This window comes from Puntigrus tetrazona, unplaced genomic scaffold (genome assembly GCF_018831695.1).
Source record: "Puntigrus tetrazona isolate hp1 unplaced genomic scaffold, ASM1883169v1 S000000746, whole genome shotgun sequence".
In the NCBI taxonomy this organism is placed as follows: domain Eukaryota; kingdom Metazoa; phylum Chordata; class Actinopteri; order Cypriniformes; family Cyprinidae; genus Puntigrus; species Puntigrus tetrazona.
The window spans coordinates 372,432-424,152 of NW_025048355.1; the positions used below are offsets into that span (position 1 = coordinate 372,432).

General features: G+C 36.7%; 2 protein-coding genes and 1 long non-coding RNA gene across 4 annotated transcripts; 2 read left to right on the plus strand and 1 right to left on the minus strand.

Moving 5' to 3' along the window:
* The first annotated feature begins 3,343 nt into the window (after positions 1-3,343).
* LOC122335282 lies at positions 3,344-4,499 on the plus strand. Its single transcript, XR_006248947.1, has 3 exons — positions 3,344-3,435; positions 3,660-3,797; positions 3,946-4,499. It is a non-coding gene; the product is annotated as an uncharacterized LOC122335282 (long non-coding RNA).
* A 420-nt stretch (positions 4,500-4,919) lies between these two features.
* Positions 4,920-22,386, plus strand: LOC122335144 (dolichyl-diphosphooligosaccharide--protein glycosyltransferase subunit STT3B-like). 2 transcript variants are annotated; one of them, XM_043232910.1, is made up of 17 exons: positions 5,147-5,293; positions 14,495-14,558; positions 15,287-15,395; positions 15,472-15,759; positions 15,831-15,896; positions 16,593-16,692; positions 17,341-17,439; positions 17,553-17,699; positions 17,773-17,821; positions 18,223-18,377; positions 18,451-18,662; positions 18,853-19,028; positions 19,254-19,425; positions 19,502-19,675; positions 20,458-20,571; positions 20,646-20,843; positions 20,911-22,386. In XM_043232910.1, exons 1-17 carry the CDS (start codon positions 5,278-5,280, stop codon positions 21,004-21,006), a joined length of 2,235 nt encoding a protein of 744 aa, XP_043088845.1. In that variant the 5' UTR covers positions 5,147-5,277; the 3' UTR covers positions 21,007-22,386. The 2 variants fall into 2 exon arrangements, with proteins under 2 accessions (XP_043088844.1, XP_043088845.1); XM_043232909.1 differs by lacking the exon at positions 14,495-14,558 and having other exon boundaries at positions 4,920-5,293.
* A 1,533-nt stretch (positions 22,387-23,919) lies between these two features.
* On the minus strand, positions 23,920-47,703 carry LOC122335230 (oxysterol-binding protein-related protein 10). Its single transcript, XM_043233044.1, has 13 exons — positions 47,307-47,703; positions 39,606-39,781; positions 37,054-37,133; positions 36,153-36,221; positions 34,428-34,619; positions 31,693-31,888; positions 28,201-28,331; positions 27,508-27,651; positions 26,959-27,430; positions 26,167-26,353; positions 25,894-26,076; positions 24,894-25,047; positions 23,920-24,756 (listed from the first exon to the last, which is right to left on the minus strand). Exons 1-13 carry the CDS (start codon positions 47,459-47,461, stop codon positions 24,712-24,714), a joined length of 2,184 nt encoding a protein of 727 aa, XP_043088979.1. The 5' UTR covers positions 47,462-47,703; the 3' UTR covers positions 23,920-24,711.
* Between the last annotated feature and the right edge of the window lie 4,018 nt (positions 47,704-51,721).

Genomic DNA, 51,721 nt, shown 5'->3' on the forward strand with positions numbered 1-51,721 from the left:
ACATTTGTTACTCATTCTTAATGGAAAAGTGCCCGAGCAAGCAACATTGCTCAAAAAAATAAACAAATAAAGGCGCTGGATGTAATACATTTCTCAATCAGTCTGTTAATCAGGTTTAACATCTTGGAAGGTAGAGCTGGTTATGTAGTTGCATTTCAGTCATTATTTCATATTCATCCCGTCACCTGACAACAAAAACAGTCAAATATGTCAATGAAAGCTGTTTTATTGAGAATTTAGCTGTATCAAAACAAAGTATGTGGACACAGGGATGCAAAAAAGGTTTGTCTTGACCAATAAAGTCTCAGTTTTGGTATCAGGAATTCTGTTTTTGTATTATTCTAATTAATAAGATAATGAAAATAATAAAATAAATCAAACAGCAATGGAATGCAGTGAAACATTTCATGCACATTAATCATGATCAGCAGTTAACAGAAGCGATTCTTAAACTCTTTTCTTTAAAAGAAAACTTGATTCTTAAACTCGATTCTTTGATTCTCTGGTTGCTTACATGTTGTTCCATCTTCTCAAATCTTCTCTTTTTTTTACAAATCTCTCAGGTCAGGGAGTTTAGACTTCACTGGATAAGACAAGAAAGCCAAGATGCCCGAGGAACATTTAGTGATCTCGAAAGAGCCCTGGACCACTGATCTCACACGGTCTCCTCATTTTCTTTTATAGCTCATCCCCAAAATTTCTCACTCGTCCTTTCAGACAATGCTCAAAAAATATTCACTGAATATATTGATAAATTAAAAAAAAAACCTGAATTTATATTCATATATATATATATATATATATATATATATATATATATATATATATATATATATATATATATATATATATATATATATAATCGGTTAACGATCACCTGATCCCTTCCAGCTCCTGCACCTAAGACGGTAAGCTTTGCTTGATTCCCTGATCAATTTGATGGCACTGCTGAGCAATGTAAGGGCTTTATTTGTCAACTCTATTTCGAACATCAAGAGCTTATATTTGAGTCAGAAGAGAAGAAGTGTGCTTTCTTCATGACGCTGTTACACCTATTGACTAGGCCGCAGTTTGGGATTCGGATTCAGATATTCATTGGACTATTTCATGCAACAAATTCGGTAGGTGTTTGAGTACACAAATCCCTAGGCGCTACCCGAGTAAATATTGAACATTTTCCGGTACCCACTAACAAATCATTCATGCTCCCCGTAATTCTGTGTTTTGAATCTACAGCGATGATTCTGGAGCCGCTTTGAATCTGATTAATAAGGACATGGTCACCAAGTATCTGTACCATGATCTGTCCCAAGTACTCTGCAAGACCAGGGCCACTCAACTTCCTCCACACCGTCCCATTTGTTTACTTACCAAAGCCATGCCACCCAAAAGCAAAGGTATCAGGTTATGTTGTATGGGTTTGTGCTTGCTAACTCACCAGCACTCTTCCAATCATTTATCAATGAGGTCTTCCAAGATTTTCTAAACAACTGTGGTAGCTTACATCAAAATGTAAAGTAGTACAATTATTTTGTATTTACTCTAATCCAAGGCCACTCTATATCATTGTGAAACATGTTTTATTCTTCTTTTATGCTTCTAATAAAGATAAATCTGTGCAGAGCTCAGACAGAATGATCAATAATTCTTGTCTGCATGTTTCTGTTGCTGTTCATCCTCCTAGAGATTCCCAAAGAGAGATCAACTGCTGGATACATTACACTGACTTCTATCATGAGCGGTTTTTTCTCCACCTGGGCTAGAGAACTGCACTGACAGACCTTAAGATTTTTTTAAAAGATGTTCACAAACAGGCAAATATCACACCATAAGCTGATGATCCATCCTTATTTTTAACATTGTGCTCCTCCTGTCACGATTAAGTGATTCATTCTCATTCAACGTCTCTTCAACAGGGGACTCGGATCACCTGCATTTATATTAATTATAGATGCTGGGTTATTCTGTTGACAGGAGAAAAAAACTATAACCTTCACTAAACTTTGAATATGATATAAGATAAGATGCATCAGTTGTGATTTTGTTGGACATGTTTGGTTGGAGGGTGAGTCTATCAGTCAGGAATGCCTTGTAGTGATTCAGTTTGTAGATTTGTCCTCTATTGATTGTGTCCAAATAAAATAAGTTCATTTTAAAGGATTAGTTCACCCAAAAATGATTTACTCACCCTCAATGCATCCTGTAGGTGTATACAACTTTCTTCTTTCAGACAAATCGAATCAGAGTTACATTAAAAATTCAGTCCAGAACAAGTCAAAAAAGTGCATCCATCCATAATTAAACGCACCTCACATGGCTCCAGGTGGTGAATAAAGTTTTACCATAGTGATCAATGCATTTTATTTCAAATGTTATAAACACTTTTCTCTCACTTCCTTTAACTACCGTTACTCTCACATCCGCTGAGCCATTCTGGATGGAGGACATAGGCCTAGCACATGCAAAAACTAAAATCAAATACACCTAATATGCCCGCTACTTAAATTTTAATATAATTTAGACATGATCTCTTTTAATGTAATTTATGTTATTACGATTTATATGTTGCACTATACAAGAACAGAACCAAACTAATAGCAAGATAGTATTTAATTCTGGTTTAATGGTGTGTTTTAGAGTGAAAAATTAATTGCAAAGTATATGTTCAGTGTTGAGCTTCGCTAGAGGGCGCTCCACTCCAGACTCTTACCATTTTAACCAGGAATCCATTTCCCATAATCCTTTGCACAGACTTAACGCATCAACTGTCTCTCATCAGATCTCATCATCACACAGCTGTCTCACATTAGAAGGACTTTAAAAGTAGCAGAGCCTTCTACCCACAGTGCATGATATCCATCCTGATGGTAGTAGTAATGTTTAATGCAGACAGAGTAGACTGATGTGGATGAAGGTAAATAGATGCACTTTGGGACACAGGGCTGGTCTTTGCTTGTGACCGAATGTTTCTTAGCGTTTGATCTTTGGATGGTTATCTTATTTTTAACTGTTTGCTGCCATTTTGGTCATGTTTCTTAATAAAGCCTTGCATTTGGGTACTCTGCTTTGTTGTCACGGCTTCCCCTTTGTTATAACTGCTTTAATTGCTTTAGTTAAGCAATCTATGAATTGCTGTTTTTTAATATAAAGGCCCCTTTATATTGTGTGCATAATACTGTAAAACTTATTCACGCAGAAATGTGTGTTTACCAATTTTGCTATTAGTTGTGATGTCAAAATAAGTATGCAATCCTTTTTCGCCTTGGAAAATAAGACCAGAGGCAGGGTGGAGCTGGGGGAATTTAAATAAGCGTTGCATTTGTAAAACCAGTTTGACCAGTGTTGAATAAATAGCTCAGAGTGGAAAGCCAGGAAAAGATTCATGAGGAATCACAGCATTAAAACTTTCAGTCTGTTTGGATACTTAAAGGAAAGGTAAGTTCATCTTGCATGTTTTATGATGGCTTGAAATAATTTAAACATAAAATAGAAATATATTCAGCATGCGTACCAAGGTTTTGTAAAGATATAAAGCCACACCTAATGTGTGGCAACGTTTTTGCAGTGATTTTTTTTTTGTTTTAAGTGAAAGTGATTTGACAAACCATGAGCAAGTTCAAATAAAAGACTGAAGTTGTTGTCTTCCGACTTTGTTTTAGTTTTCGAATCAGTCAAAATGAATGATCTGAATGCACAAAGAAATAAAAAGAATATCGGAGCAGCTGGAAAAGGTGGAGATGATAACTGGAGCTGGACTCTGTTTTCACTGTTTTCACTGTCTGGCTTCGCACTGTACCGTAAGCACTGCATTCTGAAAAAATGTTTTGTACTTTTGTGTCCATTTTTAAATTTTCTTTTCTAGGACACATTTTAGCTATTCTTTAGATTTAATGAAAGACTATAGATCACCTTTCTGCACTGACAGTACTCTTTGTTTCTTTACAGAATGGTTCCTGCAAAAGAGAATAACAGATGAAATCAATTGCTTAAGCAGAAGCATTGAGAAAAACAGAAGGGAGGACAAAGCCATGGTTGTGATTCACGAGATCCGCAAGTTGTTGTACGCTAGACAAGATATAATTTGCAATAATATTCCATATCCTTTGCAGCAGACCAGAGAGCAGGAGTTAACCAGCATGGCCTCAAATGACCCTATAGCATGTCAACTCAATATAAAAGCTGACCTCCTCAAGATCTTCCGGCATCCTGAACCCTGCTCAAGAGCTACAATAGAAACATGTGTTGAAGACTGGCAGAGAAAACTTAAGGACTTACTCAAAAATAAGCAAAAATAGATTGATACACAGTTTTATAAGGATTCAGGATTTGTTTGACCCAATGTGACACTAGAGTTATGTTTGCGTGTTGTTTTTTAATGTCGATTATATATGTGATATTCAAACAAATCAGAATTTAATATGTTATGAAACTGAGCTTAAGCAGTGATTCCCACAATGTATTTCATTATTTAATTTTGTTAACTGTAAAATAAAAGTGTTACACACAGAAAAGTCCACTGTTCTTAAAAAGACAATGCTAAACTTTAGTTCTGACAATATTTTGTAAAATAGCCTATGCCTATGCTAAACCCCATAAAACAATAAATGTATATCTTAAGACCCAAAGGATGAATACAGCGATACCGTTTTCATAGCTTTAGTTATGGATAGTTTCCATATATTTGTCAAAATCAACTTTAAACAAAGAAAACAGAGGTTTAGAGCCAGTAAAATGTTATGAATATGAAATTTAGCTAACAGAATACATAAATTAATTATGTAATATTTCCTGTATTTTCTTTCGGGTAGTCATACATTCCAAAGAAAGCATCTTTAAGATACGGTAGAGTTTGTAGGAAATGTGAGTCGGTTCAACTGAATCGTTACAAAGAACCGTTTCAAATGAACGATTCAGTCTGGAATTCGGCATCTGGACGCAGATTTTGTTCTCAGTCGGATCCGAACCGCGCTGACTGTCAGATGAGGATGATGATGATGATGATGATGATGATGTGAGGATCCGCCGACTGAACCGATTCTCGTGAATATCAGAGAATAAACAGACGCTCATCCTGACAGAACATGACGGAGCTTCACCGCAGATGCTCTCCGCCCGGGTTCAGCCGCTCCAGCGCCGCGGGTGGAGGTGGAGGAAAAGGCGGATTATCTCAGCCGGCTGGATGGCGCTGTCTGCTGTCTCTCACCATCCTTTTCCTGGCGTGTGTGTGCGGATTCATCTCCAGACTGTTCGCGGTGATCCGCTTCGAGAGCCTCATCCATGAGTTTGATCCGTGGTGAGCAACTTTCTGTCCTGACAGCGCTCTATTTTCTTCGAAACACACTTAAAACTCTTGATAACTGTAAAAGTCATCTTGTATTGTGTATTTAATCTGTTGTGCGTTAACTGTCAGAGCTGCAGTAGAGTGTGTTCAGAGAGACAGTCTGTATTGAGGGAAACTCATTGGTTTTTAACTCCAGAGATAAGGTGTGTTTAAACACCTGTATGTTTAGGGGGTTTTCTCAGCAATCCAAATGTAATTTATTCATTTAACAGAATTTGTTAGCAAGGGTTCTCTTTGGTTTGATTTATGCATCTTACTGTGCATTAGATTTAATATTTTAACAGGTCAGATAGTTGTGTAGACGTTGACATGGTGAGCATGGAAGGCCATTAGAGAAAAAAAATATTTACTCAAAAATGAAACAATCGATTTTTGCACAAACAAGAGACTTTTTACATTTAATTTTTTTAAGCAATCTGTTCTTTTCTGTTTACAAATGCATGTTCATTTTTTTATTATTTTGATTGAGTTCATATTCATTTCAAGATGTTCTTAATTGATACTACAATGAGATGAAGTGAAGTGGATCAGATTGTCTGCTGTTATTATCTGGCGTAACTGAAGGTCTTTGTTTACAGAGAGCCAAAAAGTTATTACTTTTGTATAAAGAAGGCATTGAAACATTCACAATAAGACCAGGAAGATGTATTAAGAAAGAAAATCTGTAATTATGTGGACTTTCAGGCTGGAGAATCTTCTGATCTCTATCAAAATGAAGCATCGCTGTCGTGTTTACCTCGCATCTAATGCTCTTAATTTGATCGAGAGAAAAAAAAATACATTCTGCTCGGACTCTGTGTTTGTGTTCACACATGAGTAGAGGAGAGAGAATGAGACGAAGATGGATGGAGAAGGCGCTCTGGCTCGATCCTGCGGTTTGTTTGCCAAACATCCAGTTCCTCCTGCTGCTCGGCGAGACAGATAGTTAACCAGTATTGATTAAGTAGCTGTTAGAAACAGCGCTGCGGTCTGTTCTCCCTGATAACACACGAATATGGATTTTCTCCACCGTTTAATCCGCCGATTGGTTGGATTGAATTCAAACTGTAGATTAGTAAAGTAAATCAGGTCAGAATGTAAAAGACCTGCTTATAAGATCAATTTTTGTAAATGATTGCTAAAGTATTAATTGCACGTTTCTCCTCAGTAATAGAATAAGCTTAAAAGAGCTACTGCTGTTTCACCTCATTTCATAAATGAATGCGTTTTACCCATAAACAAAAGATTAATTATATCTTGTCACAATTATAATAGAGTTGTTGAACTGTTATGACACATGCTATGCGCTGTAACAGGTTAATGAGCGGTTATAGACTATAGACTATAGACAGTTACATAGACATTAGACTGCAGTCTAAAACACATGCAACCTCAGTAAAATTCTGCAATATGCATCTTGGGACTAGGGTCATGATTGACAGCACACCTCGAGACTGTTTGTTTGTTGTTTTGGCTTGAAGTCGTTCTCCTTCAAAACGGCACACTCTGTCCTCGCATAATCCTGTGCGTATTATTTGATGAAAATATAAATATTTATTAGATTATGTCTTTTTTTGCGGAGTGCTTCATGAATTTGTTGTATCCTTCTGCAGAGCGTGCGCACAGCGTTTTTTACATTTAAAAAATTCTAATTTACATTTGAATTCGTTTAATCACAATTTGAATTTAAATTGAAGCGTGAGTTTGAATGTAAGAATGCAATTTTAGTTTGACTTTGGTGTTCTGGATTTAGAATTCAAGCTCTTAAGTTCCAAATCCAGAATTTCAAAGTTCCAGCAGAAATCAGTCTCTCAGAAATCATCTGGTGTTTTGTTGTAGTGTGAGCAGCCTTCTCTGAGCGCTTAAACTCACGCCGAGGGCAAAAACTGAGCGTTTGTTCATCTGTGAGCGGCTCTGGGTTCGTATGATAAACAGCTTCATTAGTCTCTGTTAGCAGAAAGCCTCCGGTGCTTCGGCGATTGATTCTCTCCTTCAGAGCTTCTCCGAAGAGCCGTTCGCTCGTTCTGAAAATGAATCGCTCTTTGACCGAATCCTCTTATGTTTGTCTTTGCGGTTTCTGACTGAAACAAACAACATCATAAAAGTCATCAGCTTTAAGTATTATCTTTGTCTCCTAAGACATCCACAAATACAGTAAGAGTCTAGAGCTAAATGAATATGTTGAGAAATGTTTGAGTTCATAGAGACTCTAGAAGAGCTTCATGTGAGATTTTTTTTCTACATTTGGTCTCTATTTAATGCCATTGCTGTCTAGGAAAAAGAATTAAGTCATAAATGGGATGTTCAGTGTCTTGTGTGTGTGTGTTTTTTTGTCTTTCTTTGGCAAAGAAGATTGTGATTCTGTTTTCTGGCATAAACACTTGTCTAAGCTGGTAGGCTGGCACTTTGTTGGGCATGTTGCTCTAGTATGAGTGTGTGCGTGTGTGTGTAACTATAATGACATCATCTCTGGTGGCTCACAGACTGTGTGTTTTGTCAGTGCCATGTGTTGCTGGTTGGCAGACTGTCAGTCAAACACAGACATCAGACTGAGCCGGATCAGACCCACAGGAACAAGAAAACTGACAGTGATGGAGGAAAATGGAGAAGAAAACGATTCCTGGAGTATAGACAGATCAATGCATGCATGCTGAGTTGGAATGGATGATTGCTTATGAAGAACAGAATGAAGGTTCCAACGAAATCCATTTTATGTCCTTCAGAATTCTGTTTAGTGGTTTAATTAAGTTGTAATGTTCAAAACTCATGTCTAATTAATTCAATTTAATTCATTTAATTTTTCCTAAACGTTCTGTGTTTAAAATTTTCATAGTTAAATTAAATTTTAATAATCCAAAAATGAATTAAAGTCATGAAATGTACAGCACATAACAAACAGTTAGAGGACAGCTGACCGTGACGGCGATTTGGGAATCTTTTTCAACGAATAGAAGCACAAAAGTGAATTGCTGACAGTGTTTTCTTCCTGCTATGGTAAACGCTTTGAAAAAGTATTACTTTAGAGCATCAACACTCATTTGTCATTCATCAGGTTTTCAGATGCATGCATTTCAAAGGATCTGTTTTGTCGGCATATTCAGACGTTTGAAGAGATTTCACTGTAAATCACTTGATGTCACAGAAGTTCTTTGAAGTTTCTCTTGAATCTTTCTAACTCAGGAGACTCAGCGAGAATATATAATGTGCACTGTTCTCAGCCAAATCAATCTCTATATATATCTCCCTAAATTCAAATGGACGCAACTTAAAATGATTCATAATAAAGACAAAAAAGAGGAACATTTAAATAAGTTAAAACAGCTTACGAGCTGATGTAATGTTATTTATTTTAATTAATTCCCTCAAAAAACTGCCAAGAAAAAGTCTTTGGAAACCTGAATAAATAAGATGAAGTCTGATTTCTAGACCTGGAAGAGTCATGGGCATGAATACAATTTTAAGATATCAAGAACTACATCAGCGTTTTACACCCAATTATTTTTTTCCGGCTCATGTCATGCACTAAAAAAATAAACCTTCACAAAATTGGTATTAACATTCAGTTTCTGGAATTAAAAAATGTAATATACCATTTGGGTCTATAATTGATTACATGTCTTGTTTTATTTAATATTTAATCTTCAGACTATAAATGCACAAAATAAGAAGAAATCTTCATGTTGAGCTCTAAAAAATGTTAGTGATCAGGTAATGACTGTTAGTGAGTTCAGAGGTTTTATGCTACACAAAGACCATTTTTACTCTAAATGTTCTGCTTATGGTAGAATAAACCAGTAAAAAACTCTTTGAAACAGCTGAAGATGCTCTCTACCTGAGCTTCTTCAGCCCCTGAAGATCATCTGAGTCAATGAGGTGAAATTCAGTCCGAGTGCCTCTCAGTTTCTTCTTCTCCTGCTGTTGTTTATTTCTTCATTTGTGATTGCCTCTGGCATTTTCACGTTGTTTTGCAGTTCTCTTTCTCTCTTTCTGTCTTGCGGTGGTTTGTTGCATGAAGTAACTCTCTCAAAACCTTAAAAAAATAAAGCTTCTAAAATGTTTTTTTTGTTCTCACTGATGCAATATAACACATTTTTTGTACCCCAAAAAGCCTTGAAGTGTACTTTTCCTAAAGCACCCTCTTTTGTGCGCGTGAAGAACACTTTATTGATCTAAACAACGTTTTTGTACTATAAAGAACATTTTGAACCGCTGATTCCGAGAAGGAAGCTTTGTTTTAGGGGTGTAGTGAGCACAGGCAGCTCCCTTATAATTCAGCGTTATTTCGACTGTCCAGCCTTTTACATTTGACGCCGCGTGTGACGCCTTAAAATGCTGTCTAGGTAGAGACATTATTATTCTTTCTGCCATCCTGCGGTTCCCTTTAGGGCTCGAGCAGTCGTCATCACGCACATATCGATTTGATTCGACTCACAAAAGTCTTCATTTCATGCTCCGCTTTGAGAATATGACAGACTATACGGCATATTTTATTGGATTGTTCTGGTTTAAATTGTATTAGACAAGGTTTTTATTTCAAAAAAATCAATAACGGGCATTTTTAGAAAGACTTGTCCTGGAGAATTGTAGTTTTTCTGTCAACTGTCAAATTGCTTGTATAGCTATGTTTTTATGTTGTTAAAACTAAAATATTATTTAATTTAGTCTATATACATCTTTATGCAGTGAATTAAATTTTATTGGAAGTTTTACTACCCTCAGTTTGCCAAATAGCATTTTTTTGCTGGTTTGGTGTTAATAAATTCCTTTTCTTTTCTTTTATAATTTTCATAATTTTATGTCTTTTCCCGTTGAAAGACATTTTTGACCAAAACTAAAAATGCCAAATAACTCACACGTGCCTCAAAATGATGTACTGTACATTGTTTTATGTATTCGTTTTCATGTTTTTTTAATACGGTATGTTTTATGCATTATATACTGCACAGTGCGCAGCTCTTTCTCTCTTGTTCTCTTTTCACTCTCTGTCTGTTTTTCTCTTTTTTTCTCTGCGGTTGGTAATAAATGAGAGCTCGTTTATTGTGCGCTCAGTTTCTCTTTAGTTTGTCCTTGAGGTTCTGTTCTGGAGGCCATTGCTCAAAAGACAATCGATATCCTACAGTCGTTTTCAGCAGTCCTGAACTTGCAGTCGTTCCTCTCTCCACTTCCTGTTTGTGTGCATGTAATTGAGAGCGTTAACCGAGTTCATTTAGATTTCACACTCACTTACACGGCCCTAAAAATAGGCTTTGTTTTTTCCCCATGCAAAAAATAATGAATGCTTTTCTGTTGATTTTGCTTTAAAGATTGAGCTCTATTGAAGAACAGACTCAATGGCTAACTTGTAACTTTTATTATATCACAATAATTCAGCTTGCTTTAATGTCTCTGTGTCCTTGTAAAACTGAAGCTCTTTTTCTATAGCTGTATACATCTCTCTGTGACCTTGTGAAATACAGTTATTTAACACCTGCTAGTCACATATCTCATCTAATATAAAGTTTGAACTTGACCTTGGCTGTTTTTATGATTTGTAAATGTATGAACAATAAGATCCAACATCAACTGTACGCAGAAAGCTTGCTTGGTTGACAGAGAATCATTTTTAATGGTGTTGTATTAGCTGCGAGGATTGATGCCACAGTAATCCTATAGCCCTTGTTATTAATTTAAGCCTCATCTTAATTAATATTTCTGCTCCGTGCTGTGAGTTTTTAATCTGATTTCTGCTTCATTTGGTGGCTGGCATGTACAGGACTGGAGAGAATTATTCTGTATAACTATTCGTTTTTAATATTTATAATGCACTAAACAGATCTCTTGTCCTTTGTTTATACTGCATCACACAATACAATCAATAAAATGTTGTCATGATGATTATTTTCTCCTATGGCTGAAAACAGTGTTTGTATTTGTGCTGGTGTTTGTTATGTGATGGGTCATTGCGTGCCCTTTATGAGCCTGAGATGTGCTTGAGGGATTGTTTTTGTTTGTGGTGATATTTGTCAAATAATAAGCCTGCATCCTTTAATTCATGGTCATTCTGACTCGTTATTATGAAGAATCTGGTTAGATGTGTGTGATTTCTTAACTCGTTATTTAATGAGACTGCTTTCATTGCACGCTGTATACTGTTTGTTTCCCATACTATGTTAAAAAAATATAAAAATTAGTTTGCACACTTAAATAAAAAAGAGTCTCAGATCGAGGCCTTTTCATGATCCCTTTGGGCTCTTCCCAAAAATAAAAAATAAAAATGCTAAAAAATAAATACATAAATAGGCAGTATTGCTGTGTCAGAATTTAATCAGTGCTCAGGGCAAAACTACCACAAAAAATACTCAAGATATTTAAAGCAAAGACATGGCTTTGGAGCAAAAACCAGCCTTTATTTTTTTTCTGCATTTTAACTTTTTAGAAAACATGTAACATTATTATGTGCACAATACAACATTTTATAATATTGTATTCAAAATATTGTATTCAAAAGGACTAAACACACACACACACACACACATATATATATATATACATTTTTATATATTTATAAATAAATAGAATATTTGCATAAATGGGCGATGCAAAAATTATTTGCATTATTTGCAAGTATTTACATAAATGGGAGAAAAATGCCCCCAATAAGCTGAAAAATTATCCTCAGTTTAATTCCATAATTTTCTGATCAAATATAAATGAATAATGTATTACAGTGTGTTTATAATGTAGGAAAAATATGGCACCGTTAAGCAACAAAGATTATCTTCCAAATTTTGTTCTACGGGTAAAATATGATCCCTCAATGAAGTAATTCCTGACACTGATGTAGTGTGTAGTATTCAGTACACATTCCTCATGATCTCTTCAGATCAGAACATGTCTGACTGTAAAATGAATCAAATGTTGATGAATTGAATCTTATCAAGAGCTGAATCACTTCTGACTGATCTCAGTCCAGCTCTGAATCTCTGATCAGGTTGAAACCGGTGCTGGTCTCTTCTGATCATACAGAGTTTCCAACTCCATCATTAATGAATCTCTCCACGTCAAGCGAATCAGATTATTCTCTAACAGATGGTGGTTATCCTCGGCATGAAGCACTAGTAATGCTCCACCTGCTTTATTTTCATGTAAATCCTCATTGTACGTCTGTTCTGAATACAGAAACCACGATCAGGATGTTTGTGGCTGCTGCTGCGCTTTAAAGCGTGACCGTTTTTAATTATTTTAATGAATATAAAGCTCATTTAGTCACGGCAGGTTTGTGTCTCGTGGCGTTTGTTAATCTAGAGTAGTTAAAGGAATAGTTCACTCAGAAAATGAGGAGACACACGTGTGATTACAGGCTCTTTGTACGTCTGAGACGCAGGAGATTGAGCCAGACGTCTGCGTTTGATCTCTGTTCTTCTGTGGAGCACAGCTGAGATCTTTCGCTGGTGTTTTATTCAGTCTTGAATGGATCAAACGTCCTCGTGTCGTTTGTGATAAACTCTTATTCTTAGAGTCACTTTAATCTCACTTCATTGTCTATTCTCTGTCTAATAGCTTAAATATTATAAGTATGTAATCATAATCGTAACTTGTAACATCTTTTGTGAGTCATTGAGGTTGATGTTCAACTGCCCAGAATGTAGAAATGGGTTTCTCTGTGTGTGTTTTTGCCCCAAAAATATGAACCTGTCGACCATCACATTTGTTTCACCTCCTCTCCTCTTCTCTCTCTGTCTGTCTCTTTCATTCTTCTCTTTGTTCATGGTGAATTCAGGCTGTTATTTCTCTCTAGACTCTCTTCCCATTCAGTTTTTTGCACTTTGTGAGTTTTTTGCCGTCCCTGTGTGAGTTTGAGCGTGAAATGAGAGGACTCATGCTGAGCTGGAAACATCTGTCTGAAAACCTTCATCCATCCTCATCCTCATGCTGTGAGCTCTGGAGACGGCGTGACTAAATTTCTTCTGTTTTACTGAGATTGAATGACTCTACCTCCTCTTTCTCTTTTAGTCTCACGTGATTTATTGTAACGTTCGGATCTTGAGCTCCTTTTGATTTCACATTTCAAGACCCTCAGAGTGTGGTAATCATGTTAAGATCATAATGTTGTTATGAGCCGCTGATGTTCCTTGTGGCCTGGATCTGTTTGATTATAGACGTCACAGAGATCAGTTCAGGTAGAGATAGAGTAATAGCCATAATTTTCTGGTTCTGTTATCTGAACATCATTTCATCTGATTCATGTGGACTATGGTTTGTTTAAAGCGGTGATACTGAATGTGTGCACTAAACCAGGAAAACTTCACTGTTGGCTAATGAACAACAGCATGTGTACCGTGTATGATGAATTTAGAAATAAAACCCCTGACATAATCATCTCTCAAACTTTATTCTCAAAATATGTTTTTTGCTGTTTACTCAGATGCAACAGAAATAGGATGAATATTTTAAAGATTTTAAAATGTTTAGAATATTTAAAAGTTCAAATTATTTAGTTTTAAATTCAGATTAATTTCATTATTATTAGGATTCACTTTAATTTAGATCAGTTGTATTTTTTATGAATTTTATGAATTTTAAATCAGTTGTAATCACAGTATCAGTGTCATGTTTATTTCAGATCAGTTAGTTATAATTAGTTTGTAATAAGATTGAGTTTGATTTTTATTTCAGATCAGTGTGTTTTTGATGTCAGTTTGATTTTGAATTCATATCAACTGAGTTTTAATCAGATCAGTTTTTTTTAACCCAGACAAACTTTGTTGGTATAACTTCAGTTATCTTTTTAAATCAGATCAGATTTTTTTGTAATTCATATCTGTTCGATTTCAAATTCAGATTGTGTTTTAGAGTCTCATTCTGACACCTTTGACTGTACAACAGGATCTGTCATAGACACAGAAAACTGCAGAAAACTGATTAGTGTCCCAAAATAGTGTGTGTGTCATCTGTGATGGATTACCAGCTTTGGTTTCACAACCTCTAGAGCAGAGGAATGGGTTCTCCGAGATCAGCTCACAAACACACTCAGCCTGTCATCCTGTGTGTGTGTGTGTGTGTGTGAGGATGCTCAGTGGGAGTTTCCCTCGTTGTGTCCAGAAGCTTTTGATGTTCTCGTGTTGTGCTCACAGATGCTGCTCTGATCCAGACAGACGGATGCAGATGATGTTCATGTTCTCTCTCTCTGAGCAGGTGCAGAGTCACTGTTTACAGCTCATGCCTTCAGAAGACGAGGAAGTCTGTCATTACTCATACCGTATGTTTGTTTATTTTTGTTATAAGCTCATTTATTTATGTACATTTCAATTAATCTTTACTTTCTGCATTCATTTATTTATTTGTCATGAGCTCTTTTTGTTCATTTGTGACCAGGGACCACAAAACAATTTTTCATAATTGAGATTTAAACCACCTGAAAGCTGAATAAATAAGCTTGCTGTTGATGTATGGTTTGTTAGAATATGACAATATTTGAAAATCTCGAACCAGAGTGCAAAAAATCTAAAAACTGAGAAAATTGCCTTTAAAACTGTCCAAATGAAGTTCTTATCAATGCTTATTATTAATTAAAAATTAAGTTTTAATATATTGATCATAGGAAATTTATTAAATATCTTAATGGAACATGATCTTTACTTATTATCCTAATGACTCAATAATTTTGACCCAAACAATGTATTTTTGGCTACTGCTATAAATGTACCCCAGCGACTTAAGACATTTATTCATTCATTTATATGCCATTAATGCATTGATGTTTATTTGTTTATGTCATGAGCTCTTTATAGCTTCATCATCAGAATGTAAAGTCTGTCATAATAGCACATGTGTGATGATGGACTGATTCCAGATCAGCTGTCAGACCTGGAAAAAGAGCAAACACAGCATATAAATGATGTTGCATTCTTGATTGACGTGCGCAAAACCTCTGCATCTCATTTGCATATGCAACACTTGTGAGTGTTTTTGTGTGTTTGTGAACAGGTTTAATTACAGATCCACCCATCATCTGAGCACCAGCGGCTTCTACGAGTTCCTCAACTGGTTTGATGAGAGAGCCTGGTATCCTCTGGGGCGGATCGTCGGAGGAACGGTGAGTGCTGACTGAGTTCTTTCACGTCTGAGGAGCTTCTTGAGGAGCTCAGAGCGGTTCCTGTGTGCTCCTGCAGGTCTATCCTGGTCTGATGGTGACCGCGGGTCTGATTCACTACATCCTGAACCTCGTCCACCTGAGCGTTCACATCCGGGACGTCTGCGTGTTCCTGGCGCCCGTCTTCAGCGCTCTGACCGCCATCGCCACCTTCCTGCTGACGCGGGAGCTGTGGAGTCAGGGGGCGGGGCTTCTGTCCGCCTGCTTCATGGCCGTCGTCCCCGGATACATCTCACGCTCGGTCGCCGGGTCCTTCGATAACGAGGCCGTGGCCATATTCGCCCTGCAGTTCACCTACTTCCTGTGGGTAAGAGGAAGCTCTGGAGGAAGATGGTTTTTTGAGCTGAACTGGAAGTGAGTGGTTCTGTGTTTGTTCAGGTGAAGTCCATCAAAACTGGATCGGTGTTCTGGACCGTCGGATGCTGCCTCTCGTATTTCTACATGGTGAGTGTGAATGAAGCTCTGAATCCAGTCTGTGTCTACAGGAAAAAAACTATTATTAAACAATAAAGTCTTCTATTTTATTTTATTGAACTGTATTTGCAGAAATTATAATATTAGTCAAATAAAAGGCCACTTAGGTATATATAAAGAGAGTATATTTTCTTAGACTTTCACGTGCACTTTTAAAAAATAATGTCAAATTAAAATTGTTACTTTATAGTTAAAATTATTGTTTTGTCATACAATACTTTGTTTTATTTAATTGCACAGAACATGTTTTATGAGTTTAGCGCCTAAAAAACATTACATTCAAATCAATTAACATTCAATATTTTTAGTGAGTTGTTTCCATAATAAGTACTTTAAAGTTATAAAAGTATGTTAAAGTGTATTTCTGTTTCTCAAGGGCATTGAAGACTCTGTCACGATAGAATCTCTCAAATGATGAACTCAGTCTCATTCATTAATGTTTTTTCATTCACAAATGTGTTCATCTTGTTCATTTTTTCATTTGACTCTTTAAAGCTGATTGATTCTGTGATTCTTCTCATGATCGAATCAGATCAGTAAAAATCTGTGTTTTTCAACGAGGGAAATTATGTTTGTTGGTTTGCTCCTCATGTCAGAGTTTTCATCACAAATGACTTTATTCAGACTAACCGTGTGTGTGTGTGTGTGTGTGTGTGTGTGTTTGAGGTGTCGGCTTGGGGCGGTTACGTCTTCATCATTAATCTGATTCCTCTTCACGTGTTTGTTCTGTTGTTGATGCGACGCTTCAGTAAGAGAGTTTACATCGGTGAGTCTCAGTTAAGATTCACAAACATTCACAGCTCAACCTGAACTCTGATTCATTCTGATTAGTCTTCTCTTATCTCTCTCTCTCTCTCTCTATGTCTCTCTGTCTCTCTCTCTGTCTCTCTCTCTCTCTCTCTCCTCTCTCTCTCTCTCTTTCTCTCTCTCTCTCTCTCTCTCTCTCTCTCTCTCTCTCTCTCTCTCTCTCTCTCTCTCTCTCTCTCTCTCTCTCTCTCTCTCTCTCTCTCTCTCTCTCTCTCTCTCTCTCTCTCTCTCTCTCTCTCTCTCTCTCTCTCTCTCTCTCTCTCTCTCTCTCTCTCTCTCTCTCTCTCTCTCTCTCTCTCTCTCTCTCTCTCTCTCTTTCTGTCTCTGTCTCTCTCTCTCTCTCTCTCTCTCTCTCTCTCTCTCTCTCTCTCTCTCTCTCTCTCTCTCTCTCTCTCTCTCTCTCTCTCTCTCTCTCTCTCTCTCTCTCTCTCTCTCTTTCCTCCTCTCTCTCTCTCTCTCTCTCTCTCTCTCTCTCTCGTATCTCTCTCTCTCTCTCTCTCTCTCTCTCTCTCTCTCTCTCTCTCTCTCTCTCTCTCTCTCTCTCTCTCTCTCTCTCTCTCTCTCTCTCTCTCTCTTCTCTCTCTCTCTCTCTCTCTCTCTCTCTCAGCGTACAGCACGTTCTACATCATTGGTCTGATTCTGTCGATGCAGATTCCTTTTGTTGGTTTTCAGCCAATCAGAACCAGTGAACACATGGCAGCGGCCGGTGAGTCTGTCTTCATTGGCTGCAGAGTCACAAACACCCAAACGCTGATTCAGTGTTGATTTAATGTGTGTGTGTGTGTGTGTGTGTGTGTGTGTGTGTGTGTGTGTGTTCAGGTGTGTTCATTCTCGTGCAGCTCTACTCGTTCCTGCAGTTCCTGCGAGACAGACTGACGCTGCAGGACAAACAGACTCTGTTTTCTGTCTTCGTTTGTGTCGCTGCGCTGCTGCTGTTTGTTTGTGTCGTTTACTTCAGTGGCATCGGTCAGTTTCCCGCGGTACATGATCATGTGACACGTATGATGACATGTTGATGATCATGTGTGTTTGTGTTCAGGTTGGATCGCTCCGTGGAGCGGACGCTTTTATTCCCTCTGGGACACGGGGTAAAAATACACTGATAATTAAAGCATTTACTTATCATTTAATTATTTATCAAAAACTCTTAAAAACAGCAACATTCTAAACTTCACTTTTTAAAACAGTTCTGATCCTTGATTCTGATTGGCAACCGTTTCTGAGGAACTGTATTGTTTGGCGGAAAAATACTTTTTTATTAATATTGCACTTTATTTTGTGACACCTTGCTATGTAACTCTGTTAATAATCATTCTACAAAAGTAATAAGCCTCATGAAGCCGTGGTTTACAGTAAATAGGTTACAGCTTCTTGGGGCTATTGCTTTATAGAACACCCTAGCAACTGCATAGCAACATACCAGAATCCCTCTGAAGCGCTAGTATCTGTACAGCAGCTCTGGTAATGTTTAATGTGTATTTTTCTGCAGCTACGCTAAGATTCATATTCCGATCATCGCGTCGGTATCGGAGCATCAGCCCACCACCTGGGTTTCCTTCTTCTTTGATCTTCACATCCTGGTCTGCACCTTCCCAGCAGGCCTGTGGTTCTGCATCAGGAACATCAGCGCAGAGCGCGTGTTCGGTATGTGCCCTGCCGCAGATGCTTTCCTTCAGGTCCAGTGCTGCGTGTCTCAGGTGTGTGTGTGTCTCTGCAGTGGTTCTGTACGGCATCAGCGCGGTGTATTTCGCCGGTGTGATGGTGCGGCTCATGCTGACTCTGACGCCGGTGGTGTGCGTTCTGTCGGCCGTGTGTTTCTCCAGCGTGTTTGAGCGCTATCTGGGCGACGAGCTCAAGCAGGACGATCCTCCGGCTGAAGACGCGCCGGCGACAAACGACAGGAAGAACTTTGGGAGTCTCTATGATAAGGTGCGACGAGGATCACAGAACAAAAATTCAGATCATTCAAAGATTCAGATTCAGATTTTTCACTGAAATTCAAGTTAATCAGGTTGACATTTAAGAGTTACATTTTATTGTTCAAGAGTCCAAGTGATCATGTGTGTTAAAGTCATGTGTATCCCCCCTGCTGGTGTGTGTGTGTGTGTGTGTGTTTCAGGCTGGTAAGCTGCGTAAGCATCACGTGTGTGAAGAGGGTTTGGGTTCAAACATCAGGAGTCTGGTGATGGTCCTCCTGCTGCTGCTGCTGCTGATGTTCACCGTTCACTGCACGTGGGTCACCAGCAACGCTTACTCCAGTCCCAGTGTCGTGCTGGCTTCACACAACCATGACGGGTACAACACTCACACACACGTGCACGCACATACTCTCTCTTAACCCCCCACCCACACTCACCCACACACACACACACACACACTCTCTTTGCCAGATTTATAAGCCCTTGTAACTAGCGAGGACCGGTCACATGTCCACTAGTGGGTTGTCATGATTTTTCACTGTGTAAGTATATTTAAACCAGTCAACTCACACACACTCATCCCTCCTGCTGTGTGTTTCAGCTCACGCAGCATCCTGGACGATTTCAGAGAGGCGTACTATTGGCTGCGACTCAACACCGATCAACACGCTCGTGTCATGAGCTGGTGGGATTATGGGTATCAGATCGCAGGCATGGCCAACAGAACCACGCTAGTGGACAACAACACCTGGAACAACAGCCACATCGCGCTGGTGAGCCGCGCCGGCCACAGGAAGAGACGCTTCGCCACAGGAAGTCTGACTGCCTCTCTCTGATTGGCTCTCTTAGGTGGGCAAAGCCATGGCGTCCAATGAGAGCACGGCGTATGACATCATGAGGCTGCTGGACGTGGACTATGTGCTGATCATCTTCGGAGGGGTGATCGGATACTCAGGCGACGACATCAACAAGTTCCTGTGGATGGTGAGGATCGCTGAGGGAGAACATCCTAGAGACGTGCGGGTGAGTTCCAGCATGACTAAACCAACTGAACCCACTAACTAAACCAACTAACCAAATCTTACTAAACCCACTAATTAAAACTAACTAACCCCACATTAAATTAACTTAATCTACTAACTAAACCCACTAACTAAATTAACTAAACCAGTAACTAAAATGAACTTAATCCACCTACTAAACTAACTGATTCCCACAAACTAAACTAACTAAACCCAGTAAATAAATAAATCCACTAACTAAACTAACAGAACGCACTAACAGAAACTACTGTAACTAAATCCACTAATTAAAATGAACTAAATCCAAATTAACAGTTAAATAGTTAAATAAACTTAAGTTATAAATGAACTACTACAAATTGTGTTCGGTAACTGAAAAATTAATTAAAATTAACATTAATAAAAATTACAAAAGCACATATCAAAATGACAAAAACTAAACTGAATTGTAAAAAAATCTAAAAACAAAATGTAAAAAATATATAATATAATTTTAAAAACAACAATGTAAACTGAAAATAAAACAAAATTCAAATAAATACTCTAATAGTATATAAATGATATCTATAAAGATCTAAAGAAGCAATTAAACAGGAAGTGTGTGTGTGTGTGTGTGTGTGTGTGTGTGTGTGTGTGTGTGTGTGTGTGTGTGTGTGTGTGTGTGTGTGTGTGTGTGTGTGTGTGTGTGTGTGTGTGTGTGTGTGTGTGTGTGCGCGTGTGTGTGTGTGTGTGTGTGTGTGTGTGTGTGTGTGTGTGTGTGTGTGTGTGCGTGTGTGTGTTCAGGAGAGTGATTTCTTCACACCTCAGGGAGAGTTCAGGGTGGATAAAGCTGCGTCTCCAGCGCTGCTCAACTCTCTGATGTATAAGATGTCTTACTATCGCTCCGGAGAAATGCAGGTGATTCTGGTCACATGATCTCATTCTGCGGCGTGTTTGAGGCTCGTGTGTCAGACGTCTTCCTCTCTGTTCAGCTGGACTTCAGAACTCCTCCAGGATTCGACCGGACTCGAAACGCCGAGATCGGAAACAAAGACGTGAAGCTGAAGCACCTGGAGGAAGCCTTCACCTCGGAGCACTGGCTCGTTCGGATCTATAAAGTCAAAGATCTGGAGAACAGACAGCCGCTGGAGCGCAGACCTCCAGTCACACACAGACTCTCCTCCAGAAAGGTATTTATGTCTCATTCGCAGTTCTTTAGGTCTCTTGATGTTGTCTTAACGCTGTAGATCTGCGCAGGGCTGCAGGAGGAAACGAGGATTCATTAAAAACAAACTTGTTCTGAAGAAAGGTAGAAGACTGAACCGGAGACAGAAGAGAACGAGACTAGTCTGAACCGAAGCGGATCAGTGAAGATGAAGACTGACTGTTTGATTTCAGCTGGTGCTCTGTTGCTCTTTCACCGTTTCATACTTGAATATGTGTTTGATATGACCGAGAATAAAAGGTTTTTTAATAGGTCATGAAGGAAATTGTAAACTTTTGGACATTAAAGCTGATGGAGAATGAAGATGTTGCTCACGTTCTCCTCATTTTAAACATTTACAATTAAAAATCACAATTATCCCAATCACAAAATATTTAAGACAAATATAAGATTTTTCTACAGGAATTGCATATACCATGATAACGTTCTAGGTTTTAAAGGTGCTGTATGTAGGATTGACACTGAGTGGTTCAACTAGGTATTGCAGTCCAAATTTTTTCACCCGTCCCAGAAGACACATTTTCAGAGGAGAAGAATTGTCTGTATCATAGTTTTTCAGATAAACAAGTATGTTAACTTAGCTTGATTCTTAAACATCTTCTAACATATTATAGTATTTTTATTCTTTAGCAGAATCAGATTCCTACCGGTTTTAGGGCAATATTGATGACTGTATATTAAAATAATAAACCTAATGTGGTCTGTAGGTATTAGTCATACACAACTATTTTAGTAGTGACTAGTTGCATCTATTTTATTTGATTTACGTAATCAGATTTTCAAAATGCATTAATGCAGGTTTAATCAGCATAAATCTGTTCATTGTAAAACAATTACATTTAAGTTAAAGAATATGAACAAGGTTAAAATGTGTCTGGCTATGGAACAAGAAATGTTCTGTTAAAATCAATGAGACTGAAACAAACTGGATTTATTAATAATAAATAAATAAAAGAAATCGATAAAATCAGTTTATCAGTACTATTACATAAATCTGAATTGTTTCATTTATGTATGACTGACAAACACACATCACAGTAAGTTTATTAGTCTGTTAATATTAAAACTATCACGCAAATCAATGGAAATCTTATATGCAGTTCAAATACGGAAATCTTACATTTATTCCTATATATTTTAGTGAATGTCCTTTTGAAATGTTCTTGTGCAAAAGTGATTTCTGAAAGGGTTTTGATATTTTTCGGTTTCTTTTTGAGCTTTGGTAGTTTTCCGGGGAGTTTGTAACGAATCAAATGATGCAATAATTATCAGGACTTTTGGAGTTTTTGCAGTGAATGTAAAAGTGTTTACTTTTTGTCATAAATGTACAGCATGAATGTTTTTAGTACACTTTAGTATGCAAAAATAAATCTGTCATGTGTGCGGCTGCTGATCCCACTGATCTGATGCTGCTTTACTCCGAAGTTTGTGTGGCTTTATATGCTGAGCCTCTGAACTCATTTTATTTCTCAATAAAAGCACTTCCCAGTTCCCAGTTAAGAAAAATATGTTTGTTAGTCGCTGATGTTCACGATAAGTTACAAAAGCATTATTTCTGAACCGGGAACATTAAATTTCATAATTTTCCAGACATTATGGGAACGTTACTTAATGAAAGTTCTGAAAACAAGTAGTTTTATATATATATATATATATATATATATATATATATATATATATATATATATATATATATATATATATATATATATATATAAAATATGATCGACGTCCAGCTAAAATAACAGAAATAACACATTCCATGAATAATGTAACGTTTGTCTTTAGTCGAGCTATTCATAAAAAAGCAAAGCATGCCACATTAATAAAATAACGTAGGCTACTATACATGCATTTTGTATTTGTTACAAGCATTTCTGGTTTTAAAAGGTGTCACAGCATGTGGCGTTTAGAGGATTTTTAAACCGTGATTCTAAAAGTTCTTGTTACTCTTGAAGACGTCTTTCACGTGTTTGGCGATGTGCCCACACAGAGAGATTTGCTTACATTTTTGCTCATCCAATCTCATTTTGTAAGCGACTTTTCTTTCTGTATTTCGTTCTCTTTTCCACGTTGAAGCCATCCAACAAACATATTCAGGTGGGTTAACGTTATACAACGTTAGAACACCAAATATGATGAGCTCCTCGAAATGCATATAGCATATAGTTTAGATATAAACATTACAACAGCATTACGATCGAGTTTGTAGCTTAATTAACTATATTTTAAATCTTTTGACTGCTTTAATTTAGTTGGTGAACAGTAATCAGCTGAAAAAGACGATGATGGGCATCGATTCAGTCCGCAGACTAGTATCTCTGATCAGTTCACATGGAAATCATGGCAGAAAGTTGGGTGAATGAGTCCTTTAATGTCATCAGACGATGGTTTTACTCAGAAAATCCTCTAATGGACGTGTTTAATAAAATGCAATTTATTATTATTATTATTTATACAGTATATTTATAAATTTAACTTAAAAAAATCCTTTGGTATACATTTCTGAATTTGATTTACTTGTCTTTATATTTTTATTTATAATTTTATTCATTTAAGTTATATTGCAATGAAATTGACAATTAGAAAATTCGAAAAAAATTAGAAAAAAAATTCCACATTTTTGTAAAAATTGTGAATTGTGAAAAAGAAATTGTGGCGGAAATAAGCTTCCATAAGTACCATATTCACCATTCTTGCATTTACAATACAAATGGCTGAGCAGTTCTTATGGTAAAAAATAAGGTGGATAGTGTCCCTTTAAATTTGAAATGAGGTATCACATTCAGGTCAAGTCAATGGTGATGTTGTTAATATAAAGTCAAAGGACTCTTAAAAGTGCATCAGAATTACGGAGGAGCAGAGCGATGTTCAACCTCTTGTAAAATCTCATTTAATGGCCAATTAGTTTAAACAATGGCGTTCTGTCAGCAGGCTCCAGTAATTAGCAGTGACTCGTGAAGAGGAAATTGATTGGCCAGGCATTCGTTTAACATTTAACTCTTAACCCAGTCACTCCACCATCAGTAAAAACACAACCATTTTCATCCATTTAATGTCTGCTGATTGACCTCAAACATAACATCATCACTTACTCATCTGTCAAGAACATGTGCAGATCATATTTCACCGCAAAATACAGTATTAGTTTTCAACTAAACATAAGAAACTGAAGCTTCTTTCAGAACCATCAGGATTTATTTAAAATAACTGTGAAGCATTTATGTTATGTTAAGTTATGCTCATTTAAATAAAATATTATTTTATATTATTACAATATGTATTCGTTGTAATGGAGTAAAAAAATAGGCTATTACATTAATAATAAATTAGGTGGGAAACGTATAATCATTATTCAAATAATGTCACAACGCAAAAACATTCTATTTTATTATGCATTGTTACTTCTATGATAGAATTGAATTTATACAATGTATACTTTAATTTGCAATTTAATTATGAATTATTACAATATAATGAATTATCTTGATGCATTGATATATATAATATTGGGGTGAAATATGAGCTGAAATACTGAGTTTGATTCTTAACATCTTGTCCACATTGTTGAATACACACTGGATGTAATCCATGACTCTCTTCCTCTGTTAACACACTGTCTAATAACAGATCACATAAATACTGTGTACATGTGCATATCCACAAAGGCTCGATTATAATCGTGAAAAATAATATAATATCATTTATACAGTATACAAAAGGTCTGTTCTATGTGTCCATGTTCTCATATATACACACTGGTCTCTGTACAGTCTAAAGTGTGATGCACCATTATTCTTTGCGGTTTGTTTCCAGTCTCTGTCTTCTTTTCTTCAGTGTGTTTTCCATAAGGGGTTTCTGTAGACCCATCCGTCCCCCTGTACACAGACAAACACCTTCATCAGCTTCACACACATCTTATCTGAATACTGTCCTTTTTTTCATTACTTCATATGTGTAGTTTGTCAGTCTGTAACTTTAGACGTGTCCGAGGCGGTTTGGGTCATGAACGCACCTCTTTGTTGAAGTGTTTGGGTTTCCAGGGCATGTTGTTGGCAGCTCTCTGTCTCTCGTCTGATCGCTGGTCTTCCTCTAACACATGCTTGTGTTCAGTGGCCAGATCAACGTTTCCTTCCTTCAGAGCCGCAGTCACATGCTGCCAGAGACGCCTGAGATCAGAAACACAGAACATCACAGCCATATCAATGACCACAACATGGTAGCTCAAAAATGCCGTTTGTTTATTTATATATGTGCAGCTTAATTTTCAGCTGATTTGCTGGAAATCCCAATAGACTACAATTTAAACTTTTCAATAATAGGAAATTTCATTCAGCAAAGGGGCATTAAATTGACAAAAAGTCAAATTTTGTAAGATTACAAAATTATTCTGTTCCAAAAAGATTTCTTTTGAACGTCTACTGACAAAGAATCCTGAAAAATAAAAAATGTGAACATTATTAATATTATTGGGGTTTTCTAATGCTTCTAGTTTCTAATGCTAAAATATAATTGTTTGATTAATTTAAGTTCACTGTTTGACAAGAAAAGCAAAAAAAACCCAAAAACGTATTTATTTATTTTTTATTCAGATGTCCAATTACAGTCAATATACAATTCCTTTTATTTTTATTCATTTATCATACAATCTGTCATAATAAAGAGAAAACAAATATCGCAGAAATACGTAAAAAACATTTATTACACAAATAACAATTTAAACAACTAAATAATTTTATACATAACCAAATATATATATATATATATATATATATATATATATATATATATATATATATAGCCATTGTTTTTATACTTTTGCAGTTATCAACTGTATTTGGGCACCTGAGTTAAAAAAATAATAATAAAGTGCTTTCTATTTTTTGTCTTTCTTGTAAAGCAGTACTTTTGAATTTAATGGATAATATATTTCTCCATTAGAAACACTCCTGTGACTATAGAGTTTACACATACTGGTGCAAACATTAAAAAATGCTGGCGTTAAAGAGTTTTACCTGGACTCGGTCCGGCCCTGTTTCTCGACCGGGCGAATCATCTTCCTGATGACGGGCAGTTTGTTTGTGTCGATGACTTTGGTCTCTCCGCTGCTGTAGATGAACTCCAGCGTCCCGTTCCACTCGCCCTGAGCTTTACACACCACCGTCCCACTGGAGTTTTGCTTCACCTCTGCGCTGACCCTAAACACACACCTTCATCATCATCATCATCATCACTCAGAGACTTCCCAATCACGTCTCATTTCAGAATGGACAACTTTTCCCCCAGACCTGTGGACTTTGCCCCCGTAGAAGGGTTTGGTGTGGAATGTGACGTTGGCCGAGTAGCCGGTCTTGGCGCAGCTGATGGTGACCTTTCCTCCGAGCTCCACCCACGGCACGGTGAGGATGGATCGAGCGTACGCACTCGGGAATGTAAACACGTACTCCTCCCCGTGATCACGCAGGTACAACACACCTGAAGACAACAGAGCAACACTGAACACGTCAGCACAGAAAAGAAACCCTGAACGGAATAATGACATAGGGAAAACCCTCCGGTTAGTTCCATTCTTTGATTCTGACTGCTGGGTTACATCATGGCTATGACCGCTTCACCAAACGGTTCTGTGTTTCACTGAACACCACCCTTAGCAACATAAACAATCAATAATCCATGTCACCATATTCTATCGTGAACTGAGTTCACCTGTGTATGACATACATAAGAGCAGCTCGTAAGAATGGGTCAAAATCCACCAGCATATTTGTTTAGGGTTGTCTTTGACTGTTTCGGCTTGTAAACAGTGCTTGATCCGTGCATATTTCTCTCCTGATTCAGACCAGACGACTTCACTATAGAGAAGGCATTATAAGGATAAATGGACAGTTTGAAGTTAAAACATCTTTATTATGGACTAATTTCTAACAAGCATTTTTCTTTACTACAGTACATTTTCAACCTTACATTTAATCAGATTAAGCATATTTTGGCATGCTGCCCTGGGGGAGAATATAGCCCTGAACCCATAGAACAGCCAGATTTACTAGTAACCTCAGAATAAAAAAAAAAAATGTACCCACCTTCTCCCACCATAGAGACGCCCACTGACATGCCCATGAACTTGCTCTTGGTCCAGATGTGTGTGTTGACGCACATGCCTCTCTCTGCACACTCACAGTAAAACCCCGACACCGGAGGATGATGGGAAACCTGCTCCGCCACGAAACGCACCCTGTGAGAGTCTGACCCCGCCCCCATCTCCTCCTGATTGGTCCTGGGGCTGGTGTCACTCCTCAGAGGGCGGACTCGATCTTGTGGAACCTCCCACGAGCAGTGGAAGGTCTCGCCCAGCACCGGGTTGTAGGGCTTCTTGGCGACGGCGCCCTTACGTCCTTCATGGAAGGCGGTCATGTAATATTCAACGAAACGCACCATACGCTCCTCTGGGCTGCTTCCGGCGGAGATGGACAGGAACAGGTCCGGGTGCGCCATGAAGTTAGCGTACATCTCCAGCAGCGAACGCTTCTCCAGGATGAATGTGGGAAGAACAACCTGCACACAGATAGATACTTTAATGTCAGATGTAACTCTAATGTTACCTGATACTGGTGTGTTGTAGTGATTCCCACCCGTGTGAGATCCATGCCCAGTTTGAGCTGAGACAGCAGATGCAGAATGACGCTCCTCTGGTCGTCCAACACACCCAGATCTTCTTCAGTGTTATCATCTGAATCCATCACCTCCTCCTCAGGAGAAATCACCTCCATCCCATCCTTTAGAAAACACACACATAAATATGATGTCATATAACTAGATTTATGCAACAATATTCTATTAAATGAATAAAACAAACAATAACAAATATTTGATTGTATTATTTGTATGTTATTTATAAAGTAAACTATATATATATATATATATATATATATATATATATATATATATATATATATATATAGTGTGTGTGTGTGTGTGTGTGTGTGTATATATTTACACACACACATATATGTAGTGATTTAGAATTTAGAATGTTTTAAATAAATGCTTTTGTTTCAACTTTCTATTCAAAGAATCATTTTTTTTTTATTCAATGAAAATATCAAGCAGTACAACTGTTTTTAGCACTGATGATGATCAGAAATGTTTCTTCAGCAGCAAATCAGTATATTACAACGATTTCTGAAGGATCATGTTACACTGAAGACTGGAGTAACGATGCTTAAAATTCAGCTTTCACTGGGATACATTACATTTTACAATGTATTAAAATAGCTGTTTTAAAATGAAGTACAATTTTAAAACATTGCATTTTACTGTCTCACCTCGATGTTCTGCAGAAGGTTTGTTTTCCTGAGGGAGGGCGAGGGCTCAGTGGAGCTCTGGGTAACTGCACCGCCGTTCCTGAGACGCTCTCCCGAGGGCGACTTTGGGACGGTCCACATGGGAACATTATCTGCAGGGACGAAGAACACATGACCAGTGGTCAGCAGTTGCACATCACGCTGAAACTCAAAACCAATTAGTGACCTTCAGCTTGCGCTCATCTGTCACGCTGATGACACTTATGAAAAAACACAGCCTAAGGTGGCTCACGGAGTTTAGCTGGTTGAAAAATACCCATCAAAATAAATTTGGAAACCAACTAAACTCAGCAAACCACCATTTTTTTTTCAGCAGAAATGATTCACACCTTTCAACACACATGTATGCTGCTTTGAATGGCGGTTTTAACGCCGTATAATATTTTATACATGTGACCAATCAACTGTAGATTAATTCTGCAGAAGTTCAGTGAGTTGTAAAAAGATGTGAAGTGTCTTTAAGCTCTTGTACTGATGCAGAGACATCTCAAATTCTCATGGCACCACGATCAAAGCATCTCCAGGGCTGCATGAACTTGGCATCTGCTCTCACAATATTTTTGATCAGCTGATGTCAAGTTTCCTACATTCACAAAGATTCAGCCACATATATTTATGACATAGAGGAACTGAATGTAAATGCAGTTTGTTTTTGTGACATTGTGGCCCATTAAACTGAAGATTATTTGCATTTTAATAAGATAGGAACAGAACTCTTATCATTTACATGAACAATCCCTTTTAATGATTATATACAGACTGTTTACTTGAACTCTAAATCATGACTAAAAACAGAAACAGATTTACTAATGCTTTCCTTTAACTCTCCTCACTGATTTACCCTAGAAAAGAATAAAAACCAATTACTCAATTGTTTTTTCTAGTCAGCAGTTGATGACACGGAAAGTATATAAAGTCTCTCGCAGCCAAATGTTTGACATTTAAGGGAATAGTTTACCCAAAAATAAAAATTAGCCCATTATTTACTCACCTCCAAGCCATCCTAGGTGTGTATGACTTTCTTCTTTCAGATGAACACAGTTTTTTTAAAATTCATCCATGCTTGGTAACGTTAGTGGATAGTGGCCATTATTTTGAAGCTCCATAAATTGGATTTATCTGTCATAAAACACGTGTCTTCTGACGCAGATTGATGGGTTTTTGGATATATCCAATTTATGGAGCTTTAAAATAACGACCGCTATCCATCAGCTTTACCAAGCTTGGAAGAGCCAGGATACTTTTTTTTTTTAAACTCTTGTCTGAAAGCAGAAACCAAATACACCTAAGATGGCTTGGGGGTGACTAAATTATTGGGCAATTTTCATTTTTGGGCGAACTATCCCTTTAAAGTTTAAAGGGATAGTTCGCCCAAAAAAAATTACAATTTTGTCATTAATTAATCACCCTTAGCAACAGCATGGTTGCTACCACGGAAACATTTTAAGGACATCATTAAAAGAATCCATGCGATATCAGTGGTTTATAATCGTTAAGCGGTTTAAGCTACGAGAATAACTCTTGTGTTAAAAAAAAACTAAATGGTTATCTTAAACTAAAACTATATTAATTTGTGCTCAGGAGATGAACAAAGGTCTTATGGGTTTGGAATGACATGAGGGTAAGTAATTATTGCCTTCAGTGTGCATCATGCGTGGCTTTAAACGAACAAGCTCTTTAAAGCATGATGAATTCTGATTGGCTGTCAATGTTTTAATGTTCATCAGCTGAAAAAAAAAATTAGTTCTGAAATTTATTTAAATTATATAGTTTATTTGTATTGTTATCCTTATGGTTGGACTGTGATTCTTTTCTTTTTTTTTAAACAATTAATATATATTTATTGTAAATGTAATAATCCTTCGTGCAAATCTGGGCCTTCAGAAAATTAAGTCTATAAATCAAAGGGATAATGTTAACATAATACACTTTAAAGTTAAAATAAAAAACATGTATTTTAAATTATAATGCTATTTGACAATATCACTATTGTGTAATAGTGGAATAAATGCAGCCTTGTTGAACAGAAGATACTTCTTGCAGAAACACTGAAATGTTCCCAAACTTCTGAAAAGTAAATCCACAGCTGACAATAATTAAATAAAATGTCAAAATAAATATAAAAGTGATTCTTAAGACCATGACCTCCTCGAAAACACTATATCAGACAGCCTCAAGTTATAATCATTTCAGATTAATTCATTCCTTTCAGAAAAAGCTGGAAAACAAATCCTCACACAGACCATGCAGAGAAACATCCATGCACAGACCAGAACATGTGAAATGTTTCAGCTGATCATTGTGATGTAAAGCAAACGGATCATGCAAAACAAAACAATATGTATTTACCTGATTAGTGGTTCCCTCGTTTGGATCTGGAGGCCCCGCCCAGTTCACAGCCCCGCCCCCTCAATATATATGTAACTAGCCCACAGTAACAGACCTCAGTCAGAGATCAAGATGTCATCTGAACTCATTTCTTTAATTCATTTCCGTAACATCAGAACCATCCTAACGGTCAGTTCTTACACCAATATGGTCTCATTTCTATCTCAATTTGAACTCATCTGAAGCATTCAAGGCAAGAGAGGAACAAGCATTTTCGCTCTCATATTTCCAAAAATATGTTTTACAAAAGTGAAGAAAAACAGCATTAAATGAAGGTTTAAACAAAACGCAGTTTGTTCTCTCCAAACACAAAGAACAGAACCTGAGATCTGAAGATTAACATTCAAAACTGAAACTGAAAATACAAAAGGAAAATACAATATTCAGATCAGGCACAGAGTCATTCAGCTCTCAAGTGTTTCTCCTTGGAGAAAGAAAGACATCAAAGGTGTCCATTGATATCAAGGAGTTCTCGTTTTGTTCTTTTAGTTGTTTTTGGCAGAGTGAATCAACATAAAAAAAAGAATAAAAATGCAAAGCATAAAATCAAATAAAAATCACGGCAATTGATTTTGACGCCCAGAGTGAAGCACCTGAGTCCTTGTCAGGGTCGAACTGAAATGTTGTATTGGATCCACTGGGTCATTTAGAGTTTTCAGGCACCTCTGTGTGTGTGTGTGTGTGTGTGTGTGTGTGTGTGTGTGTGTTTCTTTGGCATGTGGTATGTCCAGCATCGAGAAGCAACTGGAATCAGATTCCAAACACTCACACGAATCATGCATTGACATGTTACACACTCAGCACGAATACAAATGATACAATCAGGCACAGAACCGACTGATCAAACGATTCAAATGAAGAGCCAAAATACAGATGAACTCACACAAACAGTGAACATGCAGCATGAGCGACGAACAGCCCTTCAACAACATTTATTGCAAACGTTTAGCTGCATGGGGCCCGTTAGATACGGACAGGGGCCGCAGTCGACCTCGCCCTGCTCTTTGGCCGGCTCCGGGTCTGGAGGAGGCACGAGGGTCTGTAGGGTGTCCGTATTGGACTCACCGGAGGGCGGCCCGCGGTTGTGTCCGGCGCTCTGCTGTAATATAGTCAGGCACTCGCCAAGGCAGCTCAGGGTGGCGGCAGAGGTGGCTTTCAGCAGCAGCAGATCCTGATCCAGACAGGACAGGGATCCTCGCGTCGGCAGAGACTCAATGGACTGGACCAGGCTCTTCTGCTGACCTTCGGCCTGGTTCATAACCTGAAGAAATGAGGAAGGAGCTTTACTGCGGTCGACCGACAGGTGGCGCCATTCAGCCACTCTCTTAAAAACAAAGCTTATTTACTGGCATCTATGGTTCTATGAAGAACCTTGAAGATCTACAGAACTTGCAAATGAAGAAAAGGTTCTTTATAGTTGAAAAAGATTCTTTCGAATTTTAAAACTCTTTAAAAATATTTAGAGACTGTTAAGAGAAAGGTTTTCTGGGGAACCAAGAGTGACTGCAAAAACACCCTTAATTTTTAAGAATGTACATTACTAACTGCAACACAGCCCTTAGGATTAAATTAGTAAAAGAAATAACCAGAAAACCCTGTTTTTACAATAAAACACTGATTCTGATATAATATTTTTATTAATACTAATTTGAAAAATGTCAACTTTATTTATGATGTTGAAAAATATTTCTATTGCACATAAATGCTGTTCTTTTTGAGCTTTCTCAAAGAATCCAGAAAATTCAATTTCCACAAAACATGAAGCAGCACAACTGTTTATTATAATAAGAAGAAATGTTTTTGAGCAGCAAATCAATGGTTTTAGAAGGATCGTGTGACTGGAGTAATATTGCTGAAAATTCAGCTTTGCATCACAGAAATAAATTATATTTTCAAATATATCAAAATACAAAACAGATGCTTTAAATTGTAATAATATTTTTTTAATTTTTACTGTTTTTTTTTTGTTTTTTTTTTACTGTATTTATAATCAAATAGCCCTATATGTGGTCTTGGTGAGCAGGTGACACTTCTTAGCACATTATTGTAAAGAATCTTCATTCTCTTCAATCAGATCTTTCTCCAGCTCTGAAAAGACTGATGAAATCAAAGTGGTAAATGTTCAGCTGTGGTGGTTGCGGATGATCACACGAACCGTGTGTCGACAGACATGACTGACGAGGTAATAATGTTTCAGCTGACGCAGGACTTATTTAATTCTCTAAATGATGCTCTGGCACAGAAATAAAATCCAATAGAGCTCCAACTGACACAGTTCATAAGAGGAGAAACTTCTCTGTGATGCCTCTTTTATGTTCAGAGCTACAAAACCAGCTCGGTTTGTTCCTTATTTCCTTATTAAAGCAAAGAGATGTTTCCGGAGAAAGTCTGTGTGAAAATGCAGTATTCACATTCATGCATTTGCCAAAAGCTTTTATTTAAAGAGACGTATCGTATTAAATTAAATTGATTTTGTTTAATTTATTTATTTATTTAATTTAATTCAAGATAATAATCTTGACAATAAAACAAATGGTCAACAAATCATTTTATTGTCGAATGTTTGAGCTCATTACCTAATGTAAGGACCTGCAATAACATGATTTGGCCAGTGTGGCGCTGTAGTGCAACACTAATTCAGCTCTCCAGGCTGTAACCCAACAGAAGAAGACATTTATGAGAAGTACAAACAAAGCAGAACTAGTTGAGTGTGGGTAAGTGTTGCAAAGCTACAAACAAAAGTGTTGTCACGTTTAAAGGAGGATATAACCTACTCACAGTTCCCCTCAACAACAAAATACACCGACTAAAGTAGTGAGAAAGCAGCGATTAAGAAAGCATCTGATCATAGAAATGTGAATATGTTTCCAACAGCTCTGCAATTCATCACGTCATGTTTATTTATACAGAGCTTTATAAAGAAGATCTCTATAAAGCAAGCAGCTTTACAGTATTAAACACACACACACACACACACACACAAAGCAACGTCAAGTGTTGCTTTCCATTAGAACTGCAACATGTTTTCTCCTATAAAGCAGCTCTCCAGTAATAGTTTGATTTGCACAGATTAAAGCTTGATCCAGCTCACATAATTTTGTGTATAATTCAGCTAACTTTATATTTGATATTTCCTCACTATTGGAACTAATTAAATTCACATGCTGTGTTGAATTGCTTTGAATTTCAATTCAGTTGTACCCTCTTCCAAAGTCCAATTCAACATCCTGTGAAATGGGACAAATTCACTTCACATTCATGGACATTAATTGAAAGGAACACACACACACACACACAAATCAATTTAAATTGCATTTAAAATTTCATCCATTAAATTAGTATTTTTACAGTAACTATTTGTTTACATATACAAATAAACTTAAGGCGATGCATACCTGCCAGTCATACATACATGAAACGGGTCAGATTTCTGCTTTAATACAAAAAAACTAGGCTATTTGCATTATATTTATAAATTGTTGAGAATCAGCATAAAACTGTTAACTGTAAAAACAATAACTTTTAGTCAGTTTGAAGTATGAACATGATTCAAATACGGGTGGAACAAGCAATATTTAGTCAGTTAAAATATAAAGTGTTTGAGATTGAAACAAATGAGAAAACTGGTGTTATTTATGTATGACTGACATCATGTTAAGTTTATTAGTTTGTTACAACTGTGGATAATTATATAATAATTATATTATCATTTACAGTGTTCTTTAATTCTGCTTTAGATCAGTCAGGAGATTCTGTAATGATCCTCCATCAGGCCAGTGTTTGAGGAGTGTGTGTCTGACCTCTTTGACCTCCAGGAGGCGCTCTGGGTACTGGTTTTTGGCACGGCGGGCGGCTGCAGGCGACTTATGGTGCGTGATGGTAACGATGTTGCTCTGAGGCCCGTGGTGAGGGAGATGTCTCTGAGATGCAGGAGAGGAAGACGGAGGGAGGTGAGGGAGAAGAGAAAAACTCCGCGTCCGGCCCGACGAACCCTGAGAGACACAGAGAGAGAGAGAGAGAGAGAGAGAGAGAGAGAGAGAGGTAAAAAAAACCCTGACCATTCACAGAGACACAGAATACAGTAAAGAATACTTATAAATCAAACCTAGATGTGATGTGCAACAAAAGTCAGTTAGCATGTTTGTGTGGTGAAGATTAATGATCAATAAACTGAATGCGAAGTGAACTGCATCTTTACAGTAAGATTAAATCCATAAAGTGTTTTCAGCATGGAATATGTGTTTTGATGCGCTTGAGGGTAATTGGTTTGTGTTTGATATGAGTGTCATTCACACAGATTACTGTACTTCACAATCACACAAGCCCCTGTTACAGAGATTACTCAGAATTCAGCGTGTTCATTACAACAATATAACACAACACAACCTTGAATATTACATCATATGAACCTTAAATGAATTGAATCACAGAGCAGAAGTCTGTCAGGTCTCTCTCTCAGGTGAACAGAGGTGTGTGTGTGTGTGTGTGTGTGTGTGTGTGTGGGCGAACACATTTTGACAGTAAATGTGGGCACAAAGGAACTAAAGCCAAATGCCATCCCACAGGCCTGAAATCATTTTGTAAATAAAACGTTGATTTTATTTATTGCCGTGAGTGGTGAGAAGATATGGACATTATTAGACATTTTATTAGTTAATGTATTACTGCACTGAATCATATTACAAGAAAACCTATGTATCACGAATTTTGTCATTGCATCATGACTCAATGAATCTAAGATCATATATATTGTTTAGTTAGATAAATAATTATATTACCTTTAAAAACTGCCAAATTGAATGAATAAATACAAATTATGAATATTTTTTAATTAACTAAATGAGTAACACAACAAATAAATCTCATCTTTAGATAAAGCTTTTTTTTTATTTTGCTTTAACCTTTGAATTAAGAATGCAACTATAAAAGAATTCTTAACACCTTGTGTATTTTGTCTTTTTATTTCTGGTTAACATATAAAAATCCTTGAAATGGGATAAGCTATGAAGTAAGTCAAAACATCTCATATTTAAGACAAACAAGCTTCTCATGCAGTGTTCTTTCTCAAGTGTGTTTATCTTGTTTCAAGGCCTTTCAGTGAAGTTCTAATGAGAAAACTAACAAGTATGCAGGTAACATATTGAGGATTGTGGATTAAAAGTGTTAATGTGAATATTGGTGGAATTTGTATTTTTGTATTTTGAGGTGGGAGATTATGGATTTTTAAAAGATTCGGGACAAAAACCGTGATCTAAAAAAAACCCCTCAAAAAACAAAAGTAGTTTGTGTGCTAATGCCCTGAGCAGGGACTCTAGATTGGTCTGGATCAATATGTGTGATATCAGTTACAGAGGAATCTGAGAGAGAGAAAGGCTCAGTGTTTCACAGGCAGAAAGAAGCATCTGTTCTTCACTGAATGAAGCTCTGTGATCATGAGCTGATGAGCAGTTACTGCAGCACAGCATTGACAGACACGCACATTAAACAAGAGATAGTGTGTGTGTGTGTGTGTGTGTGTGTGTTACCTGTGTGTCCAGTGTGTTCTGAGTTCGGTCGACACACAGATGTTCGTCACAATCCTTCAGTTTCCTCATCTGTGAACAACAACCGATCAGATTACGTTTTAGGAAATATCAAAATATATAGATATCAAGATCTTTCTTTTTTTAAAAAACATTTCAACAGTTGTCCTCTTAATATTTATATTTTTAACTGTTTCTTTGAAGAACCATGACTTCAGTTTTATGTGTGATTTCTAGACCTGGAAATTATTGCAACCTTAAAACTGTATGGGCATTTTTATAATGAATACATCTTAAATATAATTTAGCTAATTATGCAAATATTTATTTAGTTAAGTCAATATATTAAATATTATACATATTTTAAATATTACTTAATTCAGTAAATCATGAACAACTGAAAAAGTTGCGTACATTAGTGTTCTTTTCAATATTACTTTTTAGAAATGTTTAAGATTTTTTGTTTGTCTATATGGTATTCGTTTTATTTTAGTTAGTTTTAGTACATGAAGGTAAACTAAATGAAAATGCTTCCTTGACAACTAGCTGAAAGAAAATGGAATCCAAAAATGTAATTATTTTAAATGAGAGGCCCCGGAGCCAAAAAAGCTGAGGTCCACTGCCTTAGAAACAATATTATCTCAGACATAGACTACATAAAAAGCATCATATGGGCCTTTCATGAGTCTTTTCAATTAGTGACGACATACAGAATACCTTCACGAGTCACTCATCATGATATTTTTACTGTATGCTCTATAAAGAACTGTACAAACAAGCTATCTGAAATCTCCCAAATGCAAAAAAACGGATTGTCCTGTAACACTTGCTCTGCTCTCTCTGTCTGTGTGTGTGTGTGTGTGTGTGTGTGTGTGTGTGTGTGTGTGTGTGTGTTCACACAGACCTTGGCACTGCTGTCGGAGTGGCGTCTGGTACAAGCCTGTAGCTGCATCATCCACAGCTGCTGTTCTGTGGCGTCCACCGCTGGGACAGAGGAATTATGGGAGAAAACATGAGAGAGAAAGATACAGGGAGAATGAATATGCATAAGTATTAATGCATTATAGTGACCATGGAAACAGCTTAAAAGATGCGTTCTATTATATCAAGTAAGATTGGGATTGAAGTAAAACACCACAACTGTTACTAAGTATGGAACTAACTGAACTAAGCAGTAACTACCATTATTTTATTATACTTTAGTTTTTTTATTCTTTTATCTTTATTCTTTTATTCTGCATGATTGCAAGGTCAGAAGGAAGGAATTTCATCTGTGCTGTATGTTGTACATAGAGCATATTTGACAATAAAGTTGACTTGAAACTTGAAACTAAAAACTTTAAGTGTCCATATCGTGGGTTATGACAAGTTCATATTTTGGTTTTATGCCTTAGTTTTTACCTTACTTGCTCAGTGACTCCCAAATGATTCACTCAGTGATATATTTTTCCAACCCCCTGCTTCTGTGTCGGTTTCAACCATTTAAAAGCTGAAATGGATTGGGATTTGTTTTAAAAATGCCTCGTTTCAGTGATTCAGAGTTCATACCAGTGGCACTTGTATTTAAAAGCAATACTTATTCAACCTCTAAATATAAACTACAGTATATTAGTATCTCACCGACTCTAAAATGACACACTGATCTTTCACAATGACTGCTGAGGGTCAGACGAGTGACCCTGAACACCGCATCACTTCCACATTTAACAGGAAGTCAGACTAAGCGTCAGTGAAGCACTCGAGCTGAATTCGTCTAACTTCACTGAGCTTCAGCAGGACAGACATTAATAAAGCAGAAACAGACGATTAATGAGAAACAGAGCAGCAGCTGTCCAAACATGAACACAACAAAACACTGCATCTTTTAAAATGATTATTATTCATTCGGTTTATTTAACAAGCACACACTTACAAAACATTATAGATAAGATGTGATGTGCTAATGTGGTCCCATTAAATGGAAGTATTTCACAAACTAGAGTCAAGATCAAGGGAGCATTAACATTCAGTCAAATTGCAGGAAAACTGATGCATCAGGAAATATTTTAGAACTGAATAAAAATCAAAATGATTATTCAGATACTTAATGTTTCCTATCCATATTTTTTATATTGTATGTCACTTTTTTTAATTGTTGGCTTCACCTTCTTATTTTTTTAAATTACTCATATTCATATTATTCATATTAATGCATTATTCATAATAATAAATATAAATACATACAATAAATACATTTAAAAACAAAATGCATCAATATAAAATAAAACAAATATGTAAAAATTATTAAAAAAATAAAATAAAAATACAACAAATTAAATGCATATAAATGAAATTATACAAAATGAATATATAATAAAAACGTTAAGTATAATAAATAAATCAATATTTTGTGAGCTGGTAAGCTTTTTTCATGATGAATTTGGGATGAGATGACCTGATTTTCTTCATCAAGTCTTTGGCAAAATCCTGGCAGCTGAGAGGCACCTTGGATCAGCCAGAATCCAGCTACTAAACCTTAAAGTAAATACCCAGAACCCCTTGAGATGGCAGCAGCGAGCAGATCCTGAGTTAATGTGGTAGATGTTCTTCCTCTCACTGTTCTTCTCCAGTTGTCGTTGCTCATAGAAATAGATGATGTCTCTCATCAGAACATGCAGCACTTATGATGCAGCACTATAACCTTCATCAGATCCATTTAATGCTCAATCTCATGAATGAATGCATCCTGCGTAAAACAGCTGTCAAGTATGCTTCATCACGGATTAGCTTCACTCCGATCAGCCATTAGCAATTTAAACAAGCTCCCACTTTAATTAGGAGATGAAGATGCATTGAAGATGCATGGACTGGCTGCAATTAACAGATATGCTAATTAACACAGAGTCATTCTCAACAATAAACCTAACGACAACTTAAAAAAAACCCACTGGAAATACATGGAATTTATTCCTGATGCGCAGCTGAATTTTCTATACATAATACGATCCAGAAAATATGATTTTTGGACTCCTTAAGGAATAGAAAGTTCAAAAGAACTGCGTTTATTAGAAATAAAAATCTTTTACAACATTATAAATGTCTTCACTGTCGCTTTTTATCAATTTAATGAATCCTTGATGATTAAAAATAAAACTTTCTTGGGGGAAACAATCTAACATTTGAACTGACATCCAAATGGCAGTGAATCAATGTTTAGTTGACAGTTTTTCTCCGTATGGCGGAACAGGCTGAGAAACAGACTGAATGTCAGCGAGACTCTCAATAGAAAAGCCTCCAGCACCACAGAGAAAAATACTGAATAAATGCACAAACTCCTGCATGAAACATGAATTTGGTAAAAAGAGGCCGCTGGTTGCCGTGGTAACAGCCCGATACTAAGGCGTGAATCGGCAATCCTTGCGCTCGGTCACGCCTAACGCTTCTGACCGGAGAGTCACGAACGCGAGTGTAAAATACCTCGGAGTTTGAAGAGCTCTCCATTGGCCGAGCTGACGATGAACATGTGAGGTGCCTCGTCGCTCACCGTCACGGACGCACCAATCAGAGGCAAGGACCCGCGGGGCTTTTGACTCGGCCCCTGCTCGCTCACGAAATACTGCAGCTGACCCACATCAGGGTCCAACACGAAATACCTGCACACACACACACACACAGATTAACCTCACCACCATCATGCATCAGCGCTGAAATGAAGAGAGAACTGTACTGCTTGTCAAACATATGACTTTAAGACTTGGGCAGAAATACTTTGAAAGAACATGCACAGCTGACAATCCTGCGGAGTGGCATGATTCCTTTAAAACGCCATTTGAAAACTTTTGCATTATTTTCTAAGCTGTTTTTATGTGCTTATATCAATTAAAAAGCAATTTGCCATACAGTAGGACTATTCAAGTTATTTAATCATTCACTTATGAATAACATTCTTATTTAAAATGACAATCTGAAAAAAAAAATCAGTTGGAATGAAATTAAAATCAATGTACAACATAATGAAATAAAGACATAAATATACAAACAAAATCAATAAATCTAAGCATTAATAAATGCATGTAAATATAATTACATTTAAACATAAATAAACCTAAACTAATTATTCTAAACGTAAATCCAAGCATAAAAACAAATATAAGGAGGTAAAGCAAATCTAAGCATAAATAAATCATAACATACATAAATGCAAACGTAAATAGTACATAATAAATAGAAATAAAAATAAAATAATATAGAAACAAAAAAATATCAAGTTGAGTTTAATATATATATATTTTAATAGTATTTTTAATTTTGCTTCTTCCACTAATTTGATAATCTGCAAAGTGCATAATGTATATGTATGTTTTGTGTATTTTTATTAATAAAAAAGTATATTTTACCTATAATCTCCAAAGACCCAAAAGTATGAGCAGAGCATGTAAGTGTGAAGCAGAGCAGAATCAGAGTCTGGACACATTGATTAATCATTTCAACAACAGTCCGATCAAGAACAATGAAAGAGAATCAGAGAGAGTTTGATTTGAAGCTCAGATGATGGTTTAGATGTGATGACTCTCATTCAATCCCACAATCCCTCTGGCTAGAGGCCACGGCTCCAATCACCCGCTCAGACAATTAGAGGGTGTAAATGAGAGTGAAAGTCCCAGCTCAGCTCTGCGTGTGATTAAAGCGTATGAGAAAGTGCACATAACAGCACCTGAACCACAGAAGAGCACCGAAAGAAGCCATTCACAGCTTCCAGCCGCAAAACATTCATTTCATGTGTATTTGTGTTAGCCTTGCGTGGTGTTTTTCACTATGTATAACATAGAAACATAGAAACCACACTATTATGAGTAATAAAATTTGGATATTATTCTCAACCCAAAGCATCTTTACATTTAATAAACTATTGCACCACACAGTGTTAGAAATCTTTAGTCTCAACATGTGCAGTTAAAATTTTTTATAAAAATTAGTGCAATATTTCCAAATGAGACTTATGCTCTTGGAATGCACACGAATGTAAAAATATCTATTGAATAAGTGTCCAGATTACATATCGATATGCAGTTTTTGAAAAAGGTTTTCTTTTTGGAGAAAGAAAGAGAAGCAAAAATTTTAGAAAAAAATGTTAATGAGTAAATAAAAAAAGTAAGAATGCATGCACAGTTGGCACATATTTAATGTAATTAAAAAATTGTATGTCATCAAGCATTTATTTAGAAAACTATTTCTATTTTAAAGCCGGTGTGTGTGTGAGTGTTGTTTGTGTACGTGTTTCTCCTCTAAAGCCGATCAATGACCAACAAACTTCACTTCAATAAGCACACAAACACGCCTGACATTTGTTTTGACATCAGTAAAAGTGAAACACGGGGATCTTTTCCACATGCATTATGAATGTGTTTCTAGTGTGCTGCTCGCTGTCTCTGTACAGTAGGCCAGTGCTTACTATATGCTTTAAAACAATCGATAAGGTTTGGAAATAATGGCAAAGTGCACTGTGCAACATGCTAATACTCAGAGCTCAAAAACCTACATTGCAATGCTTCATATACTGTACATGTACAGTACAGTATTTTGGTCTCAAGTTGCAACATTTTCAGATGATTTGAGAGCCTGTTTTGGATAAAAATCATGCTGTCCTTCTTTATTTTGCCACAGACATAAGCAGATATGATATGATCAGACACAAGACAAAAAAACAATTTTCTCCACACAGAAAATAACATTTAATCACATTATTTGCTTTTTAGCGATTTCCACTGTTTTCTTTACTTTTAAATTTGTTGGAAAATCTGGTACAAGTCATTTCACATTTTTTAAACTTTGCAATCAGTTAGCAAACATATGACTACATATATTATATAACAAGTGCATTTTTTATGAATCAAACTCAAACAATGTCAATCTGCTATACAGGATCCAGCGCTATTCAAATGCTTAATGGATGACTTCAATATCTTTGCTCTCTAATTAATGTTTGCAGTGTGATGGATCTCAAAGCTGTTTGCTTTGGCTCCTGGCTAAGTGTTTTTATTGAGAGAGAAAAGAAAATACTTCCAGAAGTGCTCTTCTGGTGCATGTGGCACTTTTTAGTTTTCCACGTATACATCGGTACATTTGATAGCTTTTTAACAAGGAGGCAAAGAAAGTTACACTTCATAATATAGATGATGAAATTAAAGTGAATATTGTAGTCTATTCTCCATCCTCGACACTGCTCTTTATCTCATAGACTCCAGCCTTCAGGCACCAAACGTTTCAAAATGTGCTCTGACCCTGAATCAGAGTCTTTTAAGACCATGCAAGCACGTTCACAGACACATAAAAGAGCAGCTCTGATCCTGAAATAGAGGAGGAGGTGGGTTTACCATCACTGAAGCAAATAAAGAGGGTAAAAAATGGGCTTGTTCATCGTAATATAATTTGCACATGGTTTTAAGTTTTTTGATCAAACTGTATCAAAATGTGAAGATAATTAAAATAAAAATGCTTAATGGTTTAGTTTAATCTTAACGGTTCTATAAATGTGCTTTGCTTTATACATATATATATTATTTTTTATTTTATTTATTTTTTAATATATAGTGTAAATAAATAAAAATAAAAGCTAATACAGTGGAATATTATTACATTTTAAAATAGCAGTTCTCTGTCTATATATAGCAAAAAGTAACTTATTCCAGTGATCAAATCTGTATTTCCAGCATCATTACTCCAGTCTTCAGTGTCACATGATCTGTCACAAATCAGGGGTGGACTGGCCATCTTTCCCAAAAATACGACTTCTTGGATGGTTAAAAAATGCTTCTGCACTGGCGACTGGCCCATCACCACGCACTTTATAGACGGAGTGATAAGGGAACTCGCTCAAAATGGTCAGACCAAAGCGAAACGGTGGTGCTGAAGAGCTCAGAGAAAAGTAGCTTAAAAATTTGGAGGCAGATGCAGAGAAATGTGCCTCGTCTTCGGCAATTCTGAAACATGCACAACAGAAAGAGCCAGGAATATAAGATACTGCTGGAGAGCGACGATCCAAAGAGACAGGACGAGAGACCAGTGTAGAATAGAACACTTTTTACCCTTGTGCTGTTTGGGCCAAGTCTAATGTGAATGAATCTAGATTGTTATATATGACCTGACGTTTTACTTTCATCCAACGAGATGGGATATTCTCACACCGTCTTTTATTTTATGAGTTTGTATTATATTCAGATACTTAACTTTAAGATACCAGTAGCCTACTGTAATCACTGTTTAAAAAAATTTATTCATTTATTTGCCACTTTTCTCTCTTATTCTTATGAAGGTTGCATCCTCTGTGGAGGTCTTTGCTGTCCCATAAGGTAAAGTGCATTGGAAAATAAACATTTTTGTAGCCTATATGTACACAGTTGCATACTTATTTCTATATTAATTGAAAATTATACTTTTTAGCTTTTTTGGGATATATATATATATATATATATATATATATATATATATATATATATATATATATATATATATATATATATTTAAAATAAAAATGTAATGTTATATCTTATACATATATATATATTTCAATCAACTATTTTAATGCATTCTTGCTGACTATAAATATATATAATAAAATATATAACAAAATGTAAAAAAAAATAAAAAATAATAACAAATGTTACATTTCCACTACAAGTCAGGTACAGTTCCGCAATGGCTGCCAAGGAAAACTCACAATGTTTCCTGCCACTTCTATTTATGCTGAATGAGTATAACAAGCAATGACACACAAAACAGTGCAATTCACTAACAAATGAATCTCACTAAGAGAAAGATTCACAAACTAATGATTTATGGGTTTAAATCAGCCTAACGAAATTGTGTAAAGCATCAGAGCGGTAACTGAATGAACATTTCCTGACTCGTCTTCACTCACTATAGAGCTCTGGTGTGATACGTGATATTTCAACTGTCTCAGTTTAAAAATAGAAGGCAAAAAAAGCTCTGTTTTGAGTTCTGCAGGAAACACTTTGGTGGAAAACAGTGAAGTGAGTCAGTACTGCTGAAGAAAGCATTGTGACACAAACACATCAAGAGTTGTCGCCCACAGCAGATACACCTGAGAGTCTCACCGTTCCTCAAATAACACCCGAATAAAACCACAGGTGCTTTTCTCCAGCCCTTTAACTCAACATTTATTTATTCAGATTTTCCATGCCTCAAACATCTGTTCTGTGAGATCTGTGGAGAAGAATTCAGTGTCCCACAGTAATCTGAGAAAGGTTATAGTCCCAGAGTAGGGTTACATTTCTATTCTTCAGCCTGGTCTTTCCAGTCCATCTATTAAACCTGGTGAAAAATATACTGTATACCGCAATATGAAACGAATGCATAGTAGATTGAAAGAAAACAACAGCTTCTACAGCTTTCATTTTCCTCAAAGTAAATACATTTCTGCTATATAGAAATCTCAAGTGTATGAGTAAAACTCTAAGCCAATATGAAAAATGTATACAATTTATATAGACATGATTATAAAAAATACTAAAAAAGTACCTTTGAACTAAAAATGGGAAATATAAAACTAAAAACGAATTAAAACTGAAAAAAGTATGATATTATCTTGATACCAAATGAATACTGGATTAGATAGAACTGAATGAAATGTTTTAAACACAGCCACTGAGATCAAGGACAGAAAAACACATCGATGAATAACACATGTCTGATATATTCATACTATATTTACTTGCTTCGCTCTCCTGACAACAACAACAAGAAAAGCTGCTTGAGTCACGTCCACCAGCTCAGAGACTGACAGTCCTGCTGAACACTGAGAAACGAGCGCTGCCCGCGCGCGTGTGTTCGTGCGTGGCGTGTGTGTGTGTGTGTGTGTGTGTGTGTGTGTGTGTGTGTGTGTGTGTGTGTGTGTAAAGTGGTATGTGTGTGTGTGGAGTGTGTGTGTGTGTGTGTGTGTGTGAGGCTCAACTCAGAAACATCACATTGTCACCACCCAAATGTCAACATATGTCCTCATCTCCTCCTCAGCCAGAGTATGAATAACTGAATACAGGACACATGAGATCTCCTTAAAGTCTCCATTAGTTCTTCTAGACAGAAGAGCTGAATTATTTGGCATAATGAATCAAATCTTTTGGAGTGATAAATCAAAAGGAGGGCTATCAGGATATGAATTAGTCACTACTTATTAAACTGCAAACTGACTGCTATTTAAATATATAATCAGCTTCTTCTATATTGCGACAGCAGTCCACATGAACTTCATCTCCAGAGCTGCTCCGGGAGCATTTCATTAGCAATTCACCATTTCTTTTGGAAATAATGCTTAAAAACTGTGTCGAAAACACAAAAGTCTAAATTATAGTCTGCCAAAATAAGTCAAAGTTCAGTTAACTTGTTATGATAGAATTATTTTCAGCAATTAATTTAAATGCAATAAATATCATTATTTAAAATTATCATTGATAAGGCAATATTTTTATAATAATAATAATAATAATACACATTTTGTACAGCAAATGTACTATAGGGTTCAGTTTAAGGGTAGTTATTAATTCAGTTATTGTTTATTTAATTATTATAATAATTATTTAATCATTGTTATTATTATTTAATCGTTTGTAAACCGCTTTGGATAAAAACATCTACAAATGACTAAATGTAAATATGAGTAGAATAGGACTGTAAAATAGAGTGCTACCAAGCACAGTTCTATGAAGCATTTATTATTAATAAGTGAATATAATCCAAACATTTTAACATTTACGCTTTTAAGCTGGGAGTTTGCACTTAATTTGTAAAACAACACATAAATTAAATTAAATGCATATCAAAAATTAAATGTACATTTCTAGATTTATAATTTATATATATTTTTAAATATATTATCGGAAAAATATATAATTAAAACAGAATCCATATCAATTTAAAATGGAAAACATGGAATTTGGGAAGAAAATATAATGGATTTTATATGGCCCTGAATATGATGTTTACACTTTTGATAACGGAGATCCTGATCTTTAAAAGAGCGATATGATTTTCCTCTCTTATGATCATGATCTCACAGTCTGTGCAGATGAACTCCGTTGAGTCTGGATGTCACCATCAGCAGAGAATCTGATCTGAATATCAAAGCTCGTCCCATGCGTCCAGCACACACACACACAGGTCAGGACGTCCTAAAACACACACATTTGCACATCCTGAAACAGAGCGTGCGTGTGAAGAAACTTATTTCCGCTCAAGCGCTGTTTTACAAATCCTACAGATACTGTGTTTAGCACAGATCAGATTCATGCCAGATAATGTATTTATTTATTAAACTGGTTCCGGATCTCTTGTGTAATTATTCCTGAATATCAGTTATATCTCCTATGAAACCTGCAACAAGTCTGACCTCGACTGTTTGTTCAATGACTAACGATTTCAGCTGGAACCCAGCATATATAAAAACACACTTACACCTTTTAAAAGCTTCACGTTAACTCTAAAAACACAAAAGCAAACATGTGGCATCGATTTGGGGGACTATGAGGAAGTTTAATGATGACGCAACACTTTAGTAATGAAGGGCATTAGGAAATGTACTCACATTATGTTAGAATGAGAGGAAACCATAAACTACAAATATAAGTAAGGAACTAAAAGACAGACAAGGAGTGTGTGTGTGAGAATACGTGCAGAACTTATCTTACTTCTGAATATATTCAACCAATTTTGTGTTTTTCTCACAATTTGATCTCATTTAGATTTTAGGCCCTACGCTTAATAAACCTTCTAAGTCGTACTTGTGTAGTTGTAGAAATAGCCAACAATGCATTGTATGGGTCGAAATGATAGGGTTTTCTTGTGCCAAAAATCATTAGGATGTTAAGTAAAATTATCTTCCATTTGACAGGTTTGCATCCAGTCACATACACAAGTACAGTAAGCATTAGTATAACAAGGTTTATATATAGCACGAGAATATGCATGGAAATGTCATAACTGAATAACTAACTTAATTTAACTAAAGAGGCAAACGACAAACAATAAAATCCTAAATCAATCAGATTTAGGTCTAAAATGCAGTTCATGTCACACGTACTGTGGTAATATGACGTGACAGATTGCGGTCACGAGTTGAGCCCGGTCTGGGTCGGGTCTGGGTCGGGTACGGTTCGGTGCTGTTACCTGTTCTGCCAGCCCTGGATGAGGTTGGTGTATTTGCTCAGCACCCCCTCGATCCTGCGCGTGCGTCCGCGCTGCAGCGGCGCGATGTTCTCCGCCGGAGACGCGCCGAACCCGAGCGAGGCCGCGGGCTGCGACGAACACAGCGGCTTTTCCATCGCGCTCCGGATGCCGACCTAAATCATGACCGGAGAGCTGGGACCCGTTTCCACCGCGCTGCGCTTCCGCTTCCCTCTGCCCGATGCCATATTCCCGCGGAGCGCGTCTCTCTCGCTGCTCTCTCCAGCGTGCTTCTGAAGGGAATCTGAGACACTCCCTCCTTCCAACCAACCCGGATATTACAAACCGATCCGAACTCTGCCGTGAGCGCGACGCGTGCGTGACGCGTAGCCTTTACACCGAATCTTAAAAACTCTATCGTGATGCATCATCTGCATGGACTATAACACTCTGAAGATAGCGCTAAGCATCTCTGCATTTTGGGTTAATTTGCCTGTATAACGAACAGGACCCTTTTAAATACAACACTGTCTTATAGAAACCAGGCATCTTTATGTCATTGGTTTTCATTTTGTTCTGTTTTACTCAAATTTTACATTGGACTAGAAGTGTTGGCCAAGAAAACAGAACAGAATGTCCTTATAACCAGACAGGGATGTATTTAGTTTTGCCTGAATTGTATAATAAATGTATTTGTAAATAGATCAAAATTGGCTATGGTAATTTATAGAGTTGAACTTTTATAAAGGGTTAATGCTCTTGGCTGCATTTAGCCATATACTTTGTTGCATGTAAACTTGCATTTATTTAATATTCTGGGTCATTTTTTTCTTTAACCGTGTGCACTTTTATGCCATGGCTGAATGTCTATTTATGATTTGTTTGCATCAATGTTCTCTAATATATCAGTTTGCATTGATGTCAGTAACAAAATGTATGGAAAGTGTTCTGGGAGTTTAAATTTATATATACATATTAATACGAATAGCTGGATAGATTACTTACAAATCGTACAAATGACATGGCAAAAATTGTAGCCATAACATAACCATTACATTACACAATTAATAAGAATATAATCACTTTTGGAATACATTTAGATTACTATTGTCCTAACTTGTTTATCACATTGATTTAAACAGGATATTCTGTACTATAATAAGAAAATAGCATTCGTTGTAATTAAAACCATAAGTGTATTAAACCTGATATTAAATCAAGGGTTCCCAAACTGAATCAGTACAATATGAATCATTTATTGTTAGAATATTAAATCATGTATATAATATGTCTGATTATGAGAATTTAAAATGACTTAAAACGTACTTAATTTTTGGAATCTGGTTATGTAACCAGATTATTTGTAATCGTCATTAGCACCCTTCACACACACACACACACACACACACACACACACACACACACACACACACATTCTTCATTGAGCTACTGTCCATGACTGTCCATCATCTATTTTTGGGCCTAAATATGTTTTTCATGCCAAAAACTATAAAATGTTTCTAGCCAACAATAATTTCCATTAAGACCAATGAGGAATTCAATTTCTCTAAATCTGTTCTCGAATAAATGAATCTACATCTTGCTTTTTCAGTGCATATTGCATAATGAATATTGTGTATTTCATTGTGGACTCGCACACTGTAACTGCGGCTCTTGCTTGCGGCTAATCGAACACCACTAAAACTGGGTGAATTCTTAAAGCTGTTTGTTTGCCTGGCTCTGCCCACTAGTAAACACTTTACCTGAGAGCGACCTGCAGAAAGAAACAGTTTAAAAGCTGAAATAAACAGCACTTCCTCATCTCGCTCTTTCTCTCCGTCCATTAGCACGATAAAGAAACAGCTCCATGGCTGAAGCATCTTAAGAGTCACTAAATCAATCTGAGTCGTGCTGAGAAATGGGGCTCCTGATGGATCCGTGCTGCATATTTACCAAAGCCTCCGCATCAGGTTTCACTACAAGAGGCCAGAGATAGATTTCCTTCGGCCAGCAGCACACAGCAAACACACTGCAGATCGATAATGAGCAAAAGAGAGCTGTCAGCCCTGGCCACCCGCCCTACCCAAGCATGCCTGCGTGAATCTGTGGAGCATATAAAACCTAAATCGGTGTTTCCTTGAGCTGCTTAGCACTGTGGTTCATTTACAGCAAGCCTCTTGTGAGATCATTTTATGTGTCTTTTTTCTTTTTTTTCCCCTCTAGTTTATATTTAAGAGTTTTCAGAAAACTGTAGTACTAGAAAATTGGGAGATAGATGCTTGTGGGATATCTGTTTATTTTATTGTATCACGAGCAGCTCGCGTGGTAAATAAACACAGTATATAATCATTAAAATAAACTATCGTCTTTGTTTAGATGAACATGTTCCAAAATATCAGCTTGATTGGACATACTGACTTTAATAATTTTATATTTACTTTACTATAATGTATACTGTACGCACAATTATATAGTGAGCTCAATTTTAATAGTTGCATTTAGCATTCATTGCTGTTTGAATATTCTTAGTTTACAGGAAAATAGCATTTAATTATAATAATAATACCTACATTTTATGTTACATTGATTATTTATTTATTTATGCTTTTATCACTATATCAACATTTTCATTAGAAAAATTACAATTCTACATTTTTCCTTAAAAAGAGAGGCCCTATGCCAAAGACGTTTTTATGATTTCCTGTTACAGTCTGAGCTGATCTGTGCATCTCATCCTGCATGTATGTGCCAACTTTACAAAGAATTCAAACATTCTGTGTTCGGCGTTAGATTTACTGACGTTATAAGTGTCTCTCTGTTTTTTTGTCTGTTCTGTCGTCCAGCACGGTCATATTCTGATGATGATGATGATGATTATGAGCTCAGGAACTGGACGTCAGGAAATCTTTCTCGTTTAGCGGTTTTGCTGCTCATCACATGCTAATATGTGAACACACACAATCAGATCACAAACATCTGCCCACAATCACGCAGTCCCACGATCTCCTGTATTCTCCTGCAAATATTTGCCTCATGGTATCCAGGGAAACTAAAACTACTTTCTTCTCAGGAACAGATATAGCAAGCATTTTAACGTCATCACAAGAGCATGTTTGTTACTTTATACTCAATATTTACGTTGCCTATTTATGTAAATGCACTCGAGGCAGGGATATGGACTCTCATGCAGCTCTCTGATGTCTTATTTAATGCATCTGATTAATTCATAAGAACGGAAGAAACGCACATCAGATCAGATTCTGCCTCCAAAGGATATTCAAAGGCTTCTGAATGATCAGCCGCAGAGACACAATGGGCTGATGTGATTGTGTGTGGAGATGTTTTGGCATGCCTGTTGGATGCTAAGTACAAGGTCATCGCCGCTTGTCGTCGTCTGAAGCAGCACGCTCCTCTGATGGAGGCTATATTTGTCCTCAGCATGCTCACAGCGAAAGCCGCTCCAGCTGAGAAGGTCCTGTCAAATTAGACCCCCCATCCAGCACTGATCTCTAAGAGCTTCTGAACAGAGAAACGTGACAGAAGAACCTATCTATCTATCTATCTATCTATCTATCTATCTATCTATCTATCTATCTAATCATTCCCATCTATCTATCTATCTATCTGTCTGTCTGTCTGTCTTGTTGTTTGTCTGTCTATCTATCGCTTCTCTCTCTCTCTCTCTGTCTCTCTCTCTCTCCCTCTGTCTCTCTCATCTATCTGTCTATTCATCTGTCTGTTTCTGTTCATTCATCTATCTCATTCATTCATTCATCAATTATCTATCTATCTATCTATCCATCTATCTATCATTCATCTATCTATCTATCTATCTCTCTGTTTCTCTGTCTGTCAATCATCATCTATCAGTTCATTCATCTATCTATCTATCTATCTATCTACCTATCTATCTATCTATCTATCTATCTGTCTGTCTGTCTGTTTGTCTGTCTATCTATCTATCTAGCTATCTCTCTCTCTCTCTGTCTCTTGCCCTCTCTCTCTGTCTCTCTCTGTCTCTCTCTCTATCTATTTATCTATCTATCTATCTATCTATCTATCTATTCATTCATTCATCTATCTATCTCACCCATCTATCTGTCTGTCTGTCTGTTTCCTGTCTATCTCTCTCTCTCTCTCTCTCTCTCTCTATCTATCTAAATACTCATCTATATCTATCTATCTACTCTATCTAATGATTCATCTATCTATCTATCTATCTATCTATCTATCTGTCTGTCTGTCTGTTTGTTTCTGTCTATCTCTCTCTCTCTCTCTCTCTCTCTCTCTCTCTCTCTCTCTATCTCTCTCTCTCTCTCTCTCTCTATCTCTCTCTCTCTCTCTCTCTCTATCTATCTATCTATCTATATACCCGTCTGTCATTATCTCAGCTAATTAACTCCTCGTGTTCTGGCACT

Excerpts from the sequence above, each read along its gene's own strand:
- LOC122335144 (XM_043232909.1), top strand. The coding sequence starts at position 5,082 with ATGACGGAGCTTCACCGCAGATGCTCTCCGCCCGGGTTCAGCCGCTCC. Across the intron at positions 19,426-19,501 it reads ACAACAGCCACATCGCGCTG|GTGGGCAAAGCCATGGCGTC; the intron begins GTGAGCCGCGCC and ends TGGCTCTCTTAG. Across the intron at positions 19,676-20,457 it reads AACATCCTAGAGACGTGCGG|GAGAGTGATTTCTTCACACC; the intron begins GTGAGTTCCAGC and ends GTGTGTGTTCAG.
- LOC122335230 (XM_043233044.1), bottom strand. The coding sequence starts at position 47,461 with ATGGAAAAGCCGCTGTGTTCGTCGCAGCCCGCGGCCTCGCTCGGGTTC. Across the intron at positions 39,782-47,306 it reads ATCCAGGGCTGGCAGAACAG|GTATTTCGTGTTGGACCCTG; the intron begins GTAACAGCACCG and ends GTGTGTGTGCAG. Across the intron at positions 27,431-27,507 it reads TGGGCATGGATCTCACACGG|GTTGTTCTTCCCACATTCAT; the intron begins GTGGGAATCACT and ends ATCTGTGTGCAG.